The sequence below is a fragment of the Adiantum capillus-veneris genome, chromosome 24 (genome assembly GCF_014529385.1).
Source record: "Adiantum capillus-veneris isolate H3 chromosome 24, ASM1452938v2, whole genome shotgun sequence".
In the NCBI taxonomy this organism is placed as follows: Eukaryota; Viridiplantae; Streptophyta; class Polypodiopsida; order Polypodiales; family Pteridaceae; genus Adiantum; species Adiantum capillus-veneris.
Window position 1 is genome coordinate 68,035,622 of NC_140954.1, and position 72,089 is coordinate 68,107,710.

At 42.3% G+C, this 72,089-nt stretch overlaps 1 protein-coding gene across 1 annotated transcript; it reads right to left on the minus strand.

Moving 5' to 3' along the window:
- Positions 1-14,690: 14,690 nt before the first annotated feature.
- LOC147426535 (uncharacterized) lies at positions 14,691-21,929 on the minus strand. The gene is made up of 10 exons (XM_086498214.1): positions 21,390-21,929; positions 19,828-20,120; positions 18,892-19,282; positions 18,233-18,844; positions 16,846-17,980; positions 16,269-16,750; positions 16,032-16,173; positions 15,790-15,966; positions 15,044-15,134; positions 14,691-14,955 (listed from the first exon to the last, which is right to left on the minus strand). Exons 1-10 carry the CDS (start codon positions 21,927-21,929, stop codon positions 14,691-14,693), a joined length of 4,128 nt encoding a protein of 1,375 aa, XP_086354340.1.
- Between the last annotated feature and the right edge of the window lie 50,160 nt (positions 21,930-72,089).

Consider the following 72,089-nt stretch of genomic DNA (forward strand, 5'->3'; position numbering starts at 1 on the left):
CCGTATCAAGAGGATAGTAACCGATCAAGAACGTGTAGAAATGTTTGAGGTGGTCCTTAGGAAAGATGCTAGTACTTGGTTTGACTCTTTGCCTGAGGAAGTTAAGGGGAATTACACAGAAGTGTTGAATCGTTTTAAGAGATACTTCTTTGATCCCCAAAACACTCAAAAACTATGGCAAGACATTGTTTCTCATAAGCAAAAAGACTTAGATGACTACTACTTGTACAAGCAAGAGTTTCTACGTCTTTGGGCTCTATGGATACGAAATGTTGCTAACCCTGGTGATGGTGCAGAATTTTTAAAGAAGGAGAGGTTCATAGCCGGACTCTTTCATGACCTTAAGGTAAAAGTTGAGGCGGGTGCACCTGCTACTTTTGATGCAGCGGAAACTAGGGCTGCTGAGAAGTATAGGAAACTCAAGTGCTTAAGGGGAGAGGTTCCAATAGAAGTTCTTAGACCCAAAGGTAAGTCACAAGCATCAACATCTAGGGAGCTTCCTGATGTAACGGCTGAAGTGATTGAGAAGCTAAATGAATCTTTAAGCAGCCTGTCAATTCACCTTGCACAAGCTGTAGGTCCAAAGGGACAAGCAAAGAAGTCAGAAGAGAGAGAGCCACGAACTAGGAGAGTCTTGCAATGTTGGAATTGCGGAGAGTCTGGACATGGGATGTATAATTGTCCTTGGCCCCGTGGAGAGCCAGGGAGACCTAACTTGAATTACCCAGTGATGAATGCAGGAGAAGGAGCTGGTCAACAACCAAGGCTTCTACAAAGGCCAAATGGACCAAGACCACCTCCACAAGGGGTAGAAGGAGTTCCACCTTTGCCAGATCCAAATGTGCATGTGGTAGAGGTGACAAATTCAAATGAGTTTGACATGGAAGCCAATGGCATTAAGCGTGGCCGAGGAAAAGGTAAAGAGAAAGAGGGTGTCCCATCACAGAGTGACCATGGACAAGGCAAGAAGGCAAAGGAGACCAAGGAAGCTAAGAGGACTCGACGTCGTATCAATCTCCAAGACTTCCCTCTTGGACATGGTATGGCTCCATACAACCTGCTGGAAGACATGCGAGGTAAGGGTCCTGATATCTCATGGCCTCAGTTTCTTGCATTATGCCCACAAGTTAGGAGGGATTTAACAAAGGCAGTTAGCACTAGGAGAAAGGTAAAAGAGAGTTTTCCTGTTGTAAAAATTGCACATGCTGAAATGAACGAGGATATTACACCTGTGCTAGATTGTTACATAAAAGGAAGATTGGTTAGGAAAGGTCTAGTGGATGGGGGTGCACAAATTTGCATCATGACAGAAGGGCTCATGCAAAGACTAGGCATGCACATCCATGAGACACCTGAAATCAAAGTGAAAATGGCAAACAATAACAAGGCTAGGTGCGTAGGCATTTGTAAAAATGTTTTTGTGGATGCCTTTGGCATTAAGAAGGCAGTGGATTTTTATGTTATGTCGACCAAGGGAAGTGGTTATCCATTTATCCTAGGAAGACCATGGCTAATGAAAATGCGAGCTTTGCAGGATTGGGAGAGTGGAAAGCTAATTTGCAGGAATGACAATCACAAGAAGGTTGTCTTTGACATGAAGGAGCAACGCCAAGAGGAGCTCCATGAAGAATCATCTCGAAGTGAGACGGAAGAAGATTGGACTGAAAACACTTCAGAAGAAGAAAGTAGCGGCAGCATTACTGAAGAGGAGTCCTCCATTGAAGTCATGGGGGTAAGGTTTAAGCCAAACAACCAGGAGACCTCTTCTCGAGGTTTGGAAGAGGTAGGTTCCCAAGAGAACCAAAAGGTGGAAGATGAAGGAATGTTAGAAGGTATGTTGTCTACAAAACTTACAAAGAATGAAAGAGAGGAGTTCAAATGTGTGCTAAGGAAATTTCCGAAGCTTTTTGCTAAAGACTACACCGATGTGCGTGGAGTAGATGTTGTTCAACACAAGATTGAGTTGAAGCCAGAGGCCACACCTAAGGCTCAAAAGCTACGAAGGCTAGGAGTCATTAAGGAGCAGGCTCTACTCAAGGAGGTAAGGAAGCTTCTAGCAGCAGGTTTCATTTATCCAGTGGAGAATTCAGAGTGGGTCTCTCCCGTTGTTGTCACTCCTAAGAAAAACGGCAAGTGGAGGGTGTGTGTGGATTATCGTCCACTTAATGAGGCAACAAAAAGAGATCACTTTCCCCTCCCATTTCAGGATGAGATACTAAATGAAGTAGCTGGTCATGAGAAGTACACTGTGTGTGATGGCTACTCGGGTTACTTTCAAATAGGTATCGCATTGGAGGATCAATTGAAAACAACCTTTATCACTCCTTGGGGCTGTTATGCTTTTAGAGTCATGCCATTTGGCCTGACAAATGCTCCTGCAACTTTCCAACGCTTCATGAACATGGTGTTTCAAGCATTCTTTGGAAAGTCCATTAGGGTTTTTATTGATGATTTTTGCATTTATAGCTCAAAATCATTGCATCTACAAAGGGTAGAAGAAGGTTTAAAGAAGCTCTATGATATGGGAGGTCAACTCAACCCCGACAAGTGTCACATAGCTGAGGATGAAGTGATCTTGCTTGGTCACAAGGTTTCCTATAAAGGCATTGAGGTGGATCCTTCAAAGGCAAAGGCTCTTATTGAGCTCCCCTCACCCAAGAATCTCAAAGAGGTCATATCATTCATTCAAAAAGTGAAGTATATGTCACGCTTCATTCACTTAGCCTCGGAGTTGCTTCATCCTTTGCAAAAGTTGACACAACAAGTAGAATTTGCATGGTCTGATGAGCTTGAAGAGTATTTTTGTAACATTAAAGTCATTTTGTCAGAGATACCAACACTCATGCCTCCTTGTTGGGAGTACACATTCTTTGTTAGCTCTAGTGTTGGAAGGGAAACAATTGGTGCTGTGTTGCTACAACAAGATCCCCACAGTACAAGGATGCGACCCATCTACTTTGCTAGTAGGGTCATGAATGCTTTGGAGAGAGACTACACAGAAGCAGAACTCATGATGCTTTCTCTCATGTTTGCGGTGAGAAAGTTTAGATCCTACCTGCTACCAAAACCTTTTGTAATTCTCACTGCAGAGAATTTGTTCCCTTGGGTGTCATCTCAAATGAATCTTAGTACTAGGATCTCAAAGTGGATTATGGAGTTGCAAGAGTTTCAATACTCTTTCAAGGTAGAAGATAGTGTGCGTGCACAATTGGCAGGGATTCTCACTTATAGGGTGCATGAAAAGGAGATTAAGGTGCCTGAAGTAAAGACCCTACCATTACCACCACCAAAAAGTATTCCTAATGCTTTTACCTTGTTCTTTGATGGAGCTTTTCGTCGAGCCACAGGAAAAGCAGGGGGAGGGCTAGTGTTGCTCAACCCAAGTGGAGAGGTGGTCATGAAAGAGAAGTTCAATCTACCAAGTTTAGCTAGCAACAATGAAGCAGAATACGACACACTAATTCATGGTTTGAAGATGTGCATTGGCCAAGGGATACAACGCCTCATGGTAAAGGGAGATGCACTTCTCATTGTTAAACAGATTTTAGGCATTTGGGCATGCAAGAATGAAAGCTTACGGACAAAAGTTCATGCCATTCGTAGATTGTTTAATCAATTTGAAGAAGTGCAACTATATCATATTCCTAGGAAACAGAATGAAGATACCGATTTACTTGCACAGCAAGTAGTTACATGTGTTGATAAAGAAGTGCAGGTCATCATGGTGGCAGCAACTGTCAAGCAACCGAGATACCAGGGATTGGAGTCATTGACTCCCATTATTAGCTACATTTTGGAGAGCGAGTTTCCACAAGACTTCACAAAAGCTCAGAAGAGGAGACTCATGAAGAAGGCAAGCGTATATCTCTTCCTAGAAGGCTCCCTCTATCAAAGAGGGAGGGATCAAGTATGCAGAAGAGTACCAACTATTGAGGAAATTCCAGCCATTCTAAAAGGTTTGCATAAAGAAGCATGTGGTGGTCATTTTGCCCAAGAATTAACTGTGAAGAAGATTTTGCTTGCGGGGTATGTTTGGCCAAGTCTGCATGTGGATGTTCAACATTGGTGTAAAAGCTGTCACACTTGTCAGATAAATGGAAATAGAAGGTTGGTGGTGCATGGCCCGAGGCAAATAGTGCTTGCAAATGGACCCTTTGAAAAGTGGGGCATTGATGCTATGGGTCCTCTGCCTAGGACAAAAAATGGTAAACTCTACATTCTAGTGGCTGTAGACTATATGACTAGGTGGGTGGAAGCACAAAGTGTGGCAAAGGTAAATGAGAGGACAGTGAGCAAATTCGTCTACACTCACATTTGTTGTAGATTTGGCACACCTTTGGAGATTGTTTCTGATAATCGTCCAGGGTTTAGAAAGGGATTGCTCACAGAAGTCTGTGAAGAACTTCACATTCTACATCGTCACAGTACACCCTACTATCCCCAATCAAATGGTTTGGTAGAAAAAGCTAATGGTGTCATTGCAGGCATCATTAGAAAGATGGTGCAAAACAAGACAAAGTTGTGGGATGACTTCTTGGATGGTGCCTTGTGGGCGTATCGAACCACATATAGGGAAGCCACGGAGTTCACACCATTTCACTTGGTCTATGGTCAAGAGGCTTTACAGCCAATTGAGCTAAACATTCCAACAATGCGACTTCATGGCAAATCAACACAAGATGATCAAGAAGCATGGATGGATCGACTTCTTACCTTAGCTGAGCTTGAGTGGAAAAGAGAAGCAGCATACGAGTGCTATAAGAGGAAAGCCACACAGACGAAGGAGAAGCTTGACAAGAAACTAAAGGACAAAGGCATCAATGAAGGAGATCTGGTGCTAAGGTATGACAATCGACTCGATAATCGTTTTGATGCCAAGTTTGAAACTAGATGGCAAGGGCCATACATAGTCAAGAAGGCTTTCAATTCAAGTTACTATCAGCTTATGGACTTGAATGGTAAAGAGCACTCCAGGAAAGTAAACGAGTATCGCTTGAAGCCCTATTTGAGTCGCCTTCTACCAAAGGATCTACCAAAGATCTGTCCAAAGGCCGCTGTCTCATGTAAGTATTGCTACATGAAGCATGAGTGTAACTCCAGCCAAAATTCTGAGGGGCCAAACAATAAAGATCTCGTCAAGGACTCTGAAGCACTCTCTTTGGAAAAGATGCTCTATGATGGTACATGAATATACCATCATCCAGGGGGAGGGCTAATGATAACCGTTTTTCGGCTCTTTGTAATTGCCACAATGAGTTACCTCACCCTACCAAAATCACCCAAACACTGTGGCTATCCCTACCATTTCACTGTACATAGGCGTGCGTGAGTCACGGGACTTTTCCCATATCTTCTTCAAAAACCCTCAATTAGCTAGTCATTGGGCTAGTTGAGCCAAAAAAATAAAAAATAAATAATAAAAATAAAAAATATAAGTATATTATGGCCCATGCATATGTAAATATTTCTTTGTATATAGGGCCTAAATAAAAGATTTTTTCATAATTATTTTGGTATTTATTTAAATATTTCTACCTAAGTGTGTGTTATTTATGCTCTGTACATTGCCTCACCATTACCACAATTTTTTCTTACCATTTTTCATACTCTTTATTCCATATAGAAATATTTTCATGTAAGCTTCTCTTATATTTTGTGTAACTCCATCCCAACAAAAATCCAAAAAAACTAGTTCTATTTATGTGTATATTTTTTTCACTATTGTGATTTTTTCCTTCCTACATATATTCTCTATTACTCTCATAAATTAGACCACCAAAAATATTCATCTTTTTATGGTAGACTTATAATGAGAGAGATTTATTTTGACCCCTTTATATTTTTCCACCTATATTATTTATATTTGACATGTACATATTTTTTAGACCCCTCAATATTTGATTTTCTTAGTTGTACTATTCACTTATATCATAATCTCAACAATATCTTCAATTATAGACCTACCAAATAAGGTCAAGGGTAGGTGGCATGCATACATGCACTATGGAGGGCTCACTCTTGGAGGTATTCAAAAGAATCATCCAAAGAAGGACCCCACAAAGACCTTGTGCAGTGGAAAAAAACGGTCAGTTTTGCTGAATTTTTAAAGTTCACTTGCTCTCCGAATTTGAAAAGGTGATACAAACAAAAATTGTAGCTCTTGGGCTGAACTTTTGCCTCAAATTTTTTCATATTTTTTTGAGCTACGAGCTGTGAGCTATGATTTTTTTAGTGGACCTCAGTTTTCCCATGCTATGCAGCCACACTCTCTCTTCCACTTTATCATTTTCCTCTTTCACACACACTTCTCCACTCATCATCCCCACCTCTCTCACCCCTCCTCTCTGCACCCTACTCACCTTCTCTTCAACCTTGAAGAATAAGAGAAACCATGGTAAACTCACACCTCCCACACCCAATTCCATTCCAAAATTGACCACCTAGTCTCATTTTTCCTCCTCCAAATTACCCATATCTATAAAAAAAACCACAAAATTCAGCCTCTTCTCTTAAAAGACAGCATCATGGTGGTTGATTACTCAGCTTCAATTACCTTGTCTCTCAAGGAAGGTCAAGAATGGAGAAAAAATGTACCGTCAAAGCTAGTGGACCGTCAACAAGCGTCAAAATCGGCTCTACTCAAGACACTTGGAGCATCAACCTTGTAAGAAATCCACCTTTTCTTACCTCTTAAGAGTTTTCTTCCTTATTTGTATCCTACATGGATACTCCCATTGTAAATATCCAATTCCATTTGTAAATTAATACTAACTCTACTAACACTAACCCACTATGAAAAGTCCTATCACCTCCATTTCTCTCCTCTCTCTTTCCCCACCAACTTCTTGATAATTCCAAGCAAACGAAATTAGATAAATTGCTGAAAATCTAACCCAACCATGGTTAGAGGAGTAACCCTAGCCTTCAAAATTGCTATAAAAGGAGGGTGTAGCTAGCACAAAAGGGGGGAGCCATAAGCAAGAGCACTATGCTATAGCTTGAGAAGCCAAGCTCAACCTCTCTAGAAGGAGCTCTTGAGTGGAAGCTCATTGTCTTATGCATGTGCATGTGTTGTAATAGGGGATTAGCAAGGGAACTCTATGCCATTGTAAGAGAGAGAGTGATCATTCAATTGAGAGTAGGAAATCTATCATTTCTCCTACTAGTGTAAGCCCAACATTTGCTGAATCAAGGAGGGTGGATTTGGACTAAGCTTGGATATTTTGTCTCCCTTCTAACGTGAAGTAATGGACAACAATGATGCGTAAGTGTCTTGGTGTTTTTTGTTAAGTTCTTGATAGCTTGTTCTCTGGTGTTGTCATCAACCTAGCCATAAATCCCACATACTGTAAGAGGGCGACAGGGTGGAGAGGATCCCCCTGGCTTTAAGACAGTGATTGGGGTGGCTTTTCTTGTGATGTGTTGTGGTGAAATTTACGCAAGCTATGTTGAACAAATACTAATTTCACTTTGATTTGTCATGACAGATTTGTAAGAAGGTATTAATGCAACAAGCACCCCCTCCTCCTTTCTCTCTCTTTCTTAAATATATAGTTGTGTTTGCTTGATCATTGCCGATACGTTTCAAAGCAGCCCGAGCACTATCTCTCTCTCTCTCTCTCTCTCTCTCTCTCTCTCTCTCTCTCTCTCTCTCTCTCTCTCTCTCTCGTGTTTTAGGGTGTGAGAGTATTCCATTGGTGTTAGGGTTAGTGTAAATTCCTTGCTTGTTTGTGGGTTGCTCTAACGATTCTCCTCTTTTGCGTCCTAGTTCGCTCTTAAACTAGGTGGTGCCCCTTGTGTAGTTGGGATTTGGCTGTGGGTTTGTTGTTTTGGTTTGTGTTGTGTTGTGCCCGAGCCCCATTGAGCAACACGGGAGCCTTGAAGGGTGTCTAGAGGCCACTCTTCTTGTTGCCCGCCCCGGACCGCCTCAGCATCAATGCCACGTTACCAACGGTGCACGAAACGCTAGGAATGGTAAGTAGTGGATCTTTAATGGCACGAACACGTATAATAGCAAGGAGAGTGGGCATTCTTCCTCATAAATCTCCTGCGCGACGTCTATCTGCTGTTACACATTCACCATCGCCAAGCTCTGAGGATTCTTCACTACAACCACAAACTTCATCTTCATCAAAATATGTTGATCACTGCGTATCCCTACCTGACAAACCTGGCTACGGCTTTGACTATCCAAGTAAGTCTTCTTCCTCTACAAACTTACCATCCTCACAGTGTATGGGTAGAAGAAAATGTCAGAGAAGATGCTGGATACCATAGATGAAACTTTGGCAATCATCATGTCTCTTAAAGCTTCTCTATCACTTATCCCACATAGCAAGATACAAAGGTATGTATTCACTGAGCAGGCCAAAGTCCTACTACAACTATGGGACTTGCATGTGGTGGTATAATCCAGAAGGATAGATTTTGACTCGGCCATAATCAAGCAAGTTATTGATTCTTTTAATGCCGAGGATGTCAGTGCTATTGTCAACGGTGTCAAAGTCACAACAACTCCTGACAACATCACATATGCTTTGAAGATGCCTAATGAGCCAAAGCCGACCACAGTGTCTGCTGAACAGATTAGTGCAGCTCTGAAAGAGGATGAAGCAGCCAAAAAGAAATGCAAGGCCAGTGCACAAGGGGTTCCAGTAGGACATCCGCTCGGCTTACAGGTTTGTTGCTGAGGCTGTTAGCCTGAAGAATAATCCCATGTATGTGTCAAAAAAGTTGTTTGCTATGTTGCTGGCAAAAAGATTAAATGATACAGCTAAAATAAATTTATGTCAAATCTTATCTCACAATGTGCTCCAGCAGACTGCCAGGCTGAAATCCCAGAGTGTATTCAAAGCTTGGTATGGCTAGAAATTTTTATCCTGGGCAGTTGCGCCAAAGCTAATGACCAGGTAAGGATGGCTTGGAGTCTGAAGCCTATTCTAGAGACTAACAATGTTGAGCTATCTTCAGATGAAGAAGATCCAGGAAATCAGTTGGTCCTAACTGGAAAAAAGAGGAAGGCCACACAAGGGGGAAGCCAGTGGTTTGAAGAAACCAAGGATTACGTTGGCCAAAAGCACTGCTTTTATAAAGCAGCTAGAGAATCAGGTAAAGTCTTTGCCTACTAGAAGACCTTCAGTAGGTCCTGACTTCAACCACAATTGAAGAACAAACTCTAGCACAGACCAGTGTTGGGAAAGCCTAGGAGCAACAGACCCCATCAGACATCAGCACTGGAAAGGTCCAGAAAGAAAAGACAAATGTTGAATAGGCGACGATCAAAGATAAGGGAAAAGGCCCAATACCTGACAGTCCAGCCAATAGAAGTCCTTTCAGTGAATTGGCTTTGTCTATAGCCAATTCTTGTCTATAGCCAAGAAGGATAAACTACAGCAGTCGCAGTAGAACCCCCTCAAAGGCCGACTATTCTTTCAAACATTTGATTTGGCACACTTACCATACATGGCTCCTGTAATGGTTTATGAGTCAGTTCAATCTGACCAGACAACAATAGCTGATGGTTGCTCAATGCTTATCCAATCATTGTGGAACACCATTGTCAATGCCTTAGGACAGATGATGGATGCATCACTTCCAATGAGCAGATAGCTAAGCTAAAAGAAGAACTGGAAAGTAGCGAGCAGCAAGTTCAAAAACTTCAGAGGGATGTTTCTACACAAAGAATCATGCATGCTATTGCTAAAAATCAATCAGTGAGGACAATTAATGATTTGCAAACAAAGTTACTGAAAGATAGAAATAGAAAATTGGCAATTAAAGGAAGACAAGGGAATAGCTTTGAGAGATGCTGATCGATTTCAAACTCTACTTCGAATGAACCAGACACACTTCAAAGAATCGATGACAGATCACATAGTAGTAAAGGCTTCTCTTACAGAGAGATATATTTATAATAATCTTGCTAGTATTCTGAGTCCAAAAGGCAACATCACTCTGAATATGGATAATCTAAAGGCACTTATGGAGACCATGTAGAGTGATCTACAAAAGACAAGCTCTCTGAATACAACATGACATTAGCAAATCAAGCTATCATCGATTATATTGAAAAGAAAAATAATCCTGATGAGGATGCTAAGAGCAAAGAAGAGAAGGATGAGGAAGGGGAGGATAACCCAGTTGACAAACCATATGACGATGATGATGATGACTTTCCTCATTCCCCACCTTCAGGGTCTGGAGCTGGTGGATCAGCTGCCAGTCAGCAGACCAGCACAAGGACCAACCAGACCAGCAGTTGAGGGACCAACGGTCTGCTGATCAGTAGCCAGGCAGTGGACAGAAGGACAACACTGTGGATTCTCCAGTACACCAGTCACGGTACATTGCTGACAGCAAAGGAAAAGCCAAAGCTGTGACTGAGTCCTTCAAGGGTGATGAGCAACATTCATTACAGCTCATCGCACTGAACAAGATATTAAGACATCAACAAGCTTCTATTACTAGGATGTATTTAGAGAATGATACTTTGATCTCTGATCTAGAACGCTTTCAAATGCTCTATATTGGGGCCAAAGAAATGATGCAGCACTGGAAATCAGCCTCCTTCCATGATCAAGAATTGTGCCAATTGCCTGTGAATCCCTGCAGAATCCAGCTCCCGGAAAGGGTACCTGAGTGGGTGCTGACTTATGATGATAGGATAGTCAATCCACATTGGCAGCAACAATCCACTATAAACAGACACTCTCTAGCTCTTGAATTAGACCTACTGCTTGGAAATAGGTCCACATATAGGTGTATGAAGGAAGTTAGAACTCAACTGAAAGAAGTTTTACTTCAGATGCAAATTGCCAGAGGAGTTTTGGACTAAAGGGTGCAGGCTATCATTGAAGACCACTCTTCTAGCAGCAAAGGACCTCAGACTCAAATGACAGTAGGAGAACAGGAAACTACTCTCCGAAGACTCTTTCAGCTCGTTCGAGTTACCAGGAAGCTGAGATCACATATTCTTGTTGTATGCATTAAGGAGCACCTAGGGTAGAAACAGAAGTTCATTCTGACCACTTGGACATCATACATGTGTGATGTCTTAGAGGCCAGATCTGAGGTAAAAAGTTACAAGTGAGTGCACCCTTGTGATGATCTACAGCATTTAGGAAGCATATAGGCCGATTTTCACCAAATTTGAAGCATTGTTGGGCTTGCAAAGACCACAGACAGATCTAGGCAAAGTAAAGGCTTGAATCGATTGTATCTAGCACAAAAAGTGTTCAAATTCAATTATGAAAGTTGTTGTGGTTTGCCAGTGTAGTGAAGAACCTCTGGAGTGAAATTCACTTCAATTTGACCAGCTAGACATCATATATGTATGAAGTCTAAAGGACACTTTTAGAGACCAAAATTGAGATCTGAGCATACCGGGGTGTTAAGCACCCCAAAACAAGCTCACAGACAAAATTTTGTCAAAATCTAAGCACATAAACATCATATGCGTATGATGTCTCAAGGCTAGATTTGATAGTCAAATTTCACTTTTGACCACATATAGGAGGGTTAAAAATGATGTTTTAACCCTGTTTGCAAAATTTCATGTCATTCTGAGCCAAAAGACATTATACGCGTATACTGTCTTAGTGGCTAGATCCGGGTGAAAACAAACATTTGGGCATACCTAAGTGTCCTAGAGCATAAAAGAAGTCCCTAGCCAAAAATTTCATTGCATTTGGAGCTCATTTGAGCTTGTAAATGCCAGAAGACAAATCTAGACAGACTCATGCTTGTATTGATCATAACTTGCTTAAAAAATGTACAAATTGAATCCTAAAAGTTGCTGAGAGTTGCTTGAGTGATAAGGAACCATTGGGATAAAAGTCACTTCATTCTGCCACAAAAGACATTATACGCATATAATGTTTCAAGTGTCAAAATAAAGGTCAGAATCACAAAATGAGACTTGCAATGGGTAGAAGCCATCAAAGGGAGCCTACATTTTGAGATTGAAGCAAGTCTTGGAGCAAGTCTGGCTCAAAAACATTATACGCGTATAAAGTCTCCAGGCATAGGTTGAGTAAAAAAAAAGCTGTTATGGCCATAACTTGAGCTTTCGGTCTGGGATTCAATTTTTTTTTTCATCAAAATGAAGCTCTAGAGTAGCTCTACAACTTTCTGTGTAACCCTGAACAACAATCCAAGACCCCTATAAGGTCATTCATTGTTGGTCAGCTCTTGAAAAAAATGTCGTTTAAGGCCTCAAAATGCATTTGCAAGTTAGGGGTGTCCAAAAGTATACATAGAATATAGGATTTTGTGTGTGCTAGATCAAAAATGGCTAAACGGTGGTTGAAGCTTCTAATTTGGCTTTAGCTTTGTTGTTGTTGTTGTTTCTAATGTAGAATATAGTATTTTTGTGTGCGCTAGATCAAAAAGGGCTAAACGGGGGTTGAAGCTTCTAATTTGGATATAACTTTGTTGTTGTTCTTTCTAATGTAGTTGTTGTTGTATAGGGTGTCTAAACAGTATCCCTATCATCGTAAACTTCTATTTGCTATAAAGTGAATCACTCTCTTCTTCTTGCAGAGTGTTCACCTGGTCCAACAAGCGCATGTCATGGATGGGCATAGTGATTAGTTTTCATCTAAGCAATCTTAGGAAATGACCTTGTCATAGCTGATGGTAGGGTCGCTTAGCCATATGCTTAAGTGTCTAGCATTGGCTTGGTGAAGTATCTTATGTTTTGGAAGAGATCGTTCGAGTTTGCCTTGCAATGGGGTGGGGTGTGTGCCACTAAAGTGTCTAACAACTCTCGACTCCAGCTCACATATTCACTTTACCTTGTTTTTTGAACCGCCACCAATGATGCATGAAACCACTCTTAGCCTCTGCCACCGCCAGAGAAGCACCTTTGATCTGCTTAGCGAGTGCCTTCACAAATCGACAAAGGCGGCATGTGTTATTGTTGTTATTTCCATTTCCACCAGCCGACGATCTGCTCGGCGACTCAATGATAGGAGGAAGGGTGGCCATTTTAGAGATGAGAAATAAAAGAAATACGATAGTTATAAAGAATGGGAATACTAATTTTAGAGCGGCCACCGGTCGCTCTAAAATTAGTATTCCCAAAGGATATGAAAAAGTGCGAGAGGTCGGGACAACTGAAGAATGGGAATACTAATTTTAGAGCGGCCACCAAAGGATATGAAAAAGTGCGAGAGGTCGGGACAACTGAAGAAAGGCAAAAAAAGAGCAGTGTTACTTAATTCTATTTTCTTCTCCTCCAAAACGTCTCCTTCAGTTTTCTTTATTATTTTACGTAAGTGCCGTTAAGTAAATCAAGGCTAGGTTGAGTCGCTCTATGAATGGCCAGGTTATTAAAGGTCCAAGTCTTCTTTGGCCTTTTTTCAAAAGTTATCATGCACTGATTGAAGGGTAATTCCATCGGTTCTTTACGCACATATTTCCTATTAAGCTTTCTTCGCCTCGCTTGATAAATTTTAATCTTTTGCCTTTCACAATTTGTAACTTGATCAAATGACACCATAAGAGCTCGTAATTGTAGATCTGATAAGAGCATAGTTATATGTAAAGAGACTCACAAGTTATCATTGTCATCTTCTTTACACGAGTTTCATTATCACTAGTGCAACGGCTCCGCCTCCGGCGGTGCTATGTGAATGCATATGAGAGACACCCTTCTGACCAGGGTAGTGCCAAGCACGACATTTTCTTTCAATGACCCCTGACTAACAATTATATAATCGCAAATTCTTTTGCCTATATCAGCATCTTGTGTAATGCCACATTCCTTCAAGGTGCAAGTCTACGTGATTGCATTTGGAGAGATGCCCTCTCTCCCCAATTATCGAAAACAGTGCAGAGCTTCCTAACCCCGACTCTTGCCTTTGAGTTGAGAGTATATGTGATTTCATCTAGAGAGATACCCTTGCTTCGCATTCGCCGAAAACATCCCAGAGCTTCCTGGGCTTGTCCAACTTGGGCATATCCCTCAATCAATGCATCCCAAGAGATTACATCCCCGATAAGAAGCTCCTCAAGCACAAAGTGTACGTGATTCTATTTGGAGATATTCCCTCTCTCCCCATCTATCAAAAACAGTGCAGAGCTTTGGCTGCGGCATGGCCCCTCTTACCCTTAAGCTGTAGTGTTGTCCGACTATCTAGTATAGCCGCCCTCTTCTGGTGCCCATCTCTCTCTCCCTCCCTCTCTCTCTCTCTCGCGGTCATCAGGGCTATAGGGCACTCTTTCAAATTTAAAATGTAGAGGTAAATCTCAAATTTTGTAGGTGGGATTACACTAAACCTTGGTTTTTTTTGAGCATGTTCCTTTGTCTACATACTGGGTGGATTCTCTCTCTCTGTCTCTCTCTCTCTCTCTCACTCTCTCACTCTCTCTCTCTCTCTCTCTGTTGTCTAGCTAGAGAGAGAGAGAGAGACAGAGCTCTCTCTCTCCTTTCCTTTCTCTCTCTCTCTCTCATGCTTGATGAGAGAGAGAGAGAGCGGTACTGTGTGTGTTTGAAATTTATAAGATGGACAACATGAAAACCTTTATGTAGCAACCTAAACAAAAGTCATCACAACATATTTTCAAACTAAATTTGCACTAACATATATATAGTAAGTGATATTTCCCATGTCAAAAAAAATAACATGCGTAGAGACTTAAGATTTATACGCTCAAAAGCGTAGTCTACGACATGCCCTGCTGCGGTATCAAACCACCCATGGCCCACGATGTAAAACACATCTACCAATCACTGGAGAAAGAGATCCTAACACAAAAACACGTAGGAACCAAGCACCAAGACTAAGATTCTGAGCAAACATAGCATTAATTGGACGGGTTCTGCCTAACTCTGCAATGGTGACACGTGATCTGAATCCTCTCTGAATAGCAACTTGAATGTAGCACAGTAAGCTCGGATCATATGAAGCATGATATATGCCCACCATCAAAAATTCTGGGTAATATTGTGATCTATAGCAAAAAAAAAAGCTATTAGTATAGACAGTTATTTTGATACACAAAAGCTATTACTTTACTATATCAACATCAACATTGTTACCTTGCTACATCCAAGTCCTCGAGTAGATGAATCACCTGCATGGATGTGATTGGACCCCTCCATAATGGTGGATCTAATAAATAATCGTTGACTGTGAGATTTAAATTCTTTAAAGTATTGAAATGTCACAAACACACATATACAATATTTTACCTCGGACGTGTCGAGGTCGTCTCCCTAGTGTGTAAGTCACAGAGGCGTTAGGATCCATCTTCATTCATACATATACATATACATAAAGGATTAGAAATTCATGAAAAAGCATATGAAGCATAAATCTCTCAACAGTAATAAATCTTAGTCAATTGTTCCAGCAAATATACCTTGCTTGAGGCTACACCATGTTTCATAAGAAGATACTAAGCTTGTAAATGACAAAGAAATAGTTGCGAAAGTCACCGTGCTTTTTTATTGGATGAAACATATCCAGCCACGTTAAACCCCATGGCAAGGGGGTGGCAGGGGGCAGGTCAATTGCAACACCTCTTTGTAGACAATGTTAGAAGTGTATGTTCTTTGATCTCCATGTCTACTAATGCTTGTTAAGTGACTATCACCAACCACAACCTTGATGGCAGAAGAGGATCTCACGCGAGACATTGCCACATATAGTTGACCATGGGTGAAAACAGGTGTTGGGAGATACAATCCAAGAACTCCCAATGTTTGGCCTTGCGCCTTGTTGATTGTTATCCCAAAAGCACAACGTAGAGGAAATAGGCGACATCTCAGATCAAAAGGGAGACCTTCTCTAGATCCCATGAGAAAATCAATCCTTGGAATGAACACTGCATTTCCTGCATGTGACCCTGTAATGATTTTTGCTTCAAACACTTTGCTGTGGAATTGCTTACAAATCAAGCGTGTCCCATTACAAAGACCACTCTTGGATCCAAATTGCGAAGCAACATAACTGGAGCATTCTGTTTCAATTGTAAAACATGTGGTGGAAAGCCTCCCCCAAGATCTAAACTATTTACAAACTCACTTGTGAACAAAATGCTATCACAATTTGATTCACACACTAAGTCCGCACTGACATATTCCTTATAAGTACCAGGAAATTGTTGCAAGCCCAAATTTTTTATAGTATCCACCTCCTTGTTCCGTGGAGCCAAAATTGCTCTATCCTTGAAAAAGATGCATGGCAAGTCTGTGTTTCAAGGTCTCTATATATGCAAGCAACCAATGCTTGCAAATTATTTTGTGGTAGCATCATGCAAACCGGCAGGGCCACATTATCAAGTATGTCCCCATCACAAACATCGCCATTACCAATATCAAGTGTCCATTGCACAAACTCTCTTTCAATAACATTACATAAACAATTGACCACTCGCATATTCCGTGTTAGATGCATGATTTCTGTACATTGCCAAATGTATGAGTGGCACAAAGATGCATTAACAATGTCTTCTCTTCCCCCTTTGCGCACAATAGGTAATATCTGTCTGAAATCACCACCAAGGAGGAGAACCTTTCCACCAAACAACATGTCATTTTTCATGACATCTTTTAGTGTCTTATCAAGAGCCTCAAAAGCGTGTCTATGAGCCATGGGGGCTTCATCCCATATGATCAGTGAACTCATTCGCAATAGCTCAGTAAGCTGGCTGTTTACTTTGATGTTACATGTGGACTCAGAAGTTATATCAATAGGGATCTTGAATCTAGATTGTGCAGTCCTTCCGTTGTCGAGAAGCTGTGCTGCAATCCTGGACATGCACATGCCAAAGCAACTTTGGACTCTCCGCGTATCCGAGAGAGCAAAGCATTGTAGAGATAAGTCTTTCCCGTTCCACCTGGCCCATCCAAGAAAAAGACAGTCCCTCTGCTCATGCAAGCTGCTTGTAAAACCCGATTGTAAGCTTCCCTTTGCCCAACATTGAAAGATGATTCCATTCGAGCAGACAATACTCTTTGTTCCTCTTTGTTATACATGAACTCTTCAGCAAGCACTCCATGCTCACTCATAATTTTCAAGGTGTGATCCACCTGGGGCATCCCAGAATAATCCGAGAGCCTCTTTCCATAGTGTTGAAGCATTGTCTCTAAGTTTGACAAAGCTTGGTTCTGTGCCATGTGTTCACAGATATTCGCATCATTTGTGCGAACCCTCATATGATATACATGGTCCTCAGAAATCTCCTTACAGAAGCGATTCCACAATGCACCAGGATGTATTAGTTCACAAAAAACCAAAATGACTACAAACAGTAGGCGCAATTGTTGCGCTGTTTGCTGAAAAGAAGCTTCTTCCAAACAAAGAAACCATTCATCATCGACTTGCAGTAATCCTCGTGCATTACATGTTTCTTTAAATGTGTCATATACTCTTCCATTGAAGGTTCTAATATCCTCAAAAGACTTACATCCTTTGCACATGTTGAGTAACATACGCAAATAGTACAAATCTCTAGCATTGGGAACAATGTGGTACATTCTTCCAATCATGTCACCAATCTGTCTTTGAGTCCATGTTCTACTTGCTGGCTTCCAAACCCACTTTGTTGGGAAGTCTATGTACAACAAATCGTTGGCCTCTGGATATTGTTGATTTGCAACAAACCACTCAGTGAGCATTGTCTTTTTGCTGATATCTCCCTCCACCACACTTTGTACAGCCGCTCTGTCGCTAAAGATGACTTGATTTTGATGAGGCAAATGAACTTGGAGCCGTTGTATGTCAGGTTTCTCTTGATGCATGTGAAACCCAAGTATACGCCAGATAGCCTCAGATGCTGATACATATCGAGCATTAAGATAGTTTGTAACTTCATTTAGAAGCCCTTCACTATCTTGTAGAACAACAGTGGCCCTGTCATGTCCCTTATACACATACTTATAGAGATATTTCACAGCGGATATAGTGGAGCAAACCTCCACATTGATATGTGCATTGTACCTTATTGTCAAAAATGGATTGTATGGAACAATCTATTTATTACTCATTTGCACTTTATTACGAACAACGTAATTTCCATCATCCCTCCTCATGTACGTTGGGTATCCATCCCTAGCCACAGTAGTTGATGCACTGAAGCTTCGAGGATATTTAAACCTGCACTTCCCATCTTTCATACATGGAGCATTCTTATTCAAGTTTCCACACGGGCCATGCACATTACACCGACTGATAACATCATACAACTGTGGAAACATTACTTTATCAGGAAGCTCCGCTCACACAATCTTATCATAATGCAATGTCTCTGTTGGCTTATGCTCAGATGCAAGTATCAATAGAATGTGAGCATGAGGAAGGCCTCTATTTTGGAACTCAATCACAGAAATGTGTCCAATGACCTTACCAAAAATAGCTCTCTTAATCAGCAAGCCCATCAAATCCTTGAACTTATGGTAGAAAACATGGGCAGTAAGATCATGACGATCATTGGATGTTTGTCCAGGCAGTAATGCATCCTGTATCTCCTTCCATCCAGGATTGCATGTGAATGTAATGAAGAGATCATGTTTTCCTCTCTTGCGTACAATTGCCATGGCATCCTGGTATAGCTGGTGCATATAGCGAGGGCCACCAACATACGAAGAAGGCAATACAACCCTTCTTCCAACATTAGCACCCAATAACAGTTCTCTATCATCCCTTGTTCCATCTCTTGATCCAACCATATCTGTCAAGCCTTCATACACCTCACTGCGAAGTTCACTTTGATGATTACGAACCCACAAAAGACTCAACTCCTCCATACAACTATATGCATCAACAATATATTGTTGCAGTAGCCTACCACCACGTAAAAGACATTGTGTCGTGTCATCTCTAATTTGCAATCTATACTTGTAGAAATATAATTTGTAGTTCCATTTACTCGCTCTCTGCTTACTTCCGCTCTGTTCACTTGGGGTATGTAAGGATTCCAACCTTCTTCACCATTTGGAAATAGCAACACATATAATAGAGGCATGTATGACCTATGGCAATTTGAGATTCGTTTTAGACCACCACCCAAAAGATTCAACACAATATCACGATGGCCAATGTTGCTCTCTTCACCCTGACCATGCATGATTGCTACAACTTCCACACTTGTTGGAGCAACATATTGCCAACCATTTGTACGCTTCTCAGTAATGACCATCCTAATCTCCGGAATATTGGAAGTTTGGACCATTGTAGCAAACCCCCTAAAAGCTTGAACATACGGATTTACTCGATGCATCATCGATTGCAAGCTTTCCAAAACATTTGGTTTGAGTTTAGAAACATGACTCATCCTGTTTTGCAACTCATTCTCAGTGTCAAAAAAATACAATTGAGCAAAGCGAGGGATTTGACCTGATCGCTCTTCTGGCATCAGTGGACCAATGTTATGATAAATAGATCCATGCACCTTGAAGGTATAGATTCCTTTTCTTTGGCAGAGAGATTCATCTATATGAGCTCCCAAAGAAGCAAATGCCAACACACTATTGTATGCTCTGATATGTTTCAAGAATTTTCTACTTCTAGTATTACCCCCGTGCATCAATTCCCTTAATTCTAAAGGAGGTTCACTTAATGGCGGCAAAGAAACATTTCCTGAGTTGCAACAACTCTTCCCCACAAATGTGCGAATGGTCTTTGCTTCCGTTTTCCAAGGTAAAGCACCACAAAAGGAACACGCAAAATCCAAGTTGCCTATGTTGTGAAGAATACACTTTTCATGAGAAATAGATAACATAGAGATATGCATCAAGGAAGTGGTCTCAGAATATAAGTAAGTGATAGATAGGCAAAGTGTCTCAACTTTGGAGTAATCTCCCTCTCTGGAGACAATTACACAAGAACATCTCCATTATTGGCTTCCAAATTGTCTTCCACTTCAATCCCTACATAACTTTGTGAGAGAATTGACTCGTTATCTACATCCAATGCAATCCTTCCCTCAGGAAATTCATTGCATCGATTCACGTTTATCAAATGCTGGCAATCTTCCCAGCGAGGCACATCAATCTCACCCAGAGAACGTCGAACTCTAACTTGCACTGCTGCACGTCGCGTAGCTCGAGAGGCTTGACATATCCTACAACGTCTTGCATGTCCAGGAGACAACACCTTTGGACCAATAGCCATCTGTCCAAAAAAGAACTCTTATAAGTACTCACAGGTATATACAGGTTAATATCTAGAGAATTAAGAAGAGAGTATGGAGAAGAAAGGATTTCCCAACTATGTCTATCTTTCTTTGAGAGAGTGAGTGAGAGGAGGCTTGCCAACCCACATGGTAAATGTCTATATACTTCTATATATGTCTCTCTATATCTCATCTAACTACTACTAAGGATATAGTTGTGGGAGCGAGTCCATTCGATTAGCCCACCAATGACTGTCGGTTAAGTTTCAGCCGGCAGTTTTCCACATTGGTTACAACGCGCCAGTCTGCACGTCAACCGGATTCTCGCCCGCCCAAGGTCCCCTGACCCTTGAGGAGTCACCACGTTAACCCATTATTGACCATTAGAAACCTTTGCTCAATCAAGACGGATTCAAAGGTGCATCCAAATCAGCCCCAAAGTGCTTCATTATGAAGAGTTACCATGGTGACAGGTCCCCATTTGAGTTGGTAGAGTTGCATTGAGGCTTGGGTTGTTGTGTACATTCCGTTTACGCAATCAAAAGAAAATACCACATCGGCAATGGTGTGCATGTGATTACATTAGGAGAGACACTCTCGATTTGCATCTGCCAAAAATAGCCCAGAGCTTCTTGACCCTACCCAAATTGGGCATATCTGGCAATCAATGCATTCAAAGAGACGGCATCCTATATAGGAAGCTCTCTCCCACTTTTTGTGCTTTATGAAGTGCTTCACATTTGTCATACCTAGAAAGAAGTCAAACATTGCACACACCTAGAATACTTTGTGTGTGTGTGTGAGAGAGAGATAGAGAGATAGAGAGAGAGAGAGAGAGAGAGAGAGAGAGAGAGAGAGAGAGAGAGAGAGAGAGAGAGAGAGAGAGAGTTTCATTGCAACATAGCTTGAGAGAAAGAGAGAAACAGAGAGAGGGAGGGCGAGGGGGGCGGGGAACGGGAGGTGTGACCCAAAAGAAACAGTGGCAAAAAAAATACTACAATTACGGAGATCCTCTGAGAATGTAGTATCCAAAGAAGACAACCAAGAGTCGTGAGCAAATTGGTATCCACTACATACATAAGCCTCCCCCAAAATGTAGTCAATATCCCCAAAGCCACCAAAATATAGATCTGCTAAGTCTATAATGAGAAAGAAGTGAGTAATACTATCGATTACATAATTCACTTCTTGCAAGGGTTGGCCTGCTTTGAACTGGATGGAACATCTCCAAAGGCATTAATCCCCTTCTTGGGCCAATGGGTCGTTACCAATGCATGGAGCTTGTTTGAGATAGATCTAACTTCGGAGACACCTATTGTATGTTGTACTGCTACGGCGGTCAATTTGTTGCTAGTACTTCGTAATTCAGGCACAATGCTTTTGAAATCAATGCTATCCTTGTCAAGAACGGACCTCTCCAAGAGACTCATGATTTTTGCCTGGTTGCTTTCTATGTGAGAAAGTTGTCCTTGCATTGAGCTCTGTTGCTGCAAAATACCATTAATCTGTAGCTGCATCCGCTCCTCTAGACGATGAAGATAAACCCCTTGCTCATATTGTGAATGGCTCAACCAGTGAATGCTCTCTCTATAGGAAACTTGTGATGCCTCCGCTCTGTCACATGAGGCTTGAATTTTGGAGCATAATGTGTGGATGATACCTAGTCCATCTACAATTTGCTTCTTTGCAGGTCCATCGCCACCTCGGGCAACGCGCTTGGCATTTCGTAAATTGTTGCTTGCGTCTCTCTCTGGGGTAGAAAATATCACCTCCGAAGAATCTCCTCCAGAGGTAAGCACGTGCTCCATCTATGTAAAAAAGAATAATATATATATTTAGCACCGTGTTATACATGTTTTTCTCTCTATCTATTTCTATCTCTATTTTTCCCCTATATCCACCTCTCTATACCTCCCTCTCTATGGCGCAAGGTGGCCATAGAGAGAGCAATAGCCAAAGCCTGTGTGTAGGATGTCGTCTCTTAGAGTGCACTAATTCTGGGATATGCCTAACTTGGTTAGGGCCAAGAGAGCGGCTGCGCCATCCCTCTCTCTCTCTCTCTCATGTGTAGGCATATCCCACAATGAGTGCACTCCAAGTCTCAATCTCACAGACTCAATCTCACGTGGAGAGGACAGGTATCAAATGAAACAGCTTGAAATGTTATATTAAACGTCTTCAAAGGGCCAAGGTCTATGAGACCTATTTTTTGTAACTGTTGGTAGACTTTGGAAAACCAAGCACCAAATGGAGGGGATTCCAACCTAAACTTTAGCGTTTCAAAAAGTGTAGCTCACACCACCAAGAGGTCTTTCAGGGTGATATCCGTTGCCATATCGCTGCTGCAGTAGCCGAGAGGATGAAGGAAGGCTGCAATGGCGAGCCTGCGTGAGAGTCGATGGTCAACACCACGCCATGCTGAGAGGTGTGAGGGGCGGGTGCGGGGAAGCCCGTGTGCACTACTGCAGACGCCGGCTCATATGGCGATGAGCCCACAAAAATGACGATGGGGATGAGAAGCGATGACAGCACGCGTGTGCTGCTACAGTAGCCCGGAGGAGGATGGCGTGCGCTGCTGCATTAGCCGAGAGGATGAAGGAAGGCTGCAATGGCGAGCCTGTGTGAGAGTTGATGGTCAACACCGCGCCATGCTGAGAGCTGTGAGGGACAGGTGCGGGGGCATGAGGTTCCGTGGTCACCGCTGCATGCCGAATACCCTCGGGCATTGATGATGATAACCCACAGTCTCAATCTCACGTGGAGAGGAGGGAGCTGAAATGAAATGTTATATTGGCCACTTCAAGCTGGACATTTCCCGCAATCAGTGCATTCCGCCGGCGGCTAACGTAACAGAGAATATACGTATGTCCTCTGGCATGGATGATGATAACATGATGTCTCAATCTCACGTGGCGAGGAGGGAGCTGAAATGAAATGTTATATTGGCCACTTCAAGCTGGACATTTCTCGCAATCAGTGCATTCCGTCGTCGGCTACCGTAACAGAGAATGTACGTATGTTTGCATGTGATAAAGGAGGATAGTGGAAACACTAATACATGTGGCAAGGCATTCTCGATAACGGTGTGGGCCGTGATGGGGGACTTAGTGGGCATCCACAAATACTGGCTGCAATCAGTGGTTCAAAGCTTATTGGCCACTTTAAGCTCACAGACTCAATCTCACGTGGAGAGGAGGGAGATGAAATGAAATGTTATATTAAACATCTTCAAAGGGCCAAGGTCTATGAGAGCCCGCAGAGATGACAATGATGTTGCCCGCGTGCGCTACTGCAGTAGCCGGCTCAGATGGCGATGAGCCCACAAAAATGACGATGGCGATGAGAAGCGATGAAAGCCCGCGTGCGCTGCTACAGTAGCCTGGAGGAGGATGGCGTGCGCTGCTGCAGTAGCCGGGAGGATGAAGGAAGGCTGCAATGGCGAGCTTGCGTGAGAGTCGATGGTCAACACCGCACCATGCTGAGAGCTAGGAGGGGCGGGTGCGGGGGCATGAGGTTCTGTGGTCACCGCTGCATGCCGAATACCCTCGGGCATTGATGATGATAACTCACAATCTCAATCTCACGTGGAGAGGAGGGAGCTGAAATGAAATGTTATATTGGCCACTTCAAGCTGGACATTTCCCGCAATCAGTGCATTCTGTCGACGGTTACCGTAACACAGAATATACGCATGTCTGCATGCGATAAAGGAGGATAGTGGCAACACTAATACGTGTGGCAAGGCATTCTCGATCACGGTGTGGGCCGTGATGGGGGACTTCGTGGGCATCCACAAATACTGGCTGCAATCAGTGGTTCAAAGCTTATTGGCCACTTCAAGCTCACACACTCAATATCACGTGGAGAGGAGGGAGATGAAATGAAATGTCATATTAAACGTCTTCAAAGGGCCAAGGTCTATGAGAGCCCGGCTAGATGATGATGACGTTGCCTGCGTGCGCTACTGCAGTAGCCGCCTCAGCTGGCGATGAGCCCACAAAAATGACGATGGCGATGAGAAGCGATGACAGCCCGCGTGCGCTGCTCCAGTAGCGCGGAGGAGGATGGAGTGCGCTGCTGCAGTAGCCGGTGTAGAGTGCGCAGGTGATGGAGAAGGTAGGAAAGAAGACTACGCACACACACCAACACACATCGACACACACACACACACACAATCGTTACCTTGCAGCAACCATTCAACGAGCTGCACTTCTCTTCTTCTCTTTGAACTATTATCCAAAGGATATTTACAACATAGTATAGTCAGTGTCCGGCCGCTCATAGCACAATGGACATATTCTTTAACACTCCCCCTCAAGCTCAGAGTGAGATTGCATATGATGGATTCCCAATGCTTCACGAAAGTAGCAAAACTTCTCCTTCCCAAGAGCTTTTGTGAATATATCCGCAACTTGATCATTTGTCTTCACATACACCAAATCAATCTCATTTGCCAAAACTTTTTCTCTAATGAAGTGATAATGTACCTCAATGTGTTTAGTGCGAGCATGGTAAACTGGATTCTTTGCCAACATGATGCTGCTAATATTGTCACAATATATAATGACACTATCAAGATAGTCAAAACCAAAGTCTACCATAAGTACTCTCAACCATGACTCTTCACATGCTGCCAAAGCTGCTCCACGATATTCAGCTTTTGTACTTGATAATGCTACAGTTGATTGCTTCTTGCTACTCCAACTTATCATACCATTGCCAATGGAAAATGCATAACCACTTGTAGATCTTCTATCCATAAAATCTCCTGCCCAATCTGCATCTGTGTAACCATAAAGACAAAGCTTCCCATTCTTTTCATAAAACATTCCATAACTGACAGTGGCTTTCACATATCTCATAATCCGTCTCACTACATCAAGATGACTTTTACATGGCTTTTGCATGAATTGACTCACAACACCCACTGCATAACTCAAATTTGGCCTTGTTATTGTCAAGTAAATAAGGCTTTCAACCATCTTCCGATACATAGTGACATCCTCAATGTAATGTCCATCCTCAAACAACTTCACATTTTGATCAAGAGGTGTATCAACCGGTTTGCATGCTATCATTCCATACTTCTCAAGCATATCCAATGCGTATTGTCTTTGCATCATCCAAATTCCTGATAATGTATTGACAATTTCAATTCCCAAGAAATATCTCAACTCACCAAGGTCCATGTTGAATTCTCTCAACAAACTCTTCTTGACATGCAAAATTTGCTCATCATGACTTCCAGTGAGAATCAAGTCATCAACATAGATAACAATAACGATGATCTCTCCATCAACATGCTTCAAAAACAATGAGTGATCAACAATATACTGTTTAAATCCAAACTTCTTCAAGAATCTGGTTATCTTTTCACACCAAGCTCTAGATGCTTGCTTCAAACCATACAATGCTTTCTTCAACTTACACACATAATATGGAAACTCTGGATGTTGATAACCCTCTGGCTGTATCATATAAACTTCTTCTTCCAAGTCACCATTCAAGAATGAATTATCCACATCCATTTGCCGTAACTTCCAACCAAACATACTTGCCATTGCTATCACCAATCTGATTGTTGTCATCTTTGCAACTAGACTAAATGTCTTATCATAATCAAGACCTTTTGTTTGTGCATAACCTTTAGCAACAAGCCTCGCTTTGTATCTTTCCACACTACCATATAACTTGCACTTGACTTTGTATACCCATTTTGAACCAATTGCTTTCTTTCCACTTGGCAAGCGAACCAAATCCCAAGTGTCATTCTTCACAAGAGCATCCATCTTATCATCCATGGCTGACTCCCATTCTGATTTTCCAATTGCCTCTTGAAAACATGTAGGCTCTTTATGTTGCACACGTGAAACCATGTATGCATAATGTGTACGCATGTAACCGTTGTATGTCAATCTATCGACTGGATAACGCACCCTCTCTGATCTTCTCAACTGTTGTGAACTCTTCTCTTCAACTCTTGCATATGGGGGTACATATTTCTCAATATGCTTACTGCCAGGTGTCCTCAAATGTGGTAAACCATGCTCTTCATCGAGGCTTTCATCTCCAGAACTCTCTTCAACCACTTTCTTCTTGCCTTTCTCGTCTTGCTTCTTATCTCGCAAACGACCACTCCATGGGTTGACACTTCCTGCACTCTCCTCTTCCATATGTGGTCCTGAAATAGTTCTTGTTGATGGTCCTGGCTTATCAACAACATGACGCACATTCTCTTGCTCTTCATACTCATCTTCTATCATCACTGGCTTTGGTTTATACCATGGTTCATGCTCACAAAATCTGACATCTCTACTGACATAAACTTGTCTTGTCGTAGGATCATAACACTTGTAACCTTTCTTTTCAACTGGGTAGCCCAAGAATATACACTTCACTGCCTTTGGCTCCATCTTCTTTCTTGCTTCATTTGGCACATGAACATAGCAAACACATCCAAAAACTTTCAGGTAGGAAACTGTTGGCTTGATCCCATAAAGTCTCTCATAAGGTGAAATTTCATGAATGGCAGCTGTTGGTGTTCGATTCATAATGTGTACTGCTGTATGAACTGCTTCAGCCCAATATGTTAATGGCATATTCATCTCATTCATCATGGATCTTGCAATCTCTGCTATGACTCTATTATTTCTTTCAGCAACTCCATTTTGTTGTGGTGTGTATCTACAAGTAATCTGTCTTCTTATGCCTTGTTCACGTAAGTAATCATCAAAACTGTGTGACATGTACTCTCCCTCTCCATCTATACGTAGGCATTTAATTTGACAACCATTCTCTTTCTCAACCATAACTTTGAACTCCAAGAATACCTCAAATGCCTCTTACTTTGCCTTTAGAAAGTAAACCCATGTCATTGTGTTGTAATCATCTGTGAATGTGATAAAATATCGACAACCATTTGGCGTAGCATGATCACAAGGTCCCCAAATATCTGAATGAACAATTTCCAAAGGACTTTGGCTAATTCTCCCCCTCTTTGGAAATGGTAAACGAGATTGCTTTCCAAATTGACAAGCTTCACAAACATGATCAAAATTCAATCTGCCAAACTTTGGTAATCCACGTACAATTTGATTTGATTGCATAGGCTTTAGTCTTCTAAAATTGACATGACCAATCCTCTTATGCCATAACTCTGCCCAATTATCTTGAGTGGCTGATTTGTTTGCATACATACCACTGTGTAAACATGGATCTCCAACTTCCAATGAGAACAAGCGACCTTTCTTTCTTCCACGTGCCAATATCTTGCCGGGTCTGCCTTTGTGAAACTCCTCTATGAAGCAACCATAATGATTAAAACGGACTTGCAACCCTTCTCTTTGAACTATTATCCAAATTATATTTACAACATAGTATAGTCAGTGTCCGGCCGCCCATAGCACAATGGACATATTCTTTAACAGCCGGGAGGATGAAGGAAGGCTGCAATGGCGAGCCTACGTGAGAGTTGATGGTCAACACCGTGCCATGCTAAGAGCTGTGAGGGGCGGGTGCGGGGGAGTCCGCGTGCGCTACTGCAGTAGCCGGCTCAGATGGCGATGAGCCCACAAAAATGATGATGGAGATGAGAAGCAATGACAACCCGCGTGCGCTGCTACAGTAGCCCGGAGGAGGATAGCGTGCGTTGCTGCAGTAGCCGGGAGGATGAAGGAAGGCTGCAATGGCAAGCCTGCGTGAGAGTCGATGGTCAACACCGCGCCATGCTGAGAGCTGTGAGGGGCGGGTGCGGGGGCATGAGGTTCTGTGGTCATCGCTACATGCCGAATACCCTCGGGCATCTGAAGTGACACCCTCGCTTCGCATCAGCCGAAAACAACCCAAAGCTTCTTCGCATATGTGGGCCGAGCCTGCAACTTTAAAACCTGTCTTCTTCTTCTCCTACTTCTCTCTATAGCTCTACAACATCTGTGACGTAGCACTCATACATGTACCCATCATTGTCTGTGCGAGAGTAGCACCCAACATCGAGATGGAGTTCTGTCTGATGTTTTGAAGAGAAGTAGGAGAAACCTCTTTGGGTTACTGAAGGGGCATTCAGTCGGCGGCTACCACAACAGAGAATATACGTATGTCTGCATGCGATAAAGGAGGACAGTGGCAACACTAATACATGTGGCAAGGCATTTGAGATCATGGTGTGGGCCGTGATGGGGGACTTCGTGGACATCCACAAATACTGGCTGCAATCAGTGGTTCAAAGCTCCCAATCAGTGGATGGCCAACTCCAAAAATTAGGCTGTGTGGAAAAGGCCACCATGACCTCCAGAGCAACACCCTACCCCTTCATATGCGAGAAGCTTCTAGAAATGGACCAGCTCCATCATTGCTACTCCTACACCATCCTTAATACCACCCTCCCACTCTTCTCTTATGGACGACTAAGCACCTTCACGCTCTTTCCCATCCCCAACCCTTGTGATCCTCAAGATGGACCCAACACCCTCCTCCATTGAAGCTTCACCTATAACCCCACGTCATCCATCTCCCCAGAGAATGCTCTCTCTACCATCTTCTCCTTGTGTATCTAGCTTATAACTCAGCTCTCCTTGATTGTTGACGATTGTGAGTAGCCAAGGATGTTGAAGAGGGGAAAGAGGAAAATCTCTTTAGGGTTCTTTGGTGGTCATTTAGCCCCGACGGCTACCACAATAGAGAATATACGTACGCCTACGGGCTATAGAGGAGGGTAGTGGCAACGCTAATACATATGGCAAGGCATTTGAGTGGAATATCAAGGGCATTGACACGCAGTAGGTGTGGGCCCTGACTGGCAACTTCATGGGTGCCCAAAAATATTGGCTTAGTGCATTCCAAGAGACGACATCCTAGGTAGGAATCTTCGAAGGGCCAAGGTCTATAAATGGCCCCTCTTAAAATAGCTCAAAGCTTCCTTACCCTGCTATTGGACATCAATGCACCCTTGCGAGGGGCGATCGCATCAAAAAACAACACACATCTACTTCTCTCGGGCATCTGAAGCGACACCCTCGCTTCGCATCAGCCTAAAACAACCCAAAGCTTCTTCGCATATGTGGGTTGAGCCTGCAACTTTAAAACCTGTCTTCTTCTTCTCCTACTTCTCTCTATAGTTCTACAACATCTGTGACGTAGCACTCATACATGTACCCATCTTAACAAAATAATAACAATCATTAATAAAAAGATGACCACTCCGAGAAACCAAATGAATTCTCTAGGACTAGTATAGCTTGTATGATACAAACCACAAAAAATATAAATATGGACTACAGTAAAAAACATACTGGCCCCATTGGCATACATGTAACCAAGCAACTAGCCTCCCTTTACATCTCTCATAATGTGTTCTACGCTATTGAAAGATAAATTGACATGAGGTGTATAATGCATAGCCAAAAAGACGCCAGTAATAATCTAAATGACTAAACGAGGAGCGGCTAACGAACCAAACCCCCACCAATAATTTATATTGCTTAGAATTAGATGATCTATAAATAGCTACTTAAGTATAAAAAAAAGGCTATTTAATAACTGAGAGTCGCTTAGCCATGATCATAATAATAGTTCATTTGAGTATTCTTGCGTGCGGCCCTAGCATTTATTAAGCATCTGTTTCATTGGAGCTCAACTCTTCAATGCCGATTACTCCCAATCTAGAGCGCCTTTATTCCATTCGTAAATAAATCTAAGGGTCTGAATCCATACAAACACCATCATGAATCAAAATCCAAACCAACCAATCTTATTCAAGGATACTGCCCAAGGAAACAAAAAAGTCATTTCCAAATCAAAGATAATGAATAGAGGAGAGACCAATTAAAATCATATATGAAAATGACTTTTGACTCACTGTATAGATCCAAACCGCAGATAGATCAAAACCGCGTTCGTAAGTTGACAATTTATCTAGATAAGCCAGACCTTTTATAGCAAATGCAAAAGAGGCACCAACTAGGATTAGGGAAAGTAGAAAATTGATGCCCAAGTAGAGAGGAATAGGGGTAAATTCAAAAATAGGTATAAAACAGGATTTGAAGTTCATGTTTTTTGTTTGACTTTTCTTTTTGCATTGGGTTTTTCATCTCTTGTATCCATAACCTTTTTCTTTCTGTTTTGCAAATGTCTATAAGGCCTCCCTTTTGGCTTCTTTCCTTCCTAAATACAATTAAAATAGTGAATGGCGAAAATATTCATAAACTATTATTGATGCAATGATACATTTTTACCATATAACATTTAGCAAATAGCCTCAACAGTGTGACAAAATGGGTCCGTGTCTTGGTTGGTTTTTTCAAGTCTAAACTCTATTAAAAAAAGGGCTATAGGATAGTTTTGTTTTATAATAAAAAAAGAAATTTTATAAGTATATCTATAAAAAGAAACTACAAACTATGAAAATAAGATACGATAGATTATCCACCCAAAAAAAGCAAAAATCCCACATACCAAAAAAAATCAAAAATAAAGTTAATCTAAGCAACATAACGAAGGCATAATGATAGTAGGGTCAAGATACCACTCCCCTCTAAACTGGACGTGGAGATCTCCCCTCATATGGCTTTGTGCAACATGCACTTTCAAAATAGTCCCCATTACCGCTTTCTTTAATTTCTGCCATATATCTTATGGGGGTTTATAGGACATCCCGGAGCCTTAAGAGAGCTAGTAGTCATTATGTATGGCTCTTGCTAAGATTGTTTTTTTCCAGTGCTCTAGCTATTTTGCATTTCAAACCTTTTAACATATGTATAGTGATAGCAACGTGATTCCATATTACCAAGGAAAGGTAGGGGGCTGCAATTTTCCCTGCTTTAGCGAAACCTAACAAACCGCAACCTTTATTAAATACGTCTACCATGCCTTTATTCATTTTAACATGCCTTGTGGACAAAAAAAAAGAGTCCAAGGCTTATTAATTCACGTTCTTGCTAGCACTACATTAACTCTGGCCTTTACGTCCCTATTGTCGCCTTTTGGGCTCGTAGAGTCGAGTTTACCGTTTACCCACCACGGAGCTTAGGGCTAACAAGTCATGATATACTTTTTGCACAACAAATCCACTTTAATGCTAATTTATTTACTTAGCCATATTTTGGAATGTGTAAAAAATCCCATAAGGACATGAGATCTCAATAGCACCCTTTTCTAAGGCTTTAAATGAGACTTCGTATCCAAAATACAAAAACGTTCTCACTACTATAAAGTCGTTGAAAACTTTATCAAAGAACCGGTGCTTATTCAAGAAGCAATAAATTCTATTACTGAAAGTAGTGGTTTTGAAAGCAAAAAGTAATTCATTTGCGAAAAGATTTACACTATGCGTCGTAAGAGCCCTTAAGATGCTAAACGTAATAGGTACTAGTTTGATAGTGATTAGAGTAGCAAACTCAGATTAAACAAGAACATCATTTTTGGGTAGCATTGAAAGGGAATTGGCGCAAAAATTAGTACCTAAACCAATCATCATATCAGTCCCTAGGCCACCCTTGTTTATAAAGCACACGACGTGCACTCAAGGGATCAACGGCCCATGTTGATCCCACCGTTGATCTGAGCTGGGTCGAGTAAAAGAAATGAGCGCCTTTCGTCCTGCTCCTTGCTCAAGCCCACGACGTCCTCCCACACACTCCCGCACCTCATCCAACCCGCCTATCATGCATCCGTGCAGGGATTGCAACCTTAAGCATATATAAGCATGCCCCCTCTCTGGGCGTGTAGATCCGACGGCCTAAAGCTCCCCCGCCCTACCGTGAGGGTTCCTCGTCGTAGATCCTTTTAGTGACACCTCGTGTCACTTATAAACGAGGCTAGGCCACCCCATTGCGACTAGAAAAGGCCCTACTTCAAAATCGTACGTGAAGCTTCTACCTGCCTCATACGGCTTCTCCCAAGATCGAAGATCTTTACTCGCCTTACGAACGAAAGTTCAAAAAAGGATTTTCAATATGACAATGCCAGCATAGGAGTTGAGGTTTCCTTCTATTAAGTCTTTGTTTCAAAAAACAATTCTTTACGAATATGTAAGGCAATCTCTGAATTTATGTATACCTAGAGATAGATTACCTAAACAATTTTTCTTTGAGCCACAAAGGCTTCTGGCCTTTGTGTGTGCATTTGCAAATTTTTTTTTGTTGTTGTTTGTAGTTACATTGATTGATTTTAAACACTTCTATCTTGCTTTTATGTGCTCTTAGCTAGCCATTCAACTATTTAGTTTGGCGATTACTTTTCAATTGAAAAAAGAAAGTAAAAAGAAAGAAGGAGTTGTGCAGCTTTTATCTGGCATAGCCCCGAGATCCTTTGGCCCTATAATTCTTTTTGTTGTCAAGTATTCTTTGTTGGAATGGAAGTTATTTTGTTGGCTGGCTTTACAAGAGGAGTAAAGGAACCTTCAGGGCCCTCTACAGTTTCCCACCCTCCCTTATGTAATGTGCTTTCGAGGACTTGTGTTCCCATTGAACCTTTATTTGTGTGGTCAACTCTACAACACGGGGTTCACTTCACCTCCACCTGTTAGTTTAGTGGTTGTCAAAACAAATAAAATCTAAAGGTGTGAAGCAATTGCTTTTCTCTTTCTCAGGCTTTAGTATCTATATTCAACAAATGAGTATTATAGCCTTTCTACCCAATAGGAGACCTCCTCTTGCCGTCTCTATTCCTTGCGACCCGAAGGTCACCACTTAACCCATTGTCGAGGTCTGGGATGTTTATTTTTTGGTTACTCTGTGTCACTCATATTACTATACTCTTGCGTGTATATTTTGTATGAATTGCCTAGATTAAAGAACATACATTTTGTTCATATCGTTTGTTGGGGGCAAGAAGCTTGTTGGTAAATTCTAGGTATACAATTGCCTTAGCTTTGGGTGAGCCATAAGGCGTCTGAGCCATACACACTCAATCGTAGCTGTGAAGACTGCCCTGTACTCAGCCTCACAACTCAAAGTGGCCACAATAGATTGCTTCTTGCTCAACCATGATATACATGAACTGTCAAGCATGAAACAAAAACCACTTGTGGACAATCGCTTGTCAAAACAACCAGCCCAATCTAAGTATGAAAAAGCATGTAAGTCTGGCGGCAATGATCCCCCCTTGGGATAAAACAAGCCTGATGTAAAGAACCACTCAAGTAGCAAAAGATCCTCTTGACTTCCTGCCAATGCTTAGACCCTGGGCTATGCATAAATCTACTGACGTGTGAGATTGCAAGCTGCATATCCAGCCTTGTGTTGCATACATAAATGAGGCAACCAACAGTAGTTTGGTAAAGAGTGACATCAGCAAGATCAACAGCATCATGTAGACTCAACTTCAAACCTGTTTCCATGAGAGTGGCAATAGGTTTGCAATCCTCAAGTCCAAACTTACATAGCAATGTTTGTATGCAACTGGCAAGGCAATACCACCATCATACTGCTTAAATTGTACGCCCAAGTAATGATGCTACAACCCCAAATCTTTCATCTTGAAAGTAGCATTCAAATCAGCCTTAAATTCAACAATATGTGCCTCATTGGGACCAATGATCAACAAATCATCCACATAAAGAACAACGATGAGAAGTACATTGCCCTCATGCTTGACATACAAAAGCCTCATTTAACCAAATGAGTGTCAGCTTTCTCATACCAAACACGAGGAGATTGCTTCAACCCATACAAAGACTTCTTACATTTGCACACTCTGTCGTCTTGTCCATTCTCGACAAAATTGCCAGGTTGCGTTACATAGAGTTCCTCAAAGATGTCACCATTCAAGAAAGCAATAACAATATCGGATTTATTCCACCAGGTTGCGTTACATAGAGTTCCTCAAAGATGTCACCATTCAAGAAAGCAATAACAATATCGGATTTATGTACATCCCAACCAAAATGATATGCCAATGCACATAGAAAATAAATAGCAGTCATACGACAAGTGGGAGAAAAATTTTCTTCATAATCTATGCCAATGGACTTTTTGCTAGGAGTCAAATCACATAAAATCTATGTGTCGTTTTCTATAAGTGCATCATATTCTGATTGCATGGTAACCATCCAATTTTTTAAATTTTGTGCTTCATCAAAAGATAGAGGTTCCTCAACATCATGTAAGCTAGACACAACCAAAGCATAATAATCTGATGCATAAGAGGCATGGCAAGAATTTGAACAAGTACGACTGGACAAAGGTGCATCCAATTTACTGCCACGCAAAGTGTGCACCAACCATTTTGGCATACCTGTAGCCTGCTCATTTTCAGCCCTTTCCTCATCAAGCACATCATGTACATCTGCATCAGTAATAGGCTGATCTGTAACATTTTTAGAAACCCCCATAGGCTGTACATTTGCCTCATTGGAATTTACATTCATACTTCCACCATTGAAAAGAGGCAACAAAGTGTCATAAATGTCCTCTGAGCTTACATTACTGTCTCTAGTACATGACAACAAAGGCTAAACAGAATCTTCCACAAACACAACATCACGTGAGAACAAAATATGCTTTGTTTGCGGATGGTACAACCTGCAACCTTTGCTTTCATCACTATAACCAACAAAAATACATTTGACAGCCTTATCATTGAATTTTTTGTGATGCACTTGTGGCACTAATTAATAAGCCGAACAGCCAAAACATGCATGTGCTCAATAGATGGCTTTCTATCATGCCATGCTTCATATGGATTCATAGATTGCAATGCTTTCATAGGACACCTGTTGAGTACATAAGTGGCACACATGACAACCTCAAGCCAAAACAAATGTGGTAAAGCTTGACTCTTGACCATACATCTTGCCATTTTTGTAAGAGACATGTTTCTCCTCTCAGCAACACCATTTTTTTGAGGCGTATATGGCACTGTACATTGGTGTTTTATCCCACGACTAGCCAGAAATGCATTAAATTCATGAGACATATACTCCCCCCCTCGATCGGAACGGCGGGTGCCCATAGTACATTTTGAGACATTTTTAGCCACAGCAAGAACCTGGTTGAAGAACATGAACACTTTGGACTTAGCTTTCAACGGATATACCCATGCATGCCAGGAGTAGTCATCAACGAAAGTCACAAAGTACAAGTAATTTACCAAGGATGGAGTTTGCATAGGCCCACAAACATCACTATGCACAAGTTGCAATCTGCATGTAGCACGGACTGAACCATCCTTTGGAAACTTAGCACGCTGCATTTTACCCAAAATACAGCCTTCACAAACATGTTTGACAGGTGCTTCAAGAGGCGGCAAAGAAGCAACCATGTCAGATTTCTGCAAGCGCGGCAAACTGGAAAAATTCAGATGCCCAAAATGTGCATGCCACAGTTTCGCATCTAAAACAACCCTTGAATCTACAATTGCATTTGCAAAATTTTGTCCACACTTGTCATACAAAGTAAGCTTATATAGCCCATGGCACAAAAGGCAAGATGTAACAATTTCATCTCCTAAACTGAGATCATGAACTGTACATCTGTCATCCACAAATTTTACTTCAAGTCCAAGTCTAGCAAGTGCAGATATAGACAAAAGATCTTCTTGATCCTAGGTACATAAAGTGCATTAACAAGTATGAAAGAACTATTATTTGTAGCGGTAAGCACAATCTTTCCAACTCCCTAAACCGGATAAGAGGCATTATTGGCACAAGTGACTGAATTCCCATGAGGGACAGACTTGAGAGAGGTGAACAATTCACGATGTGAGGTAATGTGGTTTGTAGCACCACTTTCAAAATACCAGACATGTGAATCTGCAACAACTGGCATGCATGCATCATGGACAGCTGGATTGTAAGGGCACTTTGCACTAAAAGCCCATTCTGCATCAACATCATCATCATGGTCTCCTTTCACAAAAGACTCAACAATGGCTGCTTTTGTAGTGGAACCAGCATTTGTAGTGGAACCACCCTCTTTGGCCTTCAACTTAGGACACTACTTGATCAAGTGATCATTAGTTTTATATAATGGCAACACATCTTCTTTTTTCCCTTATCACCAAAATTTTCAGACGAATTGCTGCCAACAGAAGCATTAGGAATAGGTGATTTTCCACTCACAGAAGAACCATAAGAAGTGGTTGCATTGTTGTTACCACCTTTCTTGAGAAGCAATAAAATCCTGTTCAATTGCACACTGTCTAGTCTTGTTTTTTTTGGAAAGCAACTCTTGCAGCAGTAATGTGCACAATGCATCAAACTTGACAACTTCAAGATTTCCTTGGGTCATAAGTCTCCAAGTACTAGCAAAAGTCTCGTAAGAATCTGGTAAGGCATCAAGAACAATCTGCACAAGGGAACCGTCTGAAATGACTTCACCTGCAGAAATAAGTTGCTCATTGATTTCCTTGACACCAGCAAGGAAAGTGTCCATATCATCTTCCTCATGCATAGTCTTCAAATCCAGCTCTTTATGCAGCAATGAAGTTTTTGCCTCATTGCGACTTGCATAAAGACCAGCCAGAATATCCCAAGCCTGTTTTGCAGATTTTGTTGAACAAATGTGAGGAGTAGTGGTGCAATTTACAGACAACACAATCAATGCATGATCCTGCGCGTCCTTTACATCCAAATTAGCTTCTTCTACCATAGGTAAAACAACTCTAACAGTAGCAATCCTTACAACAAGACCTACCACATCCTCAACATCGTCTACATCCTCAGAACCAGGACATACATCAATGCCTTGCACAATATTCTAAACGCCCTTTGACACAAGAACATGTTGCATCATGTAAGCCCACATAGGGTAATTGTCCCCATCAAGCATGGTGATCAATGTTGGAGCTGGATTTGTTACTATTCCACTCAATTTTGGGAGCTACTTTGGGGCATGCTTTGAATGTAACAAATTTGGGCACTTTACCAGGGATTTCCCCATGAGGACCAAAGTGAACTATGAGCCTACAGCCTAGGCCCCTAATTTAGGGAAAATCAATCATGTCCTTGTCAAGGATACCGATGGAGGAAGGTGAGAAACAGGTTAAGAGCTGCAAAGGGACAAGAATAGAGGAAGAAAAGAGGCTATGATTTGTGACAATGAAGTCACCAAAACACAAGAGAAGATTGTAGAGGTGCAGATCTTCACATTGCAAAGCCCCGAACGCCCCCGCAAAGATAATCCGTTTGTCTTTCTTGCAAGTACACCTAAGCTTCTAACAATAACAACTACATTAGGTGTGAAGATCTCAGGACTAAAGAGCGCAAAAAGGGTGAAGAAGATGGCAAGAGAATCCATTTCACCGGAGGCTAGCGGAGCCTTGAAAGGGATAGTCTCCTTCGCACCCCTATCCAACTAAAAGGTGCGACTAGTGCCATCCTGCTCCACAACCCCTTTGAAGTTACTTAAGAAAAGAAACCTCATGACCTTGAGGAACCTCAAGATTCTCCTAGGGCCACAAATACGGAGATCGGCAGATGTAAAGGAGTTAGTTCCCCTATCCCAATGATGGAAGTTCTAACTACACAATCATGGAATGTGAAAGGATTAAAGACCAAGAGGAAGCCCGCCCTCTTCTAGGGGAAAGTTAGAAATGATAAGGAACTAATTGTTGGGCCATCCAAGAACATCATTTGGATGCCTCCAACAAAAAAAAAAAGGCATTAGGGAAGAAGTTGGTGTTCTATGGAGAGGGGGTGGATGGGTTCATTGGCATCCTCTCTATTGTGGACAAGGACCTGGAGCCCAAAGTGGTTCTTAATCACCCCTCTCGGAGATTCCTAGGAGTGAGAGTTATGTGGGCAGATCAACCTATTACCATAGTAAACATACATGGCCCCTGCAATGCCAAGGATAGAGCCAAATTATGGATGCACCTTATGGATCCCCTATTGAAGGAGAGTGGCTATTGACAGGTGACTTTGATATGATTGAGAAGACAAAGGATAGAACAGGCTCAGTCGAAAGGCTTTGAGAAAACTAAATGACTAGGTCTCTATGAGAAATGGGCTATGATGGACCTGTGGGAGGTGGGCCCTTGGAAAAACACTCCGTCCTTTGCATACACAAGCCTACAATATGTATGCATGGGTTCCCGGCTTGACAAGTGCTACTGCTCTTACCAAGCTGACTAGATATCCCGTCACTACTTGAGATGAAGGTGCTGCCAACAAAGAGCATGTCAAAACATACACCTTTACACCAGAAACTCAAGATAGCCAATGGGGAGGGACAAGCCCAGGGGGAGTAAGAAGTTGCTTGTTATTGGGGTACACCTTTTCAAAGACCCTCTATTTAGAAGGATTACCAAGAAAGCTTTGACTAAACTCAATAAAGATATTAATCTTGAAAACCTGAAGCTTGGGGTCTCTTTGATTGGAATATACAAAAAGTGATCAAAAGCTTAGACCCTCATATGATAAAGGCCCTGGAAGAGCATTGGAAGCAGCTCAAAAAGGAGGTTGCTTGTCCAACTTCCAAAAAAGCCTATGGGCTAGCCTCCGAAGAAGAACACAAAAGGTGGGTGGAAGCTAAAGCCAACCTGGCCAAGCAGCATCTTGAGGAGGTAAGGAGGGTGAGGTTGATATCTAGGGGACCTTCCTCCAGCCAGAGGCCTCTAATCAAGCTCATTTTTTAAGGGCCTTGAAAATCAATAAACGCCGGGGCTTTGTCTACTCGCTCACATATGAGAATGGGAATGCTACACAAGATCAAGATGAAATGGCTAGCATGATACTTGATCATCTTAGCCAAATAATTGGCCAACTAGAGACCTTCTCTCAAGAAGTGGATGAAGCCACAGAGCGACCTTGCTCAAAGGTGTCAATAGGAAAATTCCCCAGCTTGAAGCCAATTGTCTTGAGATGGCCTTTTCTAAAGATGGTGCTCGCTTGCATTGCAAGCTCTTGGCAAGGAGAAATCCCCTGGTTGGAATGGTGTAACCACTAAAGTCTTCAGGGAGTTTTGGGATGACCTCAAGGTCCTAGTCACATATATGTCTAACCAAGATTTTTTCAAGGGGTCATTGGATCCTAGAGTTAAAAGAGGGCTTATCAAGCCTATCCCAAAATAGGTTTGTTTCGCGCATCTTAACCATTGGCGTCGCATAACTATGATGTTTGTGGCATACAAAATCATTGCCAAGAAAGTAGATCTTAGAATCACTCCCCTCTTGGATAGAGTTATCTCCCCTCATCAGCACGTGTTTATCAAAGGAAGGTCAATATATGACAATATCTTGACAACAATGGTTTGCATTGAGTACACAGCCTTCACGAAGTAGGATTTCATTTAACTTCAGCTAGACCTGGACAAGGCGTATGACAGGATTATCTGGTCCTTCATTGAAGATGTCATGAATTCACTAGGCTTTGGGCCTTTTCTTTGTTGACTTATACACACTTCTGGTGCATGCAATCAATTTGAGCTCTTGTTCAAGAATAGAATTGTGGGATTCTTTGTAGGTAGAGGATCTATCAAACAAGGATGGCCCCTTGCCCATCTTCCATTTTCTTCACATCCTCTAATAACGATGCTCAAAGCTGCTACTTTGCGGGGATAAATTTAAGGTTTAACTTTGCTCGACAACGACCAACTCATATCCAAGATGTTCGGAGACGACTCCCTACTCTTCTTGAAAGCTTGCCCTCAGGTACTCAAGAAGGTGCTACAGATTTTCCAGGCATTTGTTGTGGCTTTGTGGTCAAAGTGTAGTATTGAGAATTCTAGATTGATCTCTCTGACGAAAAATGAATCATTTGACCCATCAGTCTGGTTTGGAGAGATTATTTCTAAAGGAAGGATATTTTGACATCTGGGTGCCCCCTTGAGGGTGGAAGTTACACAGAAGCAAAGGTTCAAGTGGGTATTGGAGAAGATCCAGAGAAAAATGAAAAGGTGGGAGATTGTGTTGCTTCCCTTCCCGAGTTGGGTCAGAGTGATCAACTCTTTTTTGCTTCCTTATATTGCCTTCACCAGTCCGCTCCTCAAAATAGCCAAATGTAACTAGAAGGATATTTTGAAACCTGTTAAAATATTCTTATGGAGGAACAACACTGAAGCCTCGTCACCGTGGTAGTGGGAAAAGTGGGAAGTTATCGCTCGACCAGTGGAACAAGGAGGCCTTAGAATTCTCAACCATGTTGTTCATGTTGAGCCCTGTGTGCCAAATTTTTTGTCTCAATAGCAAAACAAGACCAGTCTTGAGCTATCATGACCAAGCATATGATAGACAAGGTAAACCTTTTCTTTGAAGGTGGTCAATAGAAGGGGATTGAGTTGCATGGCAAGCTATTATCCTCGAGGTGCTCTTCCCCGGGACTGGGTGACATCACGACAGAGCTAACTAGTGCAAAAGTGCAATAGAGAATCAAGAGTATTGGAATGGGGTGAATTAACCAGATACTTTCAAAACACTATCTTGCACACTAATACCCTTGGTTGTCTAAAGTTGCTAGTATAAGCATGAACCCTTATTGGAGAGAAACTGCAAGAAGGGTGAACAATAAAGGACTCCAGTGGTTGATCCACTTCTCTGATGGAAGCAACAAGTGCTGGAAATCCTCTGGCTGCCCCGCTTTAACTCAAAGATATTGAGAAGCTACTTGTCAATAGAGTGATAGAAGGCTTGGATAATATTTTAATCTCAATCTGTGAATCTACTTTTGAGTGGAAATCTTGAAAATGACCCATGAGTAGCCAGTCCTTTAAACTTCATACCAAGGACATTTCCCTAACATTAATACATGAGGCTGATTGGAAGCTCGATGGGTGAAGGTCACAAAGAACGTTTGGAATCCACAGTGCCTCACTTTATGAAGATATTTTTGTGGAAGATATTGTGGGGGGTTCTACCGGCAGGAATCAAGATTCAGGCATGTGGTATTGGGTCCAATAAATGTTCAGGGTACAACTTGGCTAACGAAGACCTCGCCCACCTTGTCATGGAATGCCCGGCAATTCAAGGCCATGGCAAGGAAGGTGTGCAAATGGATACAAAGATCATGGAATATAGGGTTCTTTAAGAAGGATATGTGCCTTGGTGGTAAATAGTTTTGAAGTTCTACACTACTAATTTGTAGTCAAATTGTTAGGTACTGTTTCTTCAAAAGTATCTAGAAGGCTAGGAACTGCCACGTCTTTGATATCAACCTCTCAGTGGCTAGCTTCTTAGAGATTATACAAGAAAGGAGATAATATATGTAGTAGGTAAAAGGACCAACTCAAATGATTGGCCTAAGGGGACCGTCGCCATCTGATCGAGCCTTGCTGTGTAAAGAGAATTTGGGCTTTTGGTAATAGTTTGTTACTAGGTATGTTCCTCAAGGCTCGGCAGGAGCTTGAGGCTGATTTGTATTATTCTCGGTTTACAAAAAGGGAGTTCCAAGGTCATCGCTCTAAATCACCAAGATAGTCAACTTCCTCCCACCCTATATTGTACTCAAAAGGCCTCGAACAATCCAAGCTATCCACAAGAACCTACAAAAATGGAGTTCCAAGGTCCTCGCTCTAAATCACTAACATAGTCAATTACCTACCTCTTAGCTGCCCTATAACACCCATCACTTAATTGCTCATAGCGTTTAAAAATGCTAGGTCAAAAGGTGGGGAGATTATATTAAAATAGAACCACTACAACAACGTCATGCTCAACACGAGCCATGGCAAATCCAAGAGTCTTAGGGATGTAAAGGGAGCCACCCACATAGAAAGAGATAATACACAACGACATGAGGGCCTTTATGGGGAGCTCTCAAACCCACGATACATAGAAAACCATCATAGACAAAAAGATTGCATGGTTTCCACAGGGCACAAACCCCGTGCCACAGGATAGGACCCATCCCATAGAAAGCCTAAAAAGCATACCAAAAGAGAATCTTGTCGCACGGGAAGAAACCGGACCGTATTTGGCCGTCGATGCAAGACCAGGTTGAGACTAAGGTCGACAAACTTTGGAATGCCACCATCAACGTTAGTTTACAACCCTGCAAGCTTCTATACATGTTTGAAGTAGCTAAATCTCACTACTTGTGTAATGATAAGAAACACTTGACTTTTGTATACTTTCCCTCCCACGAAGAGATCATTCTTGTAGAAACCAATTTTCCAGGTTTTTTAACCCATTTGCAATTTTTTTCCTGCCAGGTGACTAACTATTGGGCATTCCTTGAAAAGATGAGAGAGGTTTTCACTAGCAATTCTGCATTGCGGGAAATGATCCAACCCAATTCCCCAAGTGAGAACCTTCATGCCACTTGGAAAGGCTCCCCTTAACACCTTCCAAACAAAGACCTTTATTCTATGCGGCCAATGCAGGTGCCATATGTTTTTCAAACCTATTTCCCATCTTGACTTTGACCATTGCTTGCCCCATAATTTGTTGAGTGGAAAGAACGAATCCTTCGAATACATAAGTGAGACGTACACTCCCTTGGTTTGTGGCTTCAGAAAGTGTCTGCTCTTCAGCCAGTGCTAGGCTTTCCACTCAAATCTAGAATCAATATTTGGCAAATACCCCCTATTTAGTTGTTCCAAGGCTCTACTGATTAGCAAGCTTTCAGCCCCGTTGAGGTTAAACTGGCTAGCTAGTTGGTCTGTTCTTTTCCAACAAAAAATGTTGTAGTTCCAAAGCTGACTAGTTGATATGTTTGATACCTTTGTTATTATTTTGTCTGGCAACTTCCCTCCAAAAAGGGGTCATAGAAATGCTTACAGCCTAAGAGAGCCAAGGGGACCAATGAGTCATGGAGTTGTGGAAATACTTTGTTAGCTCTCCCCACTCCAAAGACTCCATTGCCTTCTTGCATTTTTGAAAGAACTTGCCTATCAAACCACCAAGTTTAAGGATGGCCCAATGCGGGGCAAAAATATTATGGTGTACTTCCAACCCTTTCCACAGGCCACCTTTAGAGCATAATTTAGAGTTTTCTATCATAGCCCTAGTCATAATGGCCCATGCCTAGTCTTGCTTAGATTCTGCCACCACAAACTTTATTGGGCCTCCACATGGATGCTAGAGTTGGGAATCCCTAAACCGCCTTGCTCCACTGGTCTCACAATTGTCTCCCAACTAGCCCATTGCCAAGGCATAGAGTCTTTAGTTTTTTTTTTTCATAAGAATCTCTTCACAAGTTTCAAGAACTCTTTCTAGTTGCATTTTCCTAGCTTAAGCAGTGGACCATTGAAGGCTATATATAGGAGCATAAAGAAGTTGATGACTTTAGTTCTACTCAGGAAGGAGAGAATCACATACTCCCACCTTCGCATCTTGGTCCTTAGTTCTCCATAACCCAAAGGAATATTTGCTTGTGGGTGATATCCACCCCTAAAGGGGCTTCCAAGTACCAGAGATCTCCCACAATCTCCCTGGTCCATAGAGATGGATCAAATGTGATTCTCTCAAAGAGAGAGACCAATCTTGACTTTTCAATGTTACACTTGGACCCTGAGGTAAGGGTGTATGTTTACACAATTTCTAGAGACTTCCTAATGACTTGAGGGCACGCTTTGAGGAAAATTAGGGAGTCATCCACAAAGAGCTTAGCCAAGAGATGGTGGTTGTTAGGAAGAGTTAGTCCTTGAATCTCCCCTTTAGCAACACTATCTTCAGGTAGTGTTACTAGAGGATGGGATCCAATGGAAAATAATAGAGGGATAAGAGGGCAGCCTTGTTTAATGGATTTTTTAACCTCAAAGTCTCCCACAATCCTTTCATTGAAAAGAATCTCCAAATGGCTACCAACACACATGTACTGACGAAAATCCAAGTGCCTTCATGATGTCCTCAATGAATGACCAAGTGATCTTGGCATAGGAATTATCTAGATCTAATTGTAGCACGATGCATTATTGCTTAGTGAAAGCAACAGATTCAATACCGACCATTTCTGCCAAAATGTTATCATATATGGATCTTCCCTTAATAAAACCATGCTGGTGAGGTGTGAGGACTTTTTCTAGGAGGGGGGGAAGCCTGAACGCTATTTTTTTGGCTATAATTTTGTAAGAAATTGACATCATTGTTATGGGGTTCCAATGCTTCAAATCGGAGCTGCAAACTTGCTTCAGGATAGGCTTTATGAGGCCCCTTTTAATGCTCAAGTCTAAGACTCCATCAATGAGGACTTGGTTAGCCATTTGCATGACGGGTAACTTTAAATCATCCAAAAAGTTTTTGAAGAATCTCTTTGCCAAGATATTTTAATGCAAGAGAGCATTCATCCTCGGTAAATGGATTTTCTAGAGGGTTGACTTCAGATAAGGAAATCCTTCTTTTGACACTCCTAAGAAGAGTATTATTAGCAAGGTCAAATCACAAGAGCGGTCCTTGGGCTAGCCTACAATCTATTGTTAGTGGCTAAGCATTAGTTGCACCATCTCATCTAGATTCTTGACCTCCTTTCCATTCCCACATGTGAGCGAGTGAACCAGGCCCCTACTCCTTTTGACTTTAAGGGCCCTAAAGAAGTGATGCTTATATGCCTCCTTCGGATGGAGAAAGTTTCTCTTGATAGGATTTTGGATTTCCTCACCTCCTCAAGTTGGTGCTCAGTTAAGTCCATTTTGGCTTCAAGCCATCTTTTGCATTCAGTCTTTGAGGTAGAATCTTCCTACTTTTTGGTGGTTAGAAGCTCCACTTCATCTGCAAGTTGTTTTAGGTTCCCCTTGATGTACTTCTTTCTTCTCGGGCTTGTAGTTCTAACTGCTTTTTGCATTTTCTTGGTGAATATGTCCCAGGCCCTAGGGCTTCCTAACTCCACATCTTTTGAACACTTAGCTAGAGCTTTGTGACTGAGGCTTTTGAAGATCAAGTCCTTGAAGAGGTGAGGCCTAGATGAGAGTAATCTCTTTGCCCCCTGGGGGCAATGATATTCCAATTTGTTTTTTATTATTTAATACTTAATGGCAAGTGGTCTGAAAGACACTGTGAAGTAACTACCTTCAGTTCAAACCATGGGGGTAGCCAATCAGCTTGATGAGAGCAATAGCATCGGTCTAGTGGAGAAGCCATACCGGCATATTACATGCTGATGTATGTGACATGAGGCATGTTGCCCCATGGCCTTGCCTCCCACAAGTCAATTAAGGCCCATTTATCACAGAGACTTATCCATTTGGATCTCTCAAATCCAGCTAGCATGTTTGATGATCCAATTTTGTCTCTTCTCTTCTCCACCATATTAAAATCTCCGACCAAAAGCCACTCCCCTTAGATATGAGTGCCCTTAAGTCGTTCCCATAGCCTTGCTCTTTCCTTTGTTGAGCAAGGACCATATGTGTTGATGATGGTAATATGTTGATTTGCCCACTTAATCTTAATTCCTAGAGATCTCCCAGAGGGATGATTGAACACCACATTTGGTTCAAGATCTCTCTCCACCATTGAAAGCACTCCATTGAATCCATCCACCCCTTCTTCGTAGAAGAACATCATGGTCCCCACTACTTGACGTCTTTTGCTAGACGCATCTAGGTGATGTTCCTCGACAGCCCAACAATTGATACCTTTGTCTTTTCTAACTTCCTCCCAAAAAAGGGAGTTTTTTTTTGGGTTTTAATCCCCTTCACATTCCAAGACTGGAACATTGGCTCTTCCATTACTGTAAGAGGGGTACAAACTCCTCAAGCTCTGGAGATTCTTCTTCATGCCCTCTTTCCTACCACTCTCCTCCATTGGATTGAACTCATTCCCTTTGCTAACCTTAAGGTTTTCTAGGTTAACATCCCGAATAACCTCAAAGATATTATCATAAATAATGGGGAAATGGGAACATATGGAGGGGCTTCTTTCATCTACCATGCTATGTTGTCCGCTCCTAGGATTTAAAATGCTTGCATGAAATGTTGGAGACTTGGTGTTGACCTTCCTCCTTCCCAAACATTGGATATAGAACAATCTTCTGAACTAGAGGGAGTGCCGGTTTTTTCTGGGAAGTGACCATGAAGCAATAACCAGGGGTGACCTTGTTGTTACTAGGATGGGCTTTGATGGGTTTATCCATTTTCCCTATTGTTTCATTTCCACGGTTAGGTCGCTCGTCTTGCTTATGCCTCCTCATTACCCTTTTGTGTAGTATCCTCTTTTGTATCCATTGCCCCATTGTTGTTACATATTTTTCAATAGTAGTTGGGGTTGATACAATAGCATCTGGACATGATCTAGCAAAATGCCCAAATTTGTTACATTTGAAACATGCTCCAAAGAAAGTGCCAAAGTTAAGAGGAATAACCTTCAGGCCAGCCCCCACGTTTACTACTAGATTCTTAGGTTGAGGTTTCTTGATATCCCACCAAATACACACCTTATTGGCCGCAATGCCCATTGCTCTAATAGCTGGAATAAAAAGAGGGGTACCTAGTGGTTGCTAGATCCCTTAGATTGCTTCTCAGCCATACCGGAAGGCTGAAAAATTCTAACCATACTCAAGATAGGTCTTGAAATGCATGAGGGGATTCAAAGGAAGGGTCCCAAGGAATAACGCAAACCGGTGACCAATTCAAAAATAATGGGCTTCTGGACAAGACTTTGGCCACAGTCGCTTCATCATTGAACTACACAAAGAAGAATCCTTTTGCAAGATACTGGACATTAACAACACATCCTCCTTGATTAAGGACATTGGGAATGTGAAGCCAGTTGATAAGCTCAACCCTAGCAGGTACCCTGCCATGAATCCAAAGATCAGTGTGGATTTGGTAACCTTGGCAAGCTTCTTTTTAATTAGAGCAGGAGGGATGGCCATGAAGAACACGTCCTAAACTTCCACACTTTGTGGGAGCATTCTTTTTAAAGCTTGATAGGCTATGGCCCCCTTGGTAGTATTGTTAGACCCTGAAAGCATCGCAACTTCTTCTAGCAACCTTTTTTTAGGGACAGGGTGTTCATAATCTCAGCTAGTTCCTTCTCAATCTGAGCCTTACGCCCTTTTAGCGCCTCTTTGCTTAGTCCTAAGAGACCACCCCTTGATGCTTCCGGTTTTCCACCTTCTCCATCGTGGCCACCTTCAATTGTATTCGAATCTTTGTCAATTGTATTCGAATCTTTGTCAATTTTTTTGGGTGAGGGGATAGTTGTCTCATCACTGCCCCCCTTCACGGCATCAGCATAAGAATGCTTGTGTGCAGTATCCATGGGCTTTGGCGTTACGACTGGCATGACTTGGCCACTAACCGTTTTCACTTATTTTCTTGTTCTTCTTCTTTTTAATTTTAATTGATTTTTTTTAATTAAAAAAATCCTTTAAAAAAATAAAAATAAAATAAAATGAGAAGCTCTTCTCCAAGGTGAGGCAATCGATTGTGATCGGTTGCTGGCGAAGCCTGAGACCAAAGGATCGCGATGTGTGCCCAGTGATGGATCGCGATTGGTTGCACTTCTATTACTGTTGGTGCCACCCTACACCCTTTGAGAAAAAGTTAAGCTATGGATCATGCTCTATTGTTGGATTTCCCTTCGCAATTTTTTGTGGAGTTCTCTTCAAGGGGTAGACCAAGGTTGTGTGCCAGCTACTTGCCCCCAAATAGAGTGGTGCTTCACAGACCTTTGATAGGTACTCACAATCGATTGTGATCTGAGTCAGGAGGGTAATCAAGTTACCACCAATCGTAATCCATGATACAATGGATCGTGATCCAAGAGTGATGCTATTGAAATAGGCCCTGCAAGTATATGGTAAAAGCCCCAGGTTAAGGACATTGAAATTGTCCAATCAAATTCTGGAGCTATGGTGCAAGTTTTTGAGCGCAGAGTGACGCAACTTGTAGCTAAGGATATGGACTTCTTGCAAAAGAAGCGCTGATAGACCCAACTGAGATTTCAAGCATGGCAAAGGAGATTACAAAATTGTAGTGTAAAGAAAATGTGCTCGTGTAGCAGGAAGCACCTTGGGTTGTGAGAAAGTGGATAGAGAAAAAGAAGGGCTCAAGCTCTCGTAGTAGCCAATGAAAGCGATGCACGTCAGTGCGATCTTTCCAACTACCCAAGCGAGCTTATCTTGTCAAAAGTACTACATCGTAATAAATTAATTTGGGGCTATTTTGGGGCCTGTCCCGTAATTGGGGCTTTTACCCTAGAGGGAGTGGTGCCAAGCACCCACACACTCTCACCCCAAACAACCACCCACCACTGCCACCCATAGAGCAAGAGCCAAAAAATTATAGCACTTGGGGGCAAAAAATTCCCAAGAGATACAACACAAGCTCCAGACCAATCTCAACTAGCTTGTAGAAGCGAACCCACAGTGCTACTGCTCTCAAAAAAAGAGGTACACCTCAAAATTTGTAGATGGGATTATAAACATAGGTTTTTTCCTCCAATTGTTGTGAGTGTCCAAATTAAATACCACAAGTGTGTGGCTCATTCTATAGAGAGAGAGAGAGAGAGAGAGAGAGAGAGAGAGAGAGAGAGAGAGAGAGAGAGAGAGAGAGAGAGAGAGAGAGAGAGAGAGAGAGAGAGAGTTTTCCTTGCCAAGCACTTTGACAGGCCACACTCTACCTTGACCATTTATTTGAATCAAGTTGTTCAAGGATCTGATGGCCTTGGGACTCACAACCATGATCCTTCCTTTCAAAGGATTATGGCTAAATTGTAATTTACTCTTGACACTATAGAGATTTTCCCAGAGAGAGAGAAAGAGAGAAAGAGAGAGAGAGAGAGAGAGAGAGAGAGAGAGAGAGAGAGAGAGAGAGAGAGAGAGAGAGAGAGAGAGAGAGAGAGAGAGGCACCCATTTTCCTATCCAAACAACATGGGCATGCATTCTTCTCCATGCACTCTCCTGCCCTCCCATCATCAGTAATGGCACTTCCCTATACATTAGCTCATTGCGGGGGGCCAACATGCCGAGAGATATTTATCCACAGGTCATTTTGGTGATGCAGCGATTGAAGTAAAAAGTCAAAATGGGATCTTTTCTTGCAATGGTGAATACAAAAAGACCTTAGTGTAAGGAGAGAGAGAGAGAGAGAGAGAGAGAGAGAGAGAGAGAGAGAGAGAGAGAGAGCCCATTTGCCTATCAAAACATGGGGATGCATTCTTCTCCATGCACTCTCTAGCCCTACCATCATCAAGAATGGAATTTCCCTATACATTAGAGCATTGTGGGGGGGCGACATGCCGAGAGATATTTATCTACGGGTGATAGTGGTGATGCTACAATTGAAGAAACAATTTAAAATGGGTGTTTTTCTTGGAATGGTGAATACAAAAAGACCTTAATGTGGATGCAAGGATGCAAAGAATCTTAGCATTGGATGCATTTGGGCTCCTTATGTGGCTATCACTGTTGTTTTATCTTTTGGGAGCCACTACGCCCTACTACTTGAGTTGCACATATTTGAAGAAAATGTAGATGTTTTACATCTATCCCAAGGCATGTGTGTGTGTGTGTGTGACACACAGAGAGAGAGAGAGAGAGAGAGAGAGAGAGAGAGAGAGAGAGAGAGAGAGAGAGAGAGAGAGAGAGAGAGAGAGAGAGAGAGAGAGAGAGAGAGAGAGAGAGAGAGAGAGAGAGAGAGAGAACATAATTTTTACCAGCATAGGCACAATCCAAAGGGACATTGAAAATCTAGCAACAAAGTCTTGAACTCAAGACTTGGTGTGTGTGTGTGTGTGTGTGTGTGAGAGAGAGAGAGAGAGAGAGAGAGAGAGAGAGAGAGAGAGAGAGAGAGAGAGCTACCACTAGCAAGTAGACAAAGAAAGAGAAAGAGTGAGGTGGGTCATCAACACCAAGACCAAGACATTGACTAGGTTAGCAATAAGTGATCATGTATAGGTACGATAAGCCAAGCAATGACTCACAACATTCAACAACAACAATAACTCGATTGTGAAGCGAAGGCAAATAGGGGACTGGCACCATCCTTTGGTGGGAGAACTTGATAGTAGCAGATGGTTTTTGAAGGCAATGGGTGTACATGGGTTTGCTTGAACCATTAACTTTTGGGGCTGGTAACAAGAGGGTAAAAAGCTAATGGCTTAGGTGGAAGTAACTCTAGCCGCGACTCAATTGACTATATGTGTGTGTGTGTGTGTGTGTGTGTGTGTGTGTGTGTGTGTGTGTGTGTGTGTGTGTGTGTGTGTGTGTGTGTGTGAGAGAGAGAGAGAGAGAGAGAGAGAGAGAGAGAGAAGAGAGAGAGAGAGAGAGAGGAGCCCATTCGCCTATTGAAACATAGGGACACATTCTTCTCCATGCACTCTCTAACCCTCCCATCATCAAGAATGGCACTTCCCTATACATTAGAGCAGTGTGGGGGACGTGCATGCTAAGAGATATATATCTACAGGCTATATTGGTGATGCAACAATCAAAGTAAAAAGTCAAAATGGTTCCTTTTCTTGCAAAGGTGAATACAAAAAGGCAAGGATATAAAGCGCCTAACGTTGGATGCATTTGGGTTGTTTCTATGGCTACCAGTGTTGTTTTATCTTTTGGGAGCCACTACCTCTAACTACTTGAGTTGAACATATTTGAACAAAATGTAGATGTTTTACATCTATCCCAAGGCATCTGTGGATGTATGTGCATGTGTGTGTGTGTGTGTGTGAGTGAGTGTGAGAGAGAGAGAGAGAGAGAGAGAGAGAGAGAGAGAGAGAGAGAGAGAGAGCATTATCATCCACGGAGGTCAAATATGACCTATGGGACCAGAAACAAAACCTTATAACAAGCTTACTAAGTGGGGCATATATACATCTCAGTTAAGGACTGAGGGTCCAACAAAAAGGAAAACCTAAAAAGGGGCAGGTGAGTGGGAAGCCGGTTTGGGAGTTCAAAACTCTTGGATGATGGCTTTACCTTCTCAATAGACTGCCCATTTTCCTGTTGCTCGTACTTCACGCATCTTTTGAAGTTCTATCTTCTTTTGTTTGAGTTGAGTCAGTGTAAAATCTTGTACAAGCCAAATCTTAGTGTCGCTAAGAAGCCTTGATTGTTATAGGAGTTTGATTCGATCCTCTCTAGTCTTGAGAGTGAAGTGGGCATGGTTGGTTTGGTGCTCGTGTGTAATAGTGGTTAATCCCTCTTCATACCATTGTACCATGGGAAGTGCCGCTTGAATTTGAGGGAGGGCCTTCTTGAATTCCGATGTCTCCCTCCTCTTTCCAATCAATTGGGATACCACCAATGCGAACATTGAGGGAAATGTCCTCCTGTAGTTGTCGTTCGCGTAACGTGAATGTTACATGATCGTCGATCTTACGAGAAACAATTTCCTACAATTGAGCCTTGACCTCCTTTGTGAGTCCAAATTTCACCTAATGGATGTCTCCCTCCTCTTTCCAATCAATTGGGAGACCACCAATGCGAACATTAAGGGAAATGTCCTCCTGTAGTTGTCGTTAGTGTAACTTGAATGTTACATGATCGTCGATCTTACGAGAAACAATTTCCTACAATTGAGCCTTGAACTCCTTTGTGAGAGTGATTTCCACCTCCGCTTTGGTTTTAGGTCGCATGGCTTCTATATTTTTTGTTTTTTCAACTTTACATTTCTCCACTGCGACGAGACAGACCTTGATTGCTGTGAGCTTGTGTTTTAGGTTTTGATTCTCCTTGTGGAGCCTCTCGACCTCAAGTTGAAGGCGGGTGTGGTTGTCGAGCGTTGGTGGTGTTGCCACAACCCCTACGAAAGTAGGCTTGCCTCAATAAGAGGCTCGAGTAGTCATGGCTCATCCAACACCCAAGGCGGGCACTCTGTTGGTCGTTTGTAGACTTGAGAGGCCTTTGCTAAGACCTTTGCTGGTGATGCCGGACGCGGACAACAGCCTTGGTCAGGGGACTTATGGACCACCGCTAGCTTCCAAAGAGCGTAGGCTTGTCTATTGCTGGTGGCAGGTCAATTGCTGGCGATCGCAATGTGGTACAAGGACTCATTGAATGAGGCAATGCTGCTATATTGTGCTCAAGGCTTTGCAAGTAGAAAGTTGTAGGCAGTGTCACACGCAATGGAAAGACTGGCATGGGGGAGGATGACGGGGCTGGGGCTAACTGCCCAGCCAGGTGCCACCCTGCACCTGGCACGGTGTTGCTATGGCAACAAAGTGGGAAATGAGGGGAGGAAACCCTAGCGCAGAGAGAGAGAGAGAGAGAGAGAGAGAGAGAGAGAGAGAGAGAGAGAGAGAGAGAGAGAGAGAGAGAGAGAGAGAGAGAGAGAGAGAGAGAACATAATTTTTAACAACATAGGAAGAATCCAAAGGGATGTTGAAAATCTAGCAAGAAAGTTTTGAACTCAAGACTGGTATGAGAATGAGAGAGAGAGAGAGAGAGAGAGAGAGAGAGAGAGAGAGAGAGAGAGAGAGAGAGAGAGAGAGAGAGAGAGAGAGAGAAACTTTTCTTGGCAGCTTGATAGCCCTCCAAAAGTGACCACAAAGCGTGGCACTAACCAAATTTTGTCTTGTTCCAACTAACTGAGGGTTGTGAGAAGCCCGTCTATTGGAAAGTCATGGTTTTGATAGTATGGTGCAAAAATAACAAGCTTCAAATACTATATATGGGTCTTTTGTCACTTCTATACTATATATGAAGCAGCTTGAAATTTTCAAGGAAGGAGAGACCCTCCATGTGTCACATTCTGCTTCATTTCAAAGACAACCTTTAAAAAACATTTAATTGAAAATGCAAAAGTGAAAGGTGAGTACTAGTATAGTAGAAAATGAAAAGACTTATTTTTTTCCCCAAAACTCACAATTGTGAGTGAATTATATTAATCAACCCACAAAAATACAATGTCTTGTCATGCTCGTGTGAGCCATGACATCATCCAGGGACCATAATTACATCGGTAGCGATCCCAATGAACTTGCCCCCTTATCCTTGATACAAAAATTCCATTATCATGTTCTTCTGAGATCTTTTAATTACCGATAGCCAAGATTTTCCCCCATCCTAGGCATACCCTCTACTGACAACAAGGCACAAGTAGCCCTAGACCAATCCTCCGAGTGTTGCTTGCGCCTAAGCATCCAAATTAGCACTTTGCTTTCTTGTATAATTTTTGCGAAGCTTGCCACCTCAAGACCTCCTTCAAACACACGGCAGTTCCTTGTCTGCCATACATTATGCAAGAAGAAGTACCTGACGATTTGATTGCTGACGAGGATGGCAGGACCACCTGAAATTGTTCCCTCCAAGGAATAGATCAGTCTTGAAAAAACCAATTTCCCATGTTCTTTGGACCCATTTACATATTTTCCCTGTGAGGCCTTTGATAGTTGGGCAATCCATGAAGAGGTGGGCCACATCTTCACTAGACAACATGCACCCCAAGCATCGATCTGACCCAATCCCTCTTTCCTGAATCTTCGCCCATGTCGGTAGAGCACCCCAATTATCTTCCATAAAAATACCTTCACATGCTGCGGAACCTTTGGATTCCAGATGTTCTCCATTACTTGCTCCCACCTTTCCTCCGACCATTGTTTTTTTCATATCTTGTTGAGGGGGCTAGACCAATTCTTCTTTTGCATCATTGTATGGTAAATGTCTTTCGGATGGGGTTTCCCTAAGAGACTGCTTCCGGGCCATTTCCAGGCGTTCCAGTCAAACTCCGAATCATAGATAGGCATCACTATATTGTCAAGCTCTTTCCTCACTTTGTGGACCAGCAAGACCTCCAAGCTATTCCATTGGAACTGGGTATTAGGAGATCAATGGTTTTCCAACTCTTGTTGTCACTGTCCCAGAAGTGCCCCAGTCAATTTAGACCTTTATTATTCAGCTTTCTGGTTGTCTCTATCCAATAGGGAATTTGTGCCAGATCTACAACTTTGGAAGGCCAGGGGGACCAATGCAATATGGAGTTCTTGAAGTATCTGGTTTTTCCCCCCCACTTTAAGACTCCTGCTGCTCTGTTACATTTTCTTACCAATTCTCCTGAGCTGCTCCCCAGTCTTAGGGTAGTCCACGTCAGGGCTAATAGCTTGTCATGAACCTCCACCCCTCTCCACTTTCCACCTTTCAAACCAAGTTGAGCTGCTTCTATCATATCTTTGATCATGATATCCCAAACTTGATCCTATTTAGCCAAGGAAACAACAAATTTGGTGCAGCAAGCTTCTACATGCGCCACAGGGTTCAGAATTCCCAGGCCTCCTTGATTCACCGGCCGAGCAACTGATTCCCAACGGGCCCATTGCCATGGCCTGGAGGATTTCGTGTTGTTTTTCCATAAAAACCTTTTCACTGGTTTTAAGAACTCTCGAGTGACACTTAGCCATCTTGAGAAGCGGGCTAGTGACGGAAATATAAGGAAGGATAAAGGCATTTATCACTTTTATCCGACTTGGGAATGGGAGAAGAGCATCCTCCCACCTACTCATTTTTGTTTTGATTTTTTCTAGCACCCACTGAAATCTTTGCTTGTGAGTTACGTCCACCCCCAAGGGGGCTCTCAGATGTCTGAAGATATTCCCTTTTGTGACAATCTCCCTCGACCAGTCAGAAGGGTCAAATGAGTCATTTTCCGATAGAGAGATCAGCCTTGACTTCTCTATATTACACTGGGACCCCGAAGCTACTGAATATTTTACAATCTCTAGAGCTTTCCTGATGACCTGGGGGCACGCCTTCAAGAAGAGGAGAGAATCATCTGCAAAAAGTTTTGCTAGGAGTTTGTTGTTTCCTGGAAAATCAAGGCCGTGCAACTCCCCTCATTCTGCACTATCTTCGAGCTTCGTGAGTAAAGGATGTGATCCTATGGCGAATAGCAGGGGGGCCAGAGGACATCCTTGCTTAATAGAACTTTTGACCTCAAAAGAGCCCACAATTCTATCGTTGAATAGGAGCTCTGACTGGCTCCTAGCTCCCAGTACACTTACCAGTCGACATAAGCACGGCCCAAAGCCCAAAGCTTCCATGACGGCTTCTTTATATGTCCATGTTATTCTATCATAAGCCTTATCTAGGTCCAAGTGTAGCAGTACACACTCTTGCTTTGTGAGAGTTGCGTACTCGATGCCCATCATTGCTACCAAGATGTTATAGTAAATGGACCTTCCTTTGATGAACCCATGCTGATGGGGAGAGATGATCTTGGTTAGTAAGGGGGCTAGTATGAGCGCTACATCTTTAGCAATAATTTTGTAGGCCACCGACATCATCGTTATAGGGCGCCAGTGTTTCACTTGAAAACAACAGATCTCTTTGGGGATGGGTTTGATAAGCCCTCTCTTTACACTTACCTCCAACGACCCTTCGACAATGGCTTTAGTGGCCAACCTTGTGATTGGGACCTTGAGATCTCCCAAAATTCTGTATAGAATTCCACCATCATCCCATCCGAGCCAGGGGACTTTTCCTTGCCAAGGGCTTGCAATGCTAGTGAACATTCATCCTCAAAAAATGCCCTTTCCAAGAAATTAGCTTCCAAGTGGGGAATCTTCTTCTTGACACTCTGAAGTAAGGACCCTCTGGCTTCTTCCACTTCTTGGGACTGGGTCTCTGGCCGTCCAATGATTTGACTAAGATAGCTCAGCATCAGTCCAGCCATCTCATCCTGGTTATGAACTGCTATCCCTTTCTCATCATCGAGCGAGCGGGACGTGACCTCTGCTCCTCTTGATTTTTAAAGCCCTAAAGAAATGCGCTTGATTAGAGGCTTCAAGTTGAAGGGAAATCTCCCTGGAGAGAATCCTTGCCTTTCTGATATCTTCTAACTGCTCATCAGCTAGGTTAGATTTGGCCTCGAGCCATCGTTTATGCTCATCCTCAGTAGCAAGCCCCTTGGATTTTCTAGAGGTAAGCAAATGTACCGCCGTAGTAAGATGCTGCAGGTGTGCCTCCCTAACTTTCTTGATTTGGGGGCCCGAGGTTTTGATTTCTTTCTGAACGCTCCGAGCAAAGAGGTCCCATGCCTTGTGTTTGTTGAGGTCGACATCTTTTTTGAGCTTACCTAGTGCTTTCTTGATTAGATTCTTGAAAAGAGGGTCTTTGAATAGGTGTGCCCCTGTTACTAACAATTTTTTTCCACCTCTTGGGATCTGCTCCTCCCCTGTATTCTTCTTAAAATGTATGTGTAGAGGTATGTGATCCGAAAGGCTTTTTGTTGGGACTACCTTCATCTCCATCAACGACGGTATCCAGTCATCTTGGTGTGAGCAATAGCATATGTCCCACCTGGAGGCAGTGCATGCATACTGGAGGCTTGTGTAGGTGAACCCAGGCGTGCTGTTCCATGGGCCGATTTCCCATAATTCGATCGTCGCCCATTTTTCACACCGACTTTTCCATTTAGACCTTTTCGAGCCAGCCAGCATACTGGAGGATCCTGTTCTATCCCTGCTCTTTTCTACCATATTGAAGTCGCCAACCAACATCCATTCACCTTCAATAGTATCTCTAACATGCATCCATATTTTAGCTTTGTCTTTTGCATTGCAAGGGCTATACACATTCACAACGGTGAAGGGGTGCCCATCCCATCTGATTCTAATCCCGAGGATTCTACCAGATGGGTGGTTTAGAACCAGCTTCGGCTCCAATTCTCTGTCCACAATGCTGAGGACACCACTGAAATCGTTACTTCCTTCTCCATAGAATACTAGTTTCTTTCCTAGTGCCTGCTTTCTCTTGCTATGGGCATCTAAGTGGTGTTCCTGGATGGCCCAATAGTTGACTGCCTTCTCCTTTTTTATTTCCTCCCAGAATAGGGTACTCTTCTTACGGGTTTTCAACCCCTTTACGTTCCAAGATAGGATAGTGAGAGACTCCATCATTAATGAGGATTCATTGAGAAAGGGGAATGAATTCTTCAACATCCAAATCATCCCCCCCCCCCCCCCTCTCCTTGGTCTCAGGAGAATCCGGGGGTTCGAATTCTGGGGATTTCTTTTCCTGTAGTGTTGCAAATGGATTGTGCAGTGGGACAGTGAACCCCCCTCCTTTTAAGGGGGTGGAAGACGGACTAGAACCTTTTACCTCAAGTGTTCTCACGACTTGAAGTACTTTGGAGTCTCTTGCCACTGCCTTCACCCTTTTGGCTCTTTTCAGACCAGGGACTTGAACAGACATCCCCGTTGTCACTGTCATAAAATTTGTGGTAGCCGCAGGAATAATGATCTTATTATTATTGCATGCACCTTCGGAAATTCGTTGTATGGGAATCGATTCCTCCACAGTCTTTTTCTGCATTTACATCCATCATACCTTCTTTTTCCTTCTCTCCATTTGCTCCTTCATTACTCCCTCCTTGCTTCTCCAGCCCTTCCATCTGGGTTTCCATTTCAATGGTGGCCTGTGCTGTCAGAGCTGCAGTACCCTTAGATTTCAAGGGGCAATCCTTGGAGAAGTGTCCAAAGTTGTTGCATCCAAACCATGCTCCAAAGTATGATCCAAAGTTGATGGGAATAGTAACAAGCCCATCTCTAACATTGATTACCATGCTCTTAGGTGGTGTTTTAGAAACATCCCATCCTATACAAACCCTGTTTGAGGTTCTGCAAAACCCTCTCTTGCTAGGTATAAATAAGGGAGTGCCCAGTTGACTAGCGAGCATCCTGAGATTATCCCACAGCCAGCTAGGCAGTCCCACAAACTCCACCTAGACCGGATGGAGATTGAGCTAAGTCTTGACAGGGAAAGTAAAAAAGACCTTAGTACTCTATTTAAATTTATAATACTTAAGTCTATAGTTTTTTGGAGACTCCAGCCTCAATTTCAAGGCTGACCACTAACTACTGCTATTTTTTAAAATCATTTCAAGGGTGGCTTTCCTTTACATTTTGAAGGCCATAAAGAGTTTTTCCCCATGTGTTGCTCAATGAACCTCACTTCGGAGGTCCGTATGGACCTTCTATGTCGTAAATAATCTCTGATCTTGATGCTCAAAGTTCAAAAGCTAGATGCATGTATTTATGTATGCACGCACGCGTGTGCGTGCATGTGTGTGTGTGTGTGTGTGTGTGTGTGTGTGTGTGTGTGTAGAGAGAGAGAGAGAGAGAGAGAGAGAGAGAGAGAGAGAGAGAGAGAGAGAGAGAGAGAGAGAGAGAGAGACCCATTCTCTCGATGTGTGTGAATACGCGTGTGCGTATGCATGTGTGTGTGTGAGTGTGTGTGTGTGTGTGTGTGTGTGTGTGAGAGAGAGAGAGAGAGAGAGAGAGAGGGAGAGAGAGAGAGAGGAGAGAGAGAGAGAGACCCATTCTGTGTGTATGCATGTGTGTGTGTGTGAGTGTGTGTGTGTGTGTGTGTGTGTGAGAGAGAGAGAGAGAGAGAGAGAGAGAGAGAGAGAGACAGAGAGAGAGAGACCCATTCTCTCGATGTGTGTGAATATAAGAGACAAAGTCGACGTGCCATTTCCCAAGGTGTTGGCGCATTACACAAAGGATTTCCCCATATCCATTGCGTTAATAAAGTACATTGAGCTTGCCAATTCATTGATAGGAGTCCAACAAGTTGTTATGGATGTTGTACATGCATTATCTGTGTGTTTGTGTGTGCGAGAGAGAGAGAGAGAGAGAGAGAGAGAGAGAGAGAGAGAGAGAGAGAGAGAGAGATAGATAGATTTTATTTTCGTCCTCGGAGGTCAAAAATGACCTATAGGACCAAAGTTACATGTGATGTAGTATGTGTACGGCTGATGAGTGACTCTCGATGCTCCAAAATTGTAATGAGAGTCGCAATGGAGAGCCCACACTTTGGCTGGGAGAGGAAAGTGTGTAGGTCTAAGTTATGGCTGAAAATGTGAGAGAAGCAAGTTTGGATGTGATCAAAAGCTGAGCACTCTAGTAGTGTGTGGTACTCAGACTCTCGAACTTGCAGTGAGCATAATGTGCACAATCGATTTGACTCTTCTCCATTGCCCCAACGCCCTATCTTGCATCGAAGGAAATGGGAGCTAAGCCGAATTGCTGCGATAGTGCGTATCGCGGACAAGGGAATAGGCTCAAGCATGTAAGTGTGAGTACGGTTTCCTCTCTCAGCGAAGAACATGGTTTTGTAGTTGGGGGCAATATAGGTGGTGTAATGTATGAAGCGTGACCCACCGGATTTCTCCCAAGCCGTAATACATTGGCGTTGTAGAAAAGCTTCATTCACTTGAGAGTCAATTGAAGCATCATGTAGCAAGTGTAATGCATCCCATCTCCCAAACCACTTCTTTATGTCTTTCATCCATCCCGTGCTCAAGATCTTGCTTTTATGCGTCTTTTGAGCTTTTTGCTTGCTTCCCATGCAATTGTAGGAAGTCGATGTGAGGGTTTTGACGCATCTTTATCATGTACTCCACAACCCTTTCCATGCCCATAACCTCAATTGGAAGAGATCCCGACTCAAGAAGTAGGAGCATATATGGTGTTTGTGTCTTAACTTGGAGAAAGTTTGTAAGAAAACGCTTTTGGGACATTCTCAAACTCTTTCCAAGTAGACTTTGAGATGCTCCCACCCCACACTTCAACTCCATAAAGAAGAACCGGTGTCACCAATGCATCAAAAAGATACTTCTTGAGAACCCACACTTGATGTTTCCCGCATTACACATGTTCTCAAATGCATAATATGCTCTCTTTCCCGCTTCCAAATGACGCATAGCACATTCATGCCACTTGTGATTGGATGGAACCTCAAGGCCAAGGTACTTAAAGCTCTCAACAACTTCAAGTGTCTTGTTGTTGTACACAATGCATGGCTTCTCCTTATGGTTGGTTTTCACAAGCATAACCTTTGTTTTGGATCAGCCCACTATGCAAGCAAAAGTTCTCAAGGACAACCATAAGCTTTTGTGCATCTTCTAAAGTGTGTGCTAGAAGCACTACATCATCCGCATACAACAAAAGCATGATTACCGCATTGCAAATAGTGACCTCTTCAATGCCTTGTTCTTGCATAAAGTCAAGTACCATTTGTTCCAATTGATCGATGCATAAACCAAAGAGAGTTGGTGACAATGGACATCCTTGTTTAACCCCAATAGTGCCTACAAAAATTTCTGAAATTTCTCTTCCCATGCGCAATTGACAAATCACCTTCTCATAGATTCGAGAAACCGCAAGCATAAACTCACTTGGCACTTGGAGTTCTTCCATCCTTCTTCACAAATTGTTACGTGGAATCATATCAAAGGCTTTCTTAAAGTCCACAAAACAAAAATACAATCGCTTGCCTTTCAACCGACTTTCCTCCATGAGACACGAAGAGTGACAAGATGATCAATGGTGCTATGGCATCGACGAAAACCGCTTGTCCCTTTGCACGCTTGTCATTCTCTTCAGCCCAATCACTCAATTTCATCTCCATTATGCACCCAAACAACTTTGCCATAAGAGACCCAATCATTATAGTCCGGTAGTTGCTTACATTCTTTACATCCCCTCCTTTATGCAAAGGCTTAACCCATTAGTACTCCAATCATAAGGCATACCATGTTGAAGTGCAAGGTTGAACATATCACACATCCACTCATGGGTAAAATCTCCCGTCCATTTGATCATCTCCGGCTTGATACCTTGAAGATCTCCCGCTTTGCGAGTGGCCAACTTTTCAAGCCCACCGCATACATCCTCAATAGTAAAAAAAGACGGCATACATGGGAGTGAACCATAAAATGGCATTTTTATGGTTCACTCCCATAAGAGAGAGAGAGAGAGAGAGAGAGAGAGAGAGAGAGAGAGAGAGAGAGAGAGAGAGCACCATTCACTACATCCTATGTGTGGGTCTATGAGAGAGAGAGAGACAGAGAGAGAGAAGGGGGGGGGGGGGTGAGAGGATCTCACACCGCCACTAAGAGAGAGGGGAGGGAGAATAAGCATTGGTTTTACAATCAGCAATCGACAAAGCGACAATTGACGAAATCCACAATCGAGAATCAAAAATAAAAAATTGACATTGGCATCTATGAAATTGAAATGACAAAATTGAGAGTTTGTGACCATTTGGAAAGTTCAATTCAACAAATCTAAGGCAGAAGATATGCCAACCCAAGCCCAAGGTAAGGAGCAACTTCAACAAACGGCCAAGGTGGATGACGCGAAGATTTTAATGCTAATTTCCTGAGATTGTGCTTATGCTTTTCCTTGAGCTTATTCAGTGCCCTCGCCTTTGGGTTGATTGGGAGTTCAAAGGTGAATTTAAAAATTGTAAGTGGGATTGCACTAAATCTAGGTTTTCTAGAGCATTTAAAGGCAAATCTCAAAATTTTGTAAGGGGACTTACACTAAATCGAGAGGGAGCATAGAGTAACTTTCTCCTAACTCTAAAAAACTTGCATAGGAAAATTTTACGGCAGTATTTCTCCACTAAATTTCCTAAGTGACATTAGTCTAAATGAATATTAGTGAAAGATAATTTAACATTTAGGAAGCAAATTTACACGAGTAATTATAATCAGTATAAATTGAACTCTTATGTAGCAGTGACATTAGACTATTGCGTCATTTCTATTGTTACAGATGGACTAACTATTGTCCCTATGGTTCCTCCTCGACTATGTGGCGGTCTGCTAGCTTAAAAATTAAGTATCTCCATGCACTTCCCATTGTTTTATGAGAAAATCTTGGAGAATAGGATTATTAGACATCTCTCTTGAATCGAGTCGTTATGTGGGTGAGGAATGTGATGAGTCCTTTTCTTAGCGGGGGGATCCCTATGTTACCCTACGACATCATTCCACAATGGATGACTAGTCCATTTGGCGCTTGAGAGCCTGAGGCTGCCGCAAGCATGTCTGCACATTAGTCCTATCAGTCTTCCATAGTAGAGTGACAAGCTCTACTTGGTGTTGGGAGACGTCGTCTCCGCAAACTTGATCTAAGCATGCATACTACTTCATTTTTGTGCACAATAAAGAAAAAGAGAGTCTTATAAGACAAAAAAACTTTGTTCATTTTTAACATTTTGTACATTTGCTTACTCTTGGGAAGCATTGTAAGCATTGACAAGGTTTAGGTTATCCTTTAATTGTATGCCTTGCATCCATCTAGCATCTTCAAAAGGATAATTCTTAAACTTAATAAGATATCGTCGGATAGTCTTACCGCCTCTTAATACCTTGTCTTCATGTCGGAGAATGGACTCGGGTTGTAGCACCTCCTCTTGGTCCTCGATCTCCGGTGGGTCTTCAATAGTTGGTTCTTGAGGTGGCTCTCCTTTGTAAGGCTTTAATAGGCTCACATGAAAGAATTGTGTATGAGCCAATGATTGGGCAACTTGAGTTGATAGGCCATCTCATTGATTGGCCTAAGAATCTGGAAGGGACCATAGTACCTTTTTGCTAGTTTAGCATAGTACTTTTGGTGGCCCGTAGGATTCTTGCCCGTCGTGTGCCTTAATCGAGCCTTGGGAAACTTTAACAAGACCCAATCGTTTTCTTTAAAGGCTTGGGCTCTTCTGTGCTTGTCAGCAGCAGCCTTTTGCCTTTGCTGTGAGATAGAGATAGCATCCTTAATCTTTTGAAAAGATTCTTGTAGGTCTCGGCTATACTCATCTGCAGCGAAGATCTTCCCATGTACCTTAAGTAGCAAGGGACTTTTTGATCTTCCCTCAATTACCTCGAAAGGTGCTTTTCCCGTGGAAGTATGTACAGTGTTATTGTAAGCATACTCCACTAAGGGTAAGTACTTCTCCCATTGGGATCTTTGATCTACTTCCGTTACATAGGCTTTTAGTAGATCGAGAATGGTTAGGTTAGCTATTTCACTTTGGCCATCCGTTTGTGGATGATAGGCCGAAGAGAAGTTTAGCCTTGTTCCTAAATTCTCAAAGAGACCCTTCCAGAAATTACTGGTCATTCTAGGATCTCTATCCGACACTATGGACATTGGCAAGCCATGGTACTTGAAAATTTGTGAAATGAAGAGGGTTGCCATTTGATGGGCTTTGATAGTCTTTTTGACAGGTATAAAATGAGCTTGTTTACTGAACCTGTCTACTATCGTCCATATTCCCGTATTCCCATGGATAGACTTAGGCAATCCAAAGATAAAATCCATGGATATGCTCTCCCATGGTGAATTAGGGATTGGCAAGGGTTGAAGCAATCCAAGTTGCTTCCTCTATCAAATTTTGTCTTTTGCATACCACACATTTGGAAACATACTCTTGTATGTTCACTTTCATGGTAGGCCAATAGAAATATGTTTCAATTCCCTTTAAGGTAGACTGAATCCCTCTATGCCCCGCATAAGGTGGAGCATGAGATTCATACATTACTTTCTCACGTAGTGAGTTAGTAACGCATAGTCTATTGCCATAGAGAAGATAACCATCTTGTAAAGTAAATGGTTCTTCTTTCTTCCCTAATGCAAGGGCTGAAATCACATCTCTAAAATCGGGATCAATAGCATACTCATCTATCATTGAAGATAGATCATTGTGAGTTGCTATGGAAACCGCATTCACTCTCGGTCGTCTTGAGAGTGCATCGGCTACTTGATTATGCTTGCCAGCAATGTGAGCAATATGAAAATGAAATTGCGAAAGAAAATTTGCCCACCTCATTTGTTTGTCGGAGAGCTTGGTCTGCGTCATGAAGTACTTAAGACTTTGGTGATCCGTTCGCAGAATGAAAGGAGTCCCCAATAAATAGTGCTTCCATGAGTCTAAGGCATGTAGAACTGCAAGGAGTTCCTTTTCGTATATGCCTAGAGCTTGCTCAACAGGGTCGAGCCTTCGACTCATAGCCTATGGCGTGCCCTTCTTGGAGCAAAACAGCTCCAAGGCAATCACCACAAGCATCACATTGGACCTCAAATGGTTTTGAGAGATCCGGTAGTGTAAGCACAGGTTGAGAGATAAGCTTTTCGAAAGCATTGTTCTCCTTAGCAGACCATGTATACCTAACTCTTTTCTTTGTTAGGTCATGTAATGGTCCCGCAATTTGTGAGAACTTTTCTATGAAGCGTCTATAGTATGCACACATACCTATAAAGCTTCTTAGTTCATGAAGATTCCTTGGTTTAGGCCATCCTTTTATTACCTCTAACTTTGATGGATCCATTTGGATGCCATCTTGAGAGATAATGTGACCTAAATACTGAATCTCTTGCAAGAAAAATTCACTTTTCTTTCGATTAACATAAAGTTTATTCTCTCTTAAAACTTGAAATATTACCTGGAGGTGTTGCTTGTGTTCCTCTAATGAATTAGAGTAGATGATAATATCATCAAAGAACACTCCAGTGAAGGTTCGATGAGGCCTGAACAGCTTCTCCATCAAGCGGTTGAATGTGGCTGGTGCATTGGTCAAGCCAAAAGGCATGACAATGTATTCGTAAAGACCAAATGTAGGTGCGAAATGCGGTCTTTACAATGTCTTGATCAACTATCCTTATTTGATGATAGCCACTTTTTAGGTCAATCCTACTGAAGTAGGTCGATCCTTGTAGCTTATCAAATAGGTCTTCTACCCGTGGAACGGGAAACCTATTCTTGATAGTGATCCTATTTAGTGCTCTATAGTCGACACACATACGATATGTGCCGTCTTTCTTTTGCACTAATAGCACAGGTGAGCAAAATGGAGATGAGCTAGGCCTAACCATGCCCTTCTCAACTAACTCATGCACTTGCCGCATAATCTCCTCTTGTTGAGCTTGAGAAACTCTATAAGGAGGTTTGTTAGGCGGTGAACTTCCTGGAAGAAGTTCAATTGCATGGTCATCATTACCTCGTTTAGGAGGTAGCTCACAAGGGATGTCGTCAATAAAAACATCTTGAAACCCCTTGAGAAAATTGGATAACTCTAATTCCTTTTTTGCTTTTATTTCTTTTGCTAAAGCATTAGGTTCATTTTGAGAATCTTTAACAAAAATCATGTACACGGAAATAGAGCTCTTTATTGACTTGTTGAAAGCTGTGTATGTACAATGGGGATGGTGTTACCCATTTCCTTAGCATCTATATACATGTCTTTTCCCTGAACTTAAAGGAGATTCTCCTTTCAGGAAATTTAACATGGGCAGCCAGGCGGTCAAACCATGGTGCCCCTAGGATTACATCCTCATGCTTGAGAGGAGAGATAAAGAAGTCCTCTTTGTCCACATAGCCTTGGACATGAAGCCTCAATTTCCCGATTAAGGGAGTGACTGAAGCTTCTTGCCCCTTGAAGGCACTGTCTGCGGGTAGGACATCTCCCATCTCGTAGGATTGTATGCCTAGCTTGGTGGCCAACTCTATAGATATAAAATTGTGAGTAGAACCAGGGTCAAAGAGAATAAAAGCATCATGTTCTCTTACCTTTCCCCAAGCATGGCATAGAGGAGATCCTTTGTGGTGAGTTTGGTGAGTCTCCTCCTCTTGGATTTCAACCAAGGAAGCTCTAGGAGGATCTTGGCGGTTGTTCTTTTGGGGACAAGCGCGGTACGCATGCCCTTGTTGCCGCACTTGAAACACCGGTTATCCTTAGATAACGCTCAAGCTCTTCAGGAGAGAGTTTATTCTTACCTTTGTAAACTCCCTTCTCTTTAGCTTTGTTGGAGTTGCCCTTAGGAGACTTTTGGACATTGTCCTTCCCCTTAGGCTCATTGGAACCCTTGTTTTCCGGGGGCTTATTATTTCTTTTAGCCCCCGTTTGGAAATTGATTCGAGAGGCCACCATAGTATGGTGTATTACCGCCGATATGGTACGTGGCCTTTGGGAGTTGACATACTCCGCCATTTCTTCGGTTAAGCACGCACAAAATTGTTGCTTTTGCTCTCCAAAAGCCAACTTTTTGAAGACAGTGGATTTGAGTTGTAAGTCCCAAAACGTGTCTACATATTTGGGGATGGATTCATCGGGAGAGAGCTTTAAGCTTCGCCATTCGGTGAGTACTTTGTCTTTGGCATCGGTGGCCAAAAACTGCTTCACAATGGAAGCTCTTAAAGCTTCACCGTTGGCTCGTAGGCTAGACCACCATTGCCTGGCGGACTTTTGAAATTGCATAGCTACATGGCATAGCTAAGAGGACTCCGTGAAGCCCTCATCTCCAAACGCCGCATCGAACTGTTGGATAAAGGCCAAGACTTTGTCCGTAGCACCAAAGGTGCCATCATAGGTAAGGAAAGAGATGCTCCTCTCTCCCTCTTTGAACTTCTTCAGCTTGGATGACCTCTTCCATGCGGCATAGGATTTTCTATGGCCTCTTCTTTTTGATGGTTCAAAGGTTGCACCATCACTTTCTTCAGAAGGTGAAGAATTTGAAGAAGGTGGAGAAGAGGGTGACCTCTTTCTCGCCTTTTTCTTGTCTTGATCTTCGTTGTCTTCACCATCACTTTCATAAGAGGAAGAGGATGAAGAAGATGGAGAAGAGGGTGTCCTCTTTCTCGCCTTTTTATTCTCTTGCTTTTTATCATCCCTCTTTGAATTATGGCGTGGAGAAGAGTGTGATGGTCTTCTCCGCTTTGGGGGTGATGGAGAGCGTTTAGCCCGCCGTCTTCGTGGAGCCATCTCTGCTGAGGTGGCAGGAGACTCACTTCTTTCTCGTTCCTTCGGTGGAGGCACTTGAGTTCTCCTTTGGGAAGGAGATGCATCATCAAGAAGTAAATTCTTGAGGCCTTCATACGGATTCTCTTCTTCTTCCCGAATCCAAGAGAGACCTCTTTTGGGAGTCTCACAAGGAGGCTTTCTAGGTGTTCTCTCGTCATGGTGATAAGCTTGGAGAATCCCGTGAGCACGGAGCTGTTGTTGCACTTCACTTTGGAGAGATGGATTGCCCATGGCTTGTTGAAGCCTAGAAACAAGATAGTTAACAAGCATCAGAGCATCATTAGTAGCTTTCTCATTAGCAAAATCAAAGTTATCAACATTAATTTCACTCTCTTTACTATTGTCAGCCATTCTAACAACGTTTAGGTGCACTTTGGCACTTCAAGCCCTAGTTGCTACTCCTCTTTACCCCTTTAGTAAAAGCACTCAAGCTACTGTACCCGCTGCTCGAATACCATTAATTGCAAGGAATATAAGAGAGGGTCTTTCAACATCAAAACAGCACTGGCTCTTGTCAAGCTTCTAATAGCTCAATAGTGGTTAAGCCGTACGCAAAGCCCCGTAGGACTCCACTATTAAGACCATAGCTCTCTACGGTGATGCCCCGTTAACTGCACAAAGGCAGGCGCACTGCAAGGCTGAAAAATCCCTATTCTACTTACTCACAGGCAAATAATAATACCAATCATTTATAGTTAGCTTGAGGACCTCCCTTCTTGAGCAAGAAAAGAGAAACCTTTTTTGGAGACTCCAGCCTCAATTTCAAGGCTGACTACTAACAACTGCTATTTTTTAAAATCATTTGAAGGGTGGCTTTCCTTTACATTTTGAAGGCCATAAAGAGTTTTTCTCCATGTGTTGCTCAATGAACCTCCCTTCGGAGATCCGTATGGACCTTCTATGTCGTAAATAATCTTTGATCTCGATGCTCAAAGTTCAAAAGCTAGATGCATGTATTCATGTATGCACACACACGTGTGCGTATGCATGTGTGTGTGTGTGTATGAGAGAGAGAGAGAGAGAGAGAGAGAGACCCATTCTTTCGATGTGTGTGAATATAAGAGACAAAGTCGATGTGCCATTTCCCAAGGTGTTGGCGCATTACACAAAGGTTTTCCCCATATCCTTGCCAATTCATTGATACGAGTCCAACAAGTTGTTATGGATGTTGTACATGCATTATCTGTGTGTTTGTGTGTGTGTGTGTGTGTGTGTGTGTAGAGAGAGAGAGAGAGAGAGAGAGAGAGAGAGAGAGAGAGAGAGAGAGAAGAGAGAGCACCATTCACTACATCGTGTGTGTGTGTCTATGAGAGAGAGAGACAGAGAGAGAGAGAGGGGAGGGGGGGTGAGAGGGCTCTCACACCGCCACTAGAGAGAGAGGGGAGGGAGAATAAGCATTGGTTTTACAATCAACAATCGACAAAGCGACAATTTACGAAATCCACAATCAAGAATCAAAAATAAAAAATTGACATCGGCATCTATGAAATTGAGAATTGACAAAATTGAGAGTTGACTCAATTTTGAAAGTTCAATTCAACAAATCTAAGGCAGAAGATGTGCAAGCCCAAGGTAGGAGCAGACTTCAACAAACGGCAAAGGTGGATGACGCGAGATTTTAATGCTAGATTTCCTTGAGCTTATTCAATGCTCTCGCCTTTGGGTTGATTGGGAGTTCAAAGGTGAATTTAAAAATTTGTAAGTGGGATTGCACTAAATCTAGTTTTTCTAAAGAATTAAAAGGTAAATCTCAAAATTTTGTAAGGGGACTTACACTAAATCGAGTTGAGGCATAGTACTTTCTCCTAACTCTTAGAAAACTTGCATAGGAGAAATCTCAAAATTTTTAGATAGGATTATACTAAACCTAAGTTTTTTCCTCCAATCGTTGTGGGTGTCCTAACATTCAAATTAAATCTTACGGATGTATGGCCCTTCCTACAGACACAGAGAGAGAGAGAGAGAGAGAGATAGATAGAGAGAGAGAGAGAGAGAGAGAGACCCTTTTCTTGCCACCCAATCTACTCTCTTTATTGGCACCCAATCGTTGTGGGTGTCCTAACATTCAAATTATATCTTACGGATGTATGGCGCTTCCGCGCGCGCGTGCGCGCGGAGAGAGAGAGAGAAGAGAGAGAGAGAGAGAGAGAGAGAGAGAGAGAGAGACCATTTTCTTGGCACCCAACCCACTCTCTGTATTTTATTTGCCTTGGTCCCCCCCCCCCCCCCCCCCCCCCCGCCGCGAATCCCTTTCCTTATGTCATGTGGCAAGGGCTCCAAGTGCATTAGATATAGTTGATAAAATTTGTAGGTGGGATTATATTAAACCTATGTTTTTCTTGAGCACTCGGGTACACATTAGATTTTTTCTATTATTCAATAGTCCATTATCTATACTTTTTATAATGGAGTTTGAAAAATGAAAGGAAGAAAAGGGCCTCCACGCGCTGTTTTTTGCTTGATTTGCATTGCATGTTGGATCAACGCCGAAATTGAGTTGTTGAGTCCCTATCGGGTTGTCCTTCTTACCATCGACGCATTAAAGAGCCTTTGACCATTGAGTGAAGTGGTTCAGATTCTATGCGATTCCATCCTTTTTCAATGACCTGCAATAGTTAAAATTGTACGTCCAACAACCAGTCAGTGTGTGTGTGTGTGTGTATGTGTGTGCGTGCATGTGTGTGTGTGTGTAACATTTAATGGCCTAAAAATTTGTGTGTAGCGGAAATTAGCATGAACATAGTGGGCATTTCATTAGAATAGATTCCTAATGAGAATTACAAGAGTGCTTGGGTGGAGAGAGCAACAAAAAGCATAACACCTAGTTAGATAGCATCAACAATACTTTCAAAAGAGAGAGAAATTAAGCTATTGACAACAGTTGAGGACCGGATTTGCATGGAGCCGGTCCCCCCTCCAAAAGGCTTTGTATTATGGTTTCTCCCATCAAGAGAGACATTGTACAATACAATTCTTTGTGTTCCTTCAAGACTAGCTAGTGCAATGAAGATGAAAGCTTCATGCACTAAGCAAAACACTTAACAAACACGACATCAATTATCCCCGGTCTCAGACCCAAGACCTCACACACCTTCGAAGATGGTGAGAGCTAGCAGGGTATGAGAGTAGATTGAGAGGAAGAAGGAGTATCTTACGAGAAAGATGTACATCTCCTCACATAATCACTCATATTAGCATAGCTTAGCTTGGTAGAGGAGATGAGCATGCATTGAAGCTTGGATCTTGGTTGGATTTGCATCCACATGCCAAGAGTGTGTCGATGTAGGCTTCTATCTCACAAGCTTGGAGTAGGTGATGAGCTCTCCATTAAAGCTTGGGAAGAGATAGTCTTCTTTACTTCACACATCAGATTGTGTGAGTGTGTGTGTGTGATAATGCCTTGCAAAAATCAGCCCCCTCTCTCTCTCTTGGGCGATCCCTCTTGCTATTTGCTCTTGCAGGCTCCCCATTGGACCTCCCCAGGGCTAGCCTATCACAATTAAGCAGCATAAGTGATAGCCTTCTGACATGTGTCCCCCTTTCCCCTTTTGTGAGAGCTTTAGGTAATTAAATCATTGAAATAAACTCTCATTGGACCCCTTTGCCTCCTGGCCAATAGGAATCAGGCAAGCCATTGGACTGCTGAATGCTCATTGGACCCCTTGGGAGACTGTCCAATAGTCTTCTAGGAGACTTAATTCTCATTGGTTCTTTTATTAAGTGTTTTTAAATTAATTAAACTAGATTTACTCTAGCCTAATTCTCATTGGTCCACCTCCAAGGCCATCCAATAGGAATTGGGCACATCGCATCTGGGCTAGGGAGCTGACATGTGTCCCTAATTCCCTTTGTGTAAAGGGAGCCTATGTGTGTGTGTGTGTGACTTTCTTTCTCATCCCCTACTCCCAAGGGAGTGCCTTTTTTTAGAGAGCTTCTAATTTAGAGCTTTTTGCAAAAATTTAGGTATTTCTTGGTTTTGAGCTGATATAGCTACATGAAAACATGCATCATTGTGAAAATAATTTCCATTGAAGTTTCACACTTCTATTTTGTGATTTTGGAAATCTCCTAGCTCCTACTTTATAGATGGCCAATCTAGTAAATCTCAATAAACAAATGTAATGTAATCTATTTTTGAAAAATATCTAATGGTAGCGAGAAGGCTAGGGTCTACATGACTTCAAATTATCATGGTTATGGTAAATTAATATTTTGGTTAGCATACGTAAAAGATTACTAGCTATCGAAGTATTAAGAGGTATCCAGAATACCAAATGGGAGGGGAAGGATGCAAAAAAGTACACTAAGTAGAAGAGGTGTGTTTTACATTAGACAATGGGAATATACTTATATTTTATTCTAAATTCAAGATCCTTTTTGGTTTGATGTGGTTCTCAAACTTTCATTACTTTTTAGAGATATAATTTGGTGTCATTTAGAGCAAAGTCTACTTTATATGATAGCATCTTAAATTGCTATAAAAGTCTGCATGTTAATAATATACCTCACATTCAAATCCACTATGGAGAAAAATTGCTCATTGTGTAGAAATATTCAATTACAAAATCCTAAAACATTATCCTTGGGTCTTCATTTAAACATGTGGAAAACATTAGAAAGGGTTGTGGATGTATCATAAAAGAATGATTTATTTGTGGAAGTAATCTAACCACAACTTAACTTGTACGAGAACACAAGCACATACTCTCTCTCTCTCTCTCTCTCTCTCTCTCTCTCTCTCTCTCACACACACACACACACACACACACACACACACAAAACGACTCAATAGAGGTGGAAAGATGACTCTTTAGCTGGGTAGCCAATGTAGAGTTTAGCTAGTGGAATCCTTAGTATATCTATTTTAGAGGATATAACCTTGCAAGTAATCGACTTGTAGCCAAGCTATACAAAGTGGAGAAAGATAGGGTAATAATTGTTATGGTGGGTGGTAAAGTGAGGGTGAGAATTTGGTCAATAGAGCTAGCATCAAAGGAAATATATTTGTTGGGACAATGGAGGACTAAATGAGTGAAATAAAGTATATAACTATCAAAGAGGATTGATTCTTGGTGGGTGATCAAATGGAGACATAAGGGAAAGATTAAATGAACTTTTGGGTGTGTTGAGTTCAAGACTCCATGCCTCAAAGAAGATCATATTCTTCAAAAATCTAGGGAGCTCGAGGTACTAGGGTTTTATAGACCCATCAAGAGGAGAGGTAAATAGCCCTCCTCTATGTATCTAAATATCATTTGCGATAGTCTATCTAAAACATTCCAAAGTCCTTAGTCATAGACTTAGATATTAGGGATTGATGTGTGGAAGTTCATTGACATGAAAGATTAGGGCAACAATTAGACACCGTGACAATTTTCCTCATTACTAGACCAAGGTGCTAGTGTGCCAATGGTTGTTGTTGAAGACTCTAGAGACTTAAACCCATTACCACTAGCTTCCACCTTGATTATTCAACCAAGCCTAGATAGTCAGAACAACTAAAGTCAATCTTGATAAAGCAGTGGAAACAAGTTCCTAGGAATAAGGTACAAGCTTAGAATAGTTATAGCTAAAGCACTCTCATGGATCACTTTTGGTGCTATAATTTGTGTCACATGTGTTTTGGAAATGTGCCATAGTTAGTGGCT

Coding starts and splice junctions, on each gene's coding strand:
- LOC147426535 (XM_086498214.1), bottom strand. CDS start 21,929: ATGGAGCACGTGCTTACCTCTGGAGGAGATTCTTCGGAGGTGATATTT. Junction 16,174..16,268: donor TTGATAATGTGGCCCTGCCG/GTTTGCATGATG, acceptor ATCTTTTTCAAG/GATAGAGCAATTTTGGCTCC. Junction 14,956..15,043: donor GAGGACTTGGATGTAGCAAG/GTAACAATGTTG, acceptor TTTTTGCTATAG/ATCACAATATTACCCAGAAT.